Here is a 72,089-nt window from a genome sequence, read left to right on the forward strand (position 1 = left end):
TCTTGCCTATTAGAAATTCAAGAGCTAGTACAATCCCATTCTGTCTCCTTAAGTGTTACGGCTTGAGTTTCCCAAAGGCGGTTTTAACTTTCTTGATTGCCTTCCCTGCTGTACAATCTAACACTGAAGTATGATTGCAACTATCAATTGACCCACTTTTGTGCTCCTAATCTGAAAAATAATCCTAATTTAATTTGTAAAAGAATGTTTGTTCATTTTTTTATTGGCACAGATTTGGACTGAGAATTAGGGTTTTTCTGTTGTTGAAATTCACAATATTTTCCAGTCATGCTTTGAAATACATTTCTTCCTTTTTCCATCACGACTTGGTTACATTTTGCTAATGCTAATTTGCTATTATGGATCTATAGCAAACCGAACAAAGTAAAAAGATATGTTCCCCTTGGCAACATCTGACTGATTCAAGGCCCCAAATAATGTCCAGGTCCAGCTTGAGTTTAAATGGCTTTTCCTTCAACAACCCTCCCACATCTTCACAACACATTGAGAGAAGGAGGAAAGCTAACATTGTTGTAATATCATTTACTCATTTAGAAGCAATGCTTTTAGAGGGAAATAAATATGATATTGTGTACCCACTTGTAACAGCCATGGGTAAAATTATGCTGCATTGGTTATTGTTCTTTACATATATTACCCATTGAAAAGGAAATGAAATTTGAATTAATGGGCCCATTTGTAAAAACATGATTGTTGGTATTAATATGCAGGATAAGTTATTTGGCAAGAGCAGAAATAAATTAGTGGGTGTCTCAAACACAGCATTTCACTGGAGACCAACTGCACAGATGCTGAAAATACAATCCTATAGTTAAACCAGTGTGCTGGGAGACTTTGCTCAGAATTCAGGGGAAATATCGGAGCACAGATTCCCCGCAGTATGCTCTTATTGTCCAAAAGTCTACATGCGCTGCTGGGAGATTATTAGTGCTTACTGAGAAAAAGCACTCTGCAAGGGAAGGAGCTGGTGGAAGTAGCAAGCTCCCCGATTTCCTTCTGCGGCTGCTGGGCTCATGCTGCGACTGCAGAGTATTCTAGATGGATTTCTCCGTTGGAAAAAATAGCCAGGGGGAGTTTGTTTTTGTAGGCTCAGGCAGAACTGTTAAAACCAAGATTCTGAACTCAGCCCTGCCTGTCTCAGTAGTGCTCAGACTATCTTCCACATGCCTCCAGTGTAAAGGCAGGCATCACAAGCAGAAAGACTGCAGATAACTTTTATTGCCCTCAGACATTAAAGCTCACAGGATGACACCCTGTACTTAGTTAAAAGGTAAAGCTTTGGAGAACTCACTGGAAATCCAATTAGTAGATTAGAAGTTTTGCTAGTTGATTATTCATGTTTCCAAACTATTCATCTAAAAATACTCAATTTGATCTTTCAGCAGGATGCTGAAAGCCTTATTTGTGTGCACCAAGTCCAAATTTCTCTTAATTATTACTTATCTCCCAGGAACTGAGCTTTTGGGGAAATGAAAAGCCACCCACCATAACTGTGTGCCCTTGTTTGTAATATTCTTCATTATCTCTGATTCTTAAAAAAAAAAAAAAAAAAAAAAAAAAAGTATTGGAGTTTTGCTTGCCCATTCCAGAGCCAAGTACAAATTACCTTACTGAGAAAAAGCTATCAATCTCTTGCCCTGAAGAAGCTTTGGAGATTAATCAAAAGCTGGGTTTTGTTTTGTTGGGGGGGGGGGGGGGGGGAGGGGGGGAGGGATATTTTGTTTTGTTTTGTTTTGTTTTATAATAGGGAATGACAACTTTTTCTGAAATCAAAGAATCCTCACAGAAATGGGCTTTCTTTGTTTCTGTGAAATACTTCACATTTTCTTTCATTTTATCCATTCATCAAGCTTTTTAAATGTAACAGTAGAATAACAAAGTTAGAAAAAAACAGGACAATCACTAAAATGTTATATTCTGCATCTGAATTAAAACTCAACATTAAAGCATTGTTTGCTGGAAAAAAAAAAAAAAATAGGGCTTTGATAAAGAAAAACAAAAACAACCTTAGCTTTTCCAGCTTTAATCAGGTAATTTGTGCCCTAGTAAGGGCTCTGCACTGCTGAGTTATTTTAGGAGCATTTATCACAGGTGTTTCACATGTGTTCAGCACATCCTGATTCTAATCCTCTTAATACGCTTAACAATAGTAGGGCAGCTTTTGAGAACAGGCAAACTGGCTCTCCCAGTTATTTTGGACCGTGTTCTTACACAAGCACTATCTAATTGGGATTTGAATCTCTGTTCCAGCACTCATTTCATCCAAAAGCCAACTCCATCTGTGCAGGAGGTTCTTCTTATAATGCATCACTGGGCTGAACAATTCCTGCTGTATGGACACAGTGACACGCACATGGAAAAATAAAATCCTTAGGCCAGTTCCTTCCATGTTAATGCAATGTTCAGTGCTCTGGACACCAGCCATTTGAAGGAACTTTCATCTTCTGGGCTGCACACTGTCTGGAGTCTTCTCAACCAGTTAACTGGCACCTGGACTATACTGTGGACTTACATTGTGATGCCATGCAAGCGGTAGCAGAAATAACCCATAGTTTTCTAATTAGCCTCATTAATTCATTACTTGTGAGAGCTCCTAGCTTCACTGATTGTGTGATGGATTACAGCAAGTGCAATGTGTATCCCAAGCCAAAGGTGAGGGCATGTAAGAGAGCAACGTCCATGAGATGATCTTCAGATCCAGCAGGGAATATTTCTGTTTAAGTATTTAACTTTTTTTCTTTTTTTTTTTAAGTACTCCAGGTCATTTTTCTTCAAATGATTATGCTTTTACTGTGTGATAAATAAGATTCTGCCTGAAGATACCAGAGGGCATGTGGCACCAGAATAATATCTCTGCAGCATATCTCTGCAGCATATTTTGAGTGGTGATCACACCATTTCTAGCTCACCATATGGCTTGGTGCAGATGTCCTAGCATTAAAATGACCTTCTTCATTACATAAAGGTCACAGATGCAGAATTCAACATTTTGTAACCCCTGGCACAAGTACAGGCTATACAGGAAGTACACCTGTTGCTTCTGCCATTCAGAATGCCGTCATCCAATATTTTACTAAAATACAGGTATTGATTTCTATCTTACATTGATGTTGGTAACATCAGTTAATAAGCTTTGATGTCATTAAACAGTTCAATTGCTGATATTAAAAAAAAAAATATGTTAAAATGCTAGAATCAATTTCTGCTTAGGTTTTAATTTGGTAGCTACAGTAACAAGAAGCATCACATTCTTCTTTTCTGAATTCTGTCAATGGCTTTTTTTGTCTCTTTAGCAAAATAAAAAATAATAAAAATAAAATAAAATAACAGAAAGTTAAGGCAAGGATCAAGGGTTTCAGTACATAAAAGAGTACATAAAATTCTACTCTGATCAAGAAAGGTGTTTTCTGCATCTCACTCCTGGAGTGGGCAGGGTGACCAGCATTAACCACTCCCCACCTGCTCTGTTCTGCAGAAGCTGCCCTGTTCCAGGAAAGCTGAGCTGGATTTCCCTGCCCTTCTCCCCAGCCTCTGCACCATCCTCTGTTTCTCTGACAGAAAACCTTGAGGTGTCCTCAGAGTATTTTTTTCTGTTGCTTGGTGCTGCCTCAGTCGAGCAGCATGTTGAACAAGACAGAGTATGTGGCCTCTTAATTTAACCAGGGTTGCAAAGGTCAATATATGGCACAAACAGATAACAGAGACACACATCTTTTCTTCCCGGGTTGTTCAGCAGTATTGTCTCTTGCTGGTTATTACTAGAAAGAGTTGCAGTTTACATGCAGCTCTGAAGAATTGCTATATATGGTATTTTAAGCAGCGTACTCAAAAATCGTGCCTGACATTGCTCTTTCCAGCTGACCATCCAAAAGTACTTCTACACAGCCACTCCACCTTCAGTAGCCCTTTTGGAGGGATTTCACCAGCATGATGCTAATAAATTCAGGAAAATTGAATATCACATTCTCTCAGCTAGTCTCAGAGCACTTTGTCAGGCACACTCTTTACCTTCTCTATGCATCTTCCTTAGCAGTGAGCTTTCATGAAAGCCACTGATTTTAGTATCTTTGGGATACAACCAAAACATGTTCCCTGACAACCTGATTGAACTAGGAACACCTGACAAGGGAATATTTCATTAAAAACAGATAACAACCAGTGATCTGGGATGTGGCCTTTTTTACTCAATAGAAAAAAAAAAAAAAATAAAAAACTCTAAGGCACATGAAAAGTTGACCAAAACCAAAACACACACATAAGAAGAAAAACCCAGAACTGCATTTTATTCCCACAGGTAAAGGGACAAAAAGAAGTGAAAAGGCATAGAAGGTAAAGTACATGATGCTCAGTGAGATTGGCACTGCATTATGAAGCATCTAATTTCAGCTGCCAAAGGGGCTCATATTGATTTTTTTTTTTTCATTCTCTGTGTGTGCTTTTATAGAGACTTGAAATAGAGTCTCCATTTTGCTTTTATGAAAACCACGTTTCTTGGAGGGCAATGTAGGAGAGAGAAAAGAATAGCTCTTTTCCCTTGGAAAAATAGCAGCCTACTTAGCACTTACAGGAGGATTATACACCCTAATGTTCTGTTTAGGCACAGTGAGGGGAGCTGGATGCCTTAGGAGTATTTAGGAGAGTGATTTTAAATCCATGCAGGCTGCAGTATGGTTCCCCATTTGTACACCATGGGAGAGATCCAGATTCCAGACATCCCTTTTGGAGCTATAAAATTGTAATTAAGGGCAAGAATGACAGAGCAATTCCAAAATACCTCCATTTGTAGAATCACAACTGAAGTTATTGAAAAGGTTGTTATAAAGTAGATACTCTCCTCAGGACTGCCCCAGCAGATACAGTCAGACTCTCTGACAGACGGGGAATATAGATAAATTCCACTTGTGGTGCAGGTCCAACCGGTTGAAAGATAACTCTTCATACTGTGAATCATTTCTGACAGTTAAGCAAATTCTAAATATTTGTGGGATCAAAGGAAGATTCATTAGCAGCACAAATAACTAAATTACTTCCTTTTTATAGAGATTTTTTTATTAATAAGTAGGAGAATCAAAGGTCCAAGAGATGGTTAACACTTCTTGACAACCTCAGCATTACTGCATGAGGAAGGAAAACAACTCACCTTTCATTTCTTTTTCCCATATGTGCTTGTTGTGGACAGTCTCTCAGCAGTCCCCCTCCAAATTTACATTTCTTCTGTGCCTTTCTAAGCAGCTAGAAAACTCTCCAGCCTTCTGTAGTCACACACTTATTTGCAGTTTTTTTCTGCACTATGGTTTGGAGTTTTAAAATGGCCAGAGGCTGTGGTAGATGTATGGCTTGCAGTGGAGCCCTGCTGCAAGAGAATTGTTTGATTTTTAGGACAACAGTTAAAACAAATAAACAAATTAAAAAAAAAAAAAAAAAGAATTACAGCAAAGGAAACATTAAAATACTGAAAGGAGTTTGCATCTATTGCTACAAATGTGAGCTGCCTCTTTCTGTTTGGCACTGCAGCAGAGCAGAATTTGAACCATCCAAATGACAGTTTTAGAGAAGCGAGGAGGGAGGAGAAAGCAACAAAAAACCTCTCATGACTCAAACATTTTTCTTTTCTCCCCCCACGTTATCTGGAAGAATTAAAAACCCAGCAGGAAATTAAACATATACACCTGACAAAGAACTGCTGAGAAAATGTGATGTGTGATTATAGATGACTCATTCTCATTTGGGCAGACTGGTCTCCTTTAAAGATTCTAGCAAGCTCTGTTCTCTTTATTTATTTATTTTCATGTGTTTTTTTTTTTTCAAAAGGCATTTTGCAACTCAATTTTCTAAATAGGATTTGTAGTTACTGTTTATTGCATACAAACTAGGAAACGTAACAAGCTTCTTTTAATGATGCAGTCTAACTAGTCGAGTTATCATGAATTTATATGCCGAGTTCACAAATAAAGGTATTTTAACATCCTCTTTTCCTAGCCCATGGAAAGGATTCCTTTTTATGTTCCTGTGAGCTGTATTTTTAAGCTGGTGCAGATGTGTAATGAGCACCGAGTACAGGATGGAATCACAGAAGATGATTAAGTCTGGACAACCGCTTCTTAAAGCGGTTATTTAATGGACATTTTAAACAGTAACTTGGTTTCTAACACTGAAACTTTCTGGGGATTTGAGTTTTCAGCATGCTGTTCCTGAGCTGGAATTTGTCCAGGACATCCAGGTTAAGAGGCATACCATGGCTTTCAGAAAAATTGCTATGAGCATTAAATGATCAAAAAGGGGTCACATCCCAGTGGTAGGTCCCATCAAAGGATTAGACCTGTATCATCAGGGTGCTCTTTAATAAACTCTTATTGGCTCAGTAAAGTCTTAAAAGGAAAACTGCAGTGTAGTGAATCACCAGCACTGCTTAGTGCAGACTCAGTGTAATGTCACTTAACTTGAAGAATTTGACATGATGAGAACACAAAGTGGTGAAGTGTACAGCCTACAACAACCAAGGACTTGTGCTTTCAGAAAACACATTTGAAATATTGTACTAAATTTACAAAGTCTGTGTTCAGCTCCCTACTATACCAGGCAATCATTAACAGCGTAAAAAGTGCCTCAAAATGACTAGGATGGCCCTACACTCTGTACTTTGAGATTCTGATATTAATTGCCTATAATATTTTACATCTTAACCTGTTCAGAATAGTATTTTTCCTTCTTCAGTGGATAATTTGTTTGTGAAAGTTTAAGCTATTTCCAGAACTGAGATTACTGATAACAAATGATTTTCCCATGTTAAAACAAAAGGTAAAATTATAACAAGCATTTGACTTCTATCATTCCTAAGCCATGGAGCAAGAAATTGTAACTTCTCAGGCTATTATGTTGTTCGCAAGAATAGGGACTCTTGTTATTTATTTATTTTTTAAAATCATCTACATCTGGCCCAAATGCCACATGTTTATGTTCAGTAGTAACTCCTGACATGGTAGCAAAATTCTCACAAGTTCCTGAACTGTTCCTGCCAATGGCCTCAACTTGACATCCCAGCTCCTTCTCAGGGAACATCTCTCATACACTGTCCCCTGAACGCAATAAAGGTTGATGTCCAAGTGACACCTTTCTGGTTGATTACAGACCATTTCCCTGGATCCCTATAATAGTGCTGGACCCGATACTATTGCAGGATAACTGCAAACCCTTGCATGTACAAGTCAAATCTTACTGAAGTGTGGTCCCTCATTTAATTCTTTGACCAAATAAAAGCCAGAAACTGGTCTGCTTTGCCAAAGCCCTTCTTAATCATGGTGTAGCTCTACTTTAGGCAACTGATAAGATTTACAGATGCATATGAAACAACAATATCTGACAGCAGACTCCTCCTTCTTTTATCATCACCATTGCTGGGACGCCTTTCAGCATCCTGAGGGAGAACATGTCTTTCCAGTCCTTCACTTGCTCAGCTCAGCCTTCTGATGTGATTGGTGATTCGTCTCTTTTTGTTCTTCTTGAAGAGCCTGTCTCTTTGATGACAGACTTTGATGTTCCTGTTTCAGATTCAAAGATACTGCTTTTTTCTACCATAAAAAGGCAGTTTTAAAGCAAACCAGAGGTCAGAGTAATAAATAGAGTTCATAAAATCAAACAAAATTAATTAAGATTACATAGACAGATTCCTCAGTCTCTAGTGCAGTGGAAAATCACAGATAGTTTAGGGATTTTTCTGTGTATGTTTCTGATTCTAGGGTTGAAGGCTTCTTTCTTCTCTTTTTTTTTTTTTTGGCTACTACTGTGTGTTTACACTATTTAGATAAAATTTAAATGATTGCAATTTCTATGAATCATTTCACATGGTATTCACTATTTTATTGCAGTCTTTATGACTATAGTTTAGTCTCTGATTGATGTAACTTACCTTATTGGAAAGCATAATTATTACTTGAGAGTATATGTTTAGAAGGAGGAGAGGTCTCCTAACAGTATCCCCCAACTTTTTTCTCCCAACTCATTCCCTTGTGATGTCTGGAAAATTTACCTAACCTCTTCTGCAGCTGCACAATAATAATGACAAAATGAATGCTGGTCAAAAATAGGTACCCCCAGAACCTGTCATTTCTTCTATTAAGCCGATACTGTCAGCTTTGGACAAGAGAAGGTCTAATAATAATAATAATAATAATAATAATAATAATAATTTCAGCTGTGGCAGCAGTTTAAACCACAGGAATTTACAGTGATCCAGATTGAAACTGGACTCTGTGCAGAAAACTGTCGTGCATTAGCTTGGCTGCTGGGCTTCTTATTCCCCCATTATTTTTAAATGGTGTCATGCATTGCCTCTTTTGAATTTTAAAGCAACGAAAGATGCCAGTAATATAATAGACTTCTTGACTTGCTTGACTTTGAATGATCAGAAAATTCATTACCCAGTAGGGAATTTTACACTATAATGAAGAATTAAAAAAAACTAGCTGAATGTCAAGGAACCTGCCAGACTTTCCTAAGCTCCTTCAGCTATAAGGTAGGAAACAGCAGAGAATTCAGCCATTACAAGAAATAATAGAGGAGAGCTAGAACATTACTTAATGGTTCTGTCTGAGCTTTACACAGGCCAGTGTGCTGTAAACAAGCAAATAAAAAACATGCTTGGAAAAGACAATACATTCATTATGTCACTTCAGATGTTTGCCACTGAGAGCATCAAATTAAGATTTCAACAATTCTGACCAGTATTACCACATTTTAGAAGATGAAAAAGGGGAGAATGCTGGAGTAATTTTCAGAAAAATAGGGCTGTCTAAAGAAAGTTCATGGTTAGGTTCACTCAAAGTAAATTGAGACTAGCAATTTCTATGGCAAAAGAAAACCCAGTTCTTCCAAATAACATCAAAAAGTGGAAATTTTATCCCTGAGGAGTCTGATACAATTGTGTAGGTTGTTGGGAGCATATTAGCTATTAGCCATAGTTCTATTCAGAGTCTTACTCTATAAATAATATTTCAACAGCTTTGTTCAGGAGAAAAAGTGAAGATTCATAATTCCTAACTTAGGGTTCATTGAGAAGAGTGGGACTTAACAATCCAGCCTCAACTTGCCCGTTACTTGGGAAAATGAAGTATCCATTTAAGCAAAATGCTTTTAGGAATGCAAATGCTAAAGTTCATATTAGTTCTTGAACAATGTGGATTGCAATATGTATAAAGGTCTGCGAACAGTAACACTGTGATATTAACCCTCTTGAGACCATTATCCCAGATATGCCTCTTGTTTTTTTTGAGTGCCTTTGAGGATTTGGGTAGGGATTTCTAACCATGGAGGGTACAAGAAAAGTCTTATATCTTTACCCAACTCAAAAAGATTTTAAGGGTGGTCTCAGGCCTGCTGGATCAGCAAGGTAGATTAATAGGACCACAGAGATTCAAGTGAGTGCAGGGAATACCAACTGATGAAACATGAGGAGGGGGAGTCCAAGAAGTGAAAAAGGATTCAGGACAGGAACAACTGAGGTAGAAACCTGATAACATTAATAATTCTTTATGCAAGCTGTTGACGCAATACTACATACTGTCTTCTTGCTTCACTGTCAGCAGTACCTCACAATGCTGGTTACAGCTTTCCCTTAACTTCCTTTGAACTGAGAATCACAGGCACAGGATCACTTCACTTAGAGATGAGTGTCGCAGAAGCACTTTGCATACTGTTCCTCAGGTAATGTGGGGCAGGGGGACATGAGAAATGGGGTTAAATGAGATCTGAGGGAGTGCATGAAGGGCATGTGGTAGAAGAAATGGAAAAAGAGATGGACAAGGGCTTGCTCCTGTGCTTGTGTGTTCTGTGGTGATGAGTGTGGCTACCATCATCCACAGCCATGCACCCATAGCCCACAAGCTAAGCCCCAGCAAGTGGTGCTCAGAAAGTGGCTTTAAATGAGCCATATTCCAAAACTCCCACTTGATAGCAATCAGATACATGTAATGTCTGGAGGTGTCAGCAGGCAGAAAAGCAAAGAAGGTGTTCTTGGGAGGAGAATGGGCGATGGGAGCAGCAGCCTAGAGATGGAATTGGGGGGACAGGGCTGGGAGCCAGTACACTGGTGGGAGAAGAGAGAGGGAAAGAGATAGGCAGATTGTGCTGATGTCTGCCACCTTTCCAACCACTCACCCCTCTCTCTTGTCTTTATCGCGCACACACACAGCATGACAGACTCTCTAGTTAAAATATCAGTGCTACTTTGCTCAAACTTTCTTGTGCTTCACTATGCAACCTTAATGGGCACTTTTACAATGGTCTCTGCAATGCTGAGATAAATTGTATGAGGTAAGTTGTAAAGGCACTAGGTGAAGATCTACAGGCATGTAGGCAGTTAATTTTCTAGTTAGCTCAGGTGCAGGTTTTAGGAGTGAGAATAACAAAGCAGGATGGGCCAGGGCTCACCAAATAAAAGAAAAGCAAGCAAATACATAAGAAGGCTTCCTGGCAGCTCAAAAATACAGTTTTTAAGGTGGTAATTAAAGCATATTTTCTCTTTGACTGTATTTCTGTTACTTTTGTTCCAATTCCTGCAATTTTTCTGGCATTTGCATAACAAGGAAACACCTGTTTCTAATTAAAAAAAAAAAAAAAAAAAAAAAAGTATTATCTTAAAAGTATTGGAACCTGAATTAGGAAAGGACTTTTTAGTAATGTTATGTTTAGGTGTTATGTTGGGTGTTCTAGAATTTTCTTAGGTGTTCTAGTATTTTCTTCCTTTTTCTTGGGTAATCCTTGGGAAATCCTTGGGTAGGGATATATTTTATTGTTTTCCAGAGCAATTATATTGGCTGAGGTGATAATTATTTAAAATAACTAATTGCCTTCAGCAATGTGTGCTAGTTGGGAAGATTCTGCAGTGTGTTAAAATTAGTGATTGTCTAGAAATGTTCTGCAGAGGCTGGCTCACTAGCTTGATCAGTGTCTTTAGCACCAGCTGCATCATCAGTGCCTGGCTTACTTCTTGCAGAAGCAGTTATTGTAGAAGGGATTATGAAGGAAAAAATTCAAATATATATTGTGTCCTACCATCTCTCCAAATCAAAACTGCTATTTCATCTCATCTGGGTCACCCCTTGCCCATTTATAACAACTATTTGTTGGACTTGATTCTTCAGTGTCATCACTTGGAGAAACAGTGATCTCCTTTATCAGCTGCTTATGAGTAAGTATGTTGTGAGCTATCTGTTCTAGAGGTATGTAGTTCAAATATCCCTGTTGTTTAATGTTAGGTTTGTTATATGAAGACACACCATACTTATGCTGAAAGGCCTTCTGCATACTTATGCTGAAAGAACTTCTGAAATCTAGGATGTTCCAGTAATGAGGCTGTCTGTGTAATCTTAATTTGCATACACAAATGCATGGACAGCTACAGTACACACTGCTATCACCACAGGAGCCAGGTCTTGCTAACAAATGCATTCTGCATGCAAAGGAGGCAGAGCTAAAAAATCCTAGACAACCATGGAAAAGGTATTTTCCAAGCTATTAAATTTCAAATCCTTTGGAACAGACAGAATTCATAGTATATATTCAGAAATTTCTAGTCAGAGTGAAATATAATGGATTTCAAACACCGAAGTGTTCATCACAGGTTTTCAAAGAGACCTTTGGAGGCCATTAAGTCTAACTTCTCTCCTAAAAAGTAGGAGAGGACAGTTGCTAACACTCAGGTCAGCTGTAGCTTTGTTTTCTTGCACCTTAAAACCTCCCAAAGATGGAGATTTCAGTTTCCCTACACAGCTTGATGCAGTGCTGAACTGCAAAGTTTTTCCCCTTAGCAAAAGGTTTTTCCTAGTACCCACTCTTAAATTCCCTAATTACAATTTGTGACTACTGACACTAATTTTAATTGCAACAAACAAAGACTTGATTTCATGATCCTTTTTTTTTTTTTTTTTTTTTTTAACTACCATTCAAGTAGCTGTTGCCTGCTATTAGATCAACCTTTAGCCTCTACAGCAGATGAAAGACCTCTCAGCCTTTTGTTGTGGCCCCAGGCCTATGAACACCTTCACAGTTCCCCATGAAAGTCTCTCCAGTAGGTAGTCCCAAATTAGATTTGCTTTGCTACATGTAGCTTCACAAACACTGAGCAGAGTGCGATAACAGCTTCCCCAAATCTTTAGGCCAACTTCTTTTAGCACAGCCTGAGCTGCAGCCTAGTTTATTCACAGTGAGAATGAATATTCAGTATATCGTCCATAATACATCTTATTTTCAGCAGGGCTGCTGCCTATCCTTTGATTAAGTGTGGGTTTACAGTGTCCCAGGTGCAGAAGTTTGTTTGTCTCCTTGTAGAATGTTATAAAGTTTCTGTTGGCCCAATTCTCAAGATTATCAAGGCCCCTGTGGATTCTAGTTCTGTCATTCATTGTGCAAGTCTCCCTTTAGCATAATTCATAAATTTGCAGATGGTAGATCTCGGATTATCAACCAGGTCATTGATTAAGATGTTGAACAATATGAGCAAAAGTTTGGCCCTTCTGGAACCCTACTTGTAGCAAGCAGATGCCGAGCTACTGATTGCCGCTCTTTGAGCCCGGAGATAGAAGCAATTTTCAATCCATCTTATCATTTCTTACAGTCCACACTTCCTCAGATGGTAAAAGAGAATGCTGTGAGAGACAAAGTTAAAAGATTTCCTAAAGCTGAAGTATATCACATCCACAAGTCTCCCCTTGCTCATACACACAGTCATTTTGCTGTAGGATGCAATCAGGTTGGTTGAACATCATTTTCTCCACTAAAATCCACACTGATAAATACTTTAAACATTTTACCCTTCACATATTTAGAAATGTACCCCCAAAAGACAGAGACTGTGATCTTTACAGGCAATGAGGTAAGGCTGTCTGGCCTATAAATCCCCAGATCTCTCCTCTTGACTTCTTAGAGTTGGTACCCAGTACTATTATGCACACCATCCAGGGAAAGCAGATGGGAGCCGCAGGGAAAATTGTGTTTTCTCTGTGAAGGACAAGGTATCCTGGAAATGGTTTTCCTGGCAGAAGGGTCTGAACCTGGGAAAGCATTGTGGTCCTGGAAGCATCCAGTGAGCACTTGCTGGTCCTTGCAAACCTGTAGAAGCTAATGCAAATCTCATGCCCGAATGTGCACAGGTATTTATCCCAACTGATTGTGTCATTTGTGTGCAGTCATATTAGCTTTAGTCCTCTAGCTTAGACATCGGAATTAACAGAACAGGTCACCACAACCATGATAATTCCTCCAGAAGATAATGCAGAACTCACAGTTCAATCAGCATTTTAACTTCATTCTCACTGTTTTGCTGTCTTGAGGGAATAATGGTTATAAAGGAATTTAACTCAGTACCCTGAATTAAGGAATCACTCCTTCAGGCAGTGTGACTTAGTCCTATTGAGTTCAACTGGAAATTTATTTTGTTGCATAAACCAGCAAAATATGATTCATATACTGTGAATGCTCAGCTGAATGTTTGCAATTTGATCTCTTAATGAATTTCAGTTCAACAAATTAATTGCCAGTTTAGCCTGAAAAGGTTTCAGAGGTACTTGGGAATAAGAAACACAATTCAGTTCCATCCTCTCTGTGAAGCAGCACATGACCTCTGCAGCTAAGGCTGTGTTTAGAAAAAAATGTTTTGCCTATTCAGAATGGTCATCATCAAGCCAGCAAAACCATTCCATAGGTGAAGTCACACACCATGGATGTTTTTGTTAACTATTGCTAGGCATTAATTCAAAGATGACAATTCAGATTTCAGCCACAGTAGTCAATGCTCTACTTGAAAACAGTCACAGAGCCATAACATTATGAACCTACAAAAGCCTTTTAAAAGATGTTTTAGGAAAATATTTGAAGATTATTTTGTTAAGAGGTAGTTATATCTGGAAGCACCTCAGCTGCTGGGGTCTGCACTTTTGTAGTTCATACACCGTGAAGAGCTTTTGGCACACCAGAGTCTTCATGTAGTGCAGGCACTGAACTGTTCATCCTTGATCCTTTGGGTTCACTGGTAGTATGGGGGATATCCACACAGAGAACTTACCAAGCAGTAGCATGCTGGGTTGTGAAGACACTACGTTTCAAGCCTGCCCATGTTAACAGCACAACCTTGGGAACCCCTGCAAGATTTGGTTGTTTCTAACCAGCAACCCTAAGAACTTCCTTCTCCCTCTTTGACAATATCCCTACAAAGGATAAAAAATATGAAATAGTAATACATATTTTTGGAGGATGTCACTGAAGGGCCGAATAAAATTTGTGGGGAAATATTGTGTAGTTTTGTGTCCCCTGAGTTTGTGACTCTGGGTCCCATTAAGGGAAATACAGGAATAAATCCTTTCTAGCATGGATGACACTGGAATAGGGTTAATTGAGGGCATGGATCATGAAAAATGTTGCCAGCTCTGTCACTTGCTACAAGCTGTTGATTTATATGGGAAATGAGAACTACGAAGGTGTGTTTATGGATAAGCATACATGTTTCTCTCTCAGTATAAAGGGCTGAGAATAGAGGTGAAAAAGTCAAGGAATGAGAAGAATACAGAAGATACCCACACATCTAGTGATTACTATCTTGTTCAGTGACATGCTAATTTCCTCTTTGAGTATTATATACTGTGCCCCTGCTAAAGTTTATTATCAGGTAAATTAAACTGGAACTTGCAGCCTTTAGTATATCAGTCAGTCCAGGGAATGAATGCATTTCATTATCATTTTTTTGAAAACAGAAAGGAAATCTGATTATTTTTTTTTTTCAAATAAGTAGTAAAGTAGAGAAAAGTGTGCTCTATATGCTGTATTTAAGTGCTTTATCATGCAATTTCACATCTCTGTATGAAATTGCTTAGAAGCTAAAGCAAATTAGCAAAAAGATAATTAAAATATTCCCAATTTCTTAAAAGCTTGTCACTTCCATTGTATATCAACTAGCTCTTTAAATAAAGTGAAGTGAAGGACACAGGAGAAATCATATTAACTTTGCTCTCTTGTCCCTGAGCTACTGTCTGAAGATAAAGTTCTGTTTTTAAAGTACTGATCTCATTTCAAAGGAATACAGCAATGTATCAAAAAGCTATGATCTAATCCTTTAGCTTTCACATGTATTTCATGACTTCAGTAGAAAGCAAAAAAGTACGTTCTTCCCACGTTAAAAGAAAATAGTTTGGTCACTGAGAGTCATAGTCTTTATGCAGAAGAGTTTCATATATATCTTACAGTTAGAAAACCAAAAGACTGAGACAACAGATTTCAAACCCAGCAATTGCACTTCCCTTTTTTGCAGCATGGTTGCAAGTCATGCTGTTGTCTCATTAAGTTTATATATATATATATATATATATATATATATATATATATATAATATATATATATTACTTAGAGTTCCTTCAGTAATTATATTTTTATGAATTTATTTGGACTTCATCCAAGATAATGAGTGCTAGGGAAGGCAGTAAAGTGTTTGGCATAGGGGAGATGACAATTATCTAGCTGTTGTGATACTCAGTCTTCCTTATTAAGTATAACTCTGCTATCAACATGTTATAATGAATTTGGTACCCTAAAATTTGTAAGGACTCAGTAATTCCTCAATATGAAATCTTTTGCAGTCTTTCAGAATATCTCCTAAATGTTCAGTAGGCTATGCAAGAGAAGTTTTCTCCAAAATGAATTTAAATAGTCCTTGAAAACATAATATTGAATAATAAGGCCTGTGTCAGGTATTGGGTTTTTGTTTGATTGTTTGTTTTGTTGCTGTTATTTTTTCCAAAAAAAAAAATGTAAAATTTCATAAGAAATAAATAAATTGTTTGCCAGTGCCATCGCTGAATTCACTGATGGCTCTGTGTGGGTGTTCCTTATTGTGGTTATGCAAAAGAAATCACGAGTCAGAAGAAAGTGCAAGAAGGCAGTTATTGTAGTCACTGTCACCAAACCGTCGAGTGGCAGAGTGCTGAAGGAATGGGGGATAGTTGCAGTTCCCCAACATTTTGGCACCTCATTCTTCCTACAGTCTTCCATCTGACATGCAGTTTGAATCGCAAAAAGAATGGCTGCAAATTAGAAAGAGGAGTTTTGACTGAGCTAGAAGAAAGGGCAAAAATAAGATGTATTAGGTAAAATGAAGAAAGAGAAACTGAGGAGCATGCAGGTAATAAGAGAATTATAGTGATATTTGATTAGGGACTAGATTATAGCCTCCCAAATCTAGTCCATGATGTGCCCACCTGTAGCAGCAGTGATGAAGGATAATGTTTTCCCACTTCCTTTTCATTCAAGTGTGACAAACAGGATCAACAGCAAAGCTGTCTTTAGGAAAAGTTTCTCATTCCAGTAATCCATCAGCGTTATCTCCTGAGCTGCTTCTTCCTCCTGTGAGTCTGCAGCAGATGTAGTTACATTGCAAAAAAGCACAGAAATCACTTTGCAAGTCATCTCTATCAGTAATATCAGCTCACTTAGGAAATGCAACCCTGACCACTTTCACTGAGTCTGAGGCAGACTCTGCCTCTGTCATAATGCACGGTCAGTGAGGTATCAGCAATGACAGGTGTTAACAGAAGACAGACAAAGACTGCCAAAACCCAAGGACAAAATAAAATAAATAAAATAAAATAAAATAAAATAAGAGAGAGAGTAGCCATTGAAATGCTTTCAAAATAAAATGCAATAGAATTAAACAGGAAATGAGGGAACACGAATCTTGCAGTTATAGAGATGAATGGGGAAGAATCAATGGCCAAAGAAGGTAACTTTTACTAACCTTGCTATTGAATAAATATATAAAATGAAAGAGGTTGGGTAGTGCTACAACTCTGATGAGGATTTTAAACAATACAAATATGGCTATTCTAGGAATGCTGAAAATCCAAGCATTATGAAGGAACAGTTCTGGCCTTCAACCTGAAATTACTGCAACATTTCTGATCCTGATATGGAATAAAAAGTAACTACTACCAGGTTACTCAGTCCTGGGTGCTAGGGATCCAGAAATATAGCCGAGCAATTACATTGATTCATTACAGTACCTAAAGAAATCAGTCAGCCTCTGGATTGTGGTTTATAACTCTATTTGTTGTAGGATTCATCAACACTTAGGTTTATCTCTTTGCAAATCATCTGATATCATTGACTGGGAATGGTAATGCTACGTGTTATTATTAGTAATAATGAAGGTGTGATTTATTTATTTATTTATTTTGTCATTGCAAGAAATACAAGTTCTCTTGGATAGAATCATATCTGTTTCTGTTTTCATACTCGTCATGAGCTTTTTGTTTCTTGTAAAAGCTGTATTTGCAGATCTATATAGACAAAATTTAGTTAACAAATAGAGAAAAGCTAGGCCTTTTGGTGCAAAAAATCATTTAACTAAAGAGCTATATCAAATAATCATAAGGCTAAATTTTCCCCTCTGCACTGCTTGTGGCTAGCTTCTGCTCTAGGCAGCAACTAATATCTTGCAGCTTGGCCTTGACTTTCTGGAACAGTGGAGCAGTGCTTAAAGCACATTTGAAGTAGAACGAAGAGGCTTTAAGACACTGACATATACCCCTGAACCTCAGGTAACAAATGCCAGCCTGTGTCTGTGAAACACATTAAAGCAGCTTCAGGGCTGCTGTCACTCACACTTCTGCCTGCTCCATAAGTGCCATTAGGGCTGTGGGGAAGAAGATGAATGGAGTGATTCTTCAACAATTTTTGGTGACTTAGCATTGGCGTGGAGGCATGGCATAGGAGTTACCATGGCTCTTTTATGCCTTGGTGACAACTTGGTTGCTTATTAAGCCTGTAAAAACTGGAAACGGATGCTCATCATCTGGCTGTCAGTGTCTAATACACTCAATGGGTAATTGCAATTTAACAGGAGTAGTGTCCTGATTCTTTCACAATAAGAATAGTCCTGAGGCGCAAAATGCATGATTTTCCCTTTTATTTTGATTAAAAGATAACATAGTTGGAAAATTTGGATGTTTTGTGGTGAAATATGTCACCAATACTCACTCTGTCACTATAGTCTTCAGATTTGCTAATTGCATGCCGACTGGGACCATTAAGTTAGTGGCTGATGGTCAGAGTCTGAGTTCTCTGAAATCTTGGAATCACAGAATGGCTCAGGTTGGAAGGGACCTTAAAGATCATCTAGTTCCAACCCCCCTGCCATAGTCAGGGATATCTTCCACTAGATCAGGTTGCTTCAATTCTTTCCACCCTATTTTGTTCAGAGGGAGTGTCAAGGAGATCAACCTGTGTTGTGTAATATTCTCCAAGAGCAATGTGCAGTTCTAAATATATTGGTCTTGCAGTTCTCTGACAGCACTCTTCTTAATGAAATTTTCCTCTTAATTGCTGCCAAAATCAGAGGTCTGCTATTAGCGGTGTGGTGCAGAACTCACAAGGCAGGATGCTCTGTACACTCAGGGCAGCCTAACTTTCTATTATGCAATGTTTTCTTTAATCCTCCATACCTGTGCAAAGCAAGGTTTTCTCTTTTACTGCAAATGGAATCTATGCATTATTTTGAGATAAATATGTGCTAGAAAAACTGAAGCACTCTAATGCTCATGTCTATCTAGGTTAATTCTCATGGCATGACAATATTTGACAGATAGAAAAGATGTTTCTTAGTTAAGAACTTAAGTAGTGAAAGTATTTAAGCTTGCACCAAAACTTGTCTCTGAAACTGAATGCTGCTTGGGAAACTGACAACAGAGAAAGGTGTTAACTGACTGTAATGCTGTATGCTGAATGACTGTAAATTCTGGGAAAACAGGTATGTAAAATTCAGTAAGGAATAAAGGCAAAACTAATGCAGCATTTCAAAGTAGTTTTACAGTCCATAAATGTTCCCATTTACAATCTCTTTTACATAGGTGGTGATCTATAGTTTTCACAAGTTGGGATAAATAACTACAGTAAATAACAACAGAAACAACAGTCAATAAACATCACAGGGCAAATAATATTTTCTCCATCCTTGCACATACCTGGACACTATGTATATATAAGCAACCTGCTAGCAATGAAAGTCGTGATAAATCACAGCCCTATATGACAATCTGTATAGCTATGTAATTGCTACAAGCAAGTTTCACTACACAGCTTGCACTATGACTTGTTTCTGCATCTCCTTAGGCTGTGTTTCCACCATTCCAAATGTGCAATTGCAGATATAGTCCCAATCTGCCAGTTCTTTTGGTTGTTGTTTTTGTTTTTTTCTCCCTCTCTCTTCTGTGTGAATTAACATTCAAGGCAAGCAGCTTTGTCATAAAAAGAAAAAGGAAGAAAAGGTAATGTGTCTGTAAGGAGGTTCCTTTTTTTTTGTATAAAAAATAATAAAAAAGGTTTTACTTCTCCTTACTATTTCTTAACCAGATTAAAAAAAGCAGAATGATAATCCATCCACGATAGATGGCAATGTGTCTATGTTCCCAGATTTATAAATAGGAATTTATAATGGAAAAGTTGTTGTAAAGTAGTTATCTCAGACACATGGTTCTAATCAACAACGCATTAATTAGCAGTACTGAAAAATGCATCAGAAGAGATATCTTCATTATTTTCCCAAAATTTTGCTCTTGAAGTCCCTGAAATCACTCTACAGGATAAGCAGCAAAGCAGACATTAACCCAAGTTTCATGGATGTGTGATCCATAGTGGGCATTTTTTTCTGAAAAAAATAATGAACTCAACATTGCTTAAGCCATTAAAATTTCAGGGAGGAGGGAAGAAATGGAAAAAGGCTTTAAAATCTCATATTTTCTTCTTAAGGGTGTAATCGTATGATTTGTTGCTAAAAAGACTGAGGCATGCAGGTCTAACTTGCCTTTTGGGCAGCTCTTCATTGACCACATCTGAAGCATCTATCCACTCGGAGGAGATGCTGGGATGCCTGGACTGTACTTTTCTGCTTGAGAGGTTGTTTTTTGACATAATAAATGGGGGTCATTTTTGTAGCCACCATCTTTCAGTCTCCAGAGTTAGCAACAAGTCCTTCCAGGCATATTTGTAGAAAAGCAGGGCATTTAGAGACAGGCTTTGTTCATTTGAAAATGAAATGAATTAGGCAATGTGCTCTCAATGTTTGTCCCAAAGGCTAGTATTATTGCTATTTAACCAATGTCTGTCATTTACTGAAATACCAAACCACATATTTAATTTTAATGTTACTGTCACATCTGAATTGATAAGTTACATATGTAAATTTGATTTCAAACAAGAAATTAAATGGCTAATCAGCTGATCATTACACTCATAGTATGTCATTAGCATTTTAGGTCTTACATTATTATTTATCTTTGACTACTGGGTAGTTTTATTTTCACAGCATGTTATTTAACCAAATTGCTATTTTTCTTGTTATATTTAATTAAAACTTGTGAGAAAATATTTGCAAGGGAAACAAGCAGAATTCTTTTTTTTTTTTTTTTTTTTTTTTTTCTTCAATAGTCTGGTGTATCTCTTAAAGAGGTAGAATGTTAGATAAACATGTCCATGGATGTAAGACTATACATATTGCCATCTATATTGCCATCTGCATGCAGTTTAGTCTATTCAAGTAGAGCATTAGGAGCTGCAGTCATTTTTGTGCTGAATTTACATGAATGGTGTAAAACAAGTCAAGGACAATATTGATTTTATTTTTACTTTTCTAGTGTTTATGTGTTGGATTATTTTTCATTGTTTGAGCATTCATCACACTTCCATATCACAGGCTGGTCCATTTAAAAAAATAAGAGGCTACTCGCACGGGCATTAGGGGAGGTTTCTACTTATATCTAATTCTCTGGTTCTCTGGTTTGGTCATCAAGTTTCAATCTTCAGATGATAGTTCTCTGTGGGAGACATTAACACATACTTTTATGTTTTGTTTGTATTTTTTCCTTTAACTTTTTTTTTCTTTTTTTTTGTGGATGGGTTTAGCAGAATACTGAGAGGAATGTTTAAGATTCTTATAAGCCAATAACCTCTTTTTTTCAAGAGAGAGAAGTACAGATGAAGTTTGAAGTGAATATACATTATCAGAACTGTCTTTTTCTTAGAAACCCCAGCAGTTCCTGGCTTGGAGTTGGATTTGGCATTTAGTGAGGAGTAACTTCTTTCTATATGAAATCCCACACATGCTTCATAAGTCAATGTAGATAATTCACACATGCCTAGAAATTCCAGCATATAATTGCCCTGAAAGTGTCATTTTCTCTGAATTTGGAGCCGAGCAGAATTTATTCCTGCCATTGCAGCTCTGGGCTGCTGTGAATGTGCACGGTCCATACACCCACACTGGAGGATTTGTGTGTTTCTCCAGTTCTCTTCCTGCCACTCTGTCTGGTTGTTTGCAGGACTAAGCTACTCAGCTCAAATGCACAGGGGCCAAGGCAGATCTGGGACAAACACACTGGAAAAATGATTGGCAAACAAAGTGGGAAGCTGGGACTGTAAGTCATAGTGGGAAGCAAAATTGGGAGAGTTTAGCAAGGAGCCCCTGTCAGAGACACTGAAGTGTATTTGAGCAAAACCAGGAACAACAGAGAGCAGTCAGTGTACTTGGTCTGCCAAGGAGCTTGGTGAGTGGTTTATTATCTGGTGAAACTGGGGAGGAAAACAAAAACAAAAACAAAACAAAACAAAAACAAACAAACAAACAAACAATAACAACAAAAACTTCAATGCCAGTAGGAAAGCAATGGCTGCTCAGGGAGCAAGACTAAGGTTGAAGGAGATAACTGGAACAGACACAAAATTCAGAAGACAACTGGAAACCTGGGGTGGAGGAGAATGAAAATGTCACTGAGCCACAGAAAGGTAGATAACAAGATTGGGAGAGGGGGATGTGGTAGAGGGCAGCAGTGCAGAAACAGTAGATGAGGGTTGGCCATGCAAAGAGGTCATTAATGGAATAAGAAGCCTGAGCTCTTCTGGGTCTAGCAAAGAGAGGAGATGTGTCTTAGAAGCAGCCAGTCCCAGGGAAGAGACAGTTTGAGGAGGATGGGCACAGTGAATGAAATTTGGAGTTGGTGGTGACCAAATTGTCAAAGTCTGTTCCCATTAACAATCACTCTTCTATAGAGTCTGGTGCTGGACCAGGGGTCCAGCCTGTCTCAAGATTTTTGTATACATTGATGATTCCCCCTGATCTTTCCCTTCTCCAGTCTAAATAGGCCCAGCTCTCTTAGCCTCACTTCATAAGAGAGGTGCTTGAGTCCCCTCATGATCTTTGTAGCCCTCTGCTGGATGCACTCCAGGAGCTCCATGTCCCTCTTGTACTGGGGAGCACAGAACTGGACACAGAACTCCAGGTGAGGCCTCGCCAGGGCTGAGTGGAGTGGGAGGACTTCACTTCTCTAGCCCTGCTGTCAATGTTCTTCCTATAGCACCCCAGGATATTCTTGGCCTTCTGTACTACTGCTTCCAAAGATGGCTGGGTGTACATCTGTTTCCAGCATATGCTACTTATGCCAGTTTACCCTATTTGGGCTAGGTAATACTAAGGGTATGGCAGCATGGTCTCCTTTAGGTGATTTCACCTTGTCAGAGGCCTAGGAAGGGCCTAGGTCATGCTAAGACCACTGGCACCAAATACACACTAGGATTAAGTTAATGCAGATATCTTACCACTACCATCAACATACATAAACATGTGGTGTTCCACACTGGTACATGGCTGACATACAGTGATTTTGCTGTCTGATATGGATGGTCCCACTTCTCAGGCAAAAATTGTCATGACTACATCAGAAGCCGAAAGTTTGGCTGGATAAGACCTCTCAGCTAAACAGTTGGGACTGTTAGAAAATGTGAATCCAAGAAATTGGGAAGCAACACAAACATACAAAAAAAGAACCTTACTGTTTAAAATAAACTATGAAGTGAGTACAGTGCCATAGGTCTAAAGGCTGTGAGACAGGCTAATGTCAACCCAAATATCATGTTGAACTTAACTCTTTCCCACATTCTTTGGGGGTGATCTCCATGTGAGACCTCACCACCAGTTCCCAGAAATCTACACATGTGCCAGTAATTTTCCTACTGTTGCTAAGTCTCCTAGGTCTTAACAGTGCTGAATAACCACCTACCTACCTTAAAAGTAAGTCTTGTGGAGATTCACAAATTGCCATTCTCTTCCCTGTCTTTTTTGATTAGGTACCTATTTCAAAGCCTACCAACTAGATTAAGTCTTGCACAATGCAAGGTGACACCGCCAAAAACTATGCCACCAGTATTTTTCCATAATTCCAGTGTCTAAAACATGCACTTGTGTGGGGGAAACTTGACTTAAATGATCTAAGCAGTCAATATATTGTAATGACTTTAATGAAGAGCATTCTTTTGCTGAAATAGCTCACTGGTTTCTCCTGAATTTGCTCCATTTTGACTAAAATAGTTAAGCCATTCATCTGAAGTAGGATCAGAAATCAGCTCCCTTGGTTTTGCACCTATTATCCACAAGTGCGTGTCCATGAATGCCCATCTGTTAAGTTGGAAGCTTTTTCTATTCCTCTCATTCAGTGAATACGTATTTATTTCATGCAATGTGAAAAAGGTTCCACTGGTCTGTGAATCAGCAAGTTTGTGAATCTCGCTCTTAGATGTTGTACAGGGAGCTTGAGGCTGTGGAAGCCTGTAAATGGACTGAGGCCAGTCTGTGGAGTCTGGAGTGTTGGTTTATCCGGGTTTAAAACAGACCTTTGTACTTGCTCTCACTGCTTACATCCCTTGGTTTCTGGAGCTCAACCTGGGACATGTGCTTCACTGTAATTGATGCAGTAACAGCTGCACTTTGGGTGGATAAAGTAATGCATAACTCTGAATACATTGAATATTTAGTGCGCTCTCAGACTGAGCACCCAAATGCTGGGAAGGCTCCACGCCTGGACTCTGCAGCTGTCAGATGGAATTAACACCACTCCTGTCAGCTCCCAAGGGTGCCCTGAGCACAGTGCGTGTAAAATAGCCAAATGGTACTGTGAAGAGCACCAGAGAAAAACCTGAAGGAGATTAATCTTGAGTTGTTTTGTTGTGCCTGAGGCTAAACCCTGAAAAATGACGAGAAGGCAAAACAGCCACAGTCAGCTCATTAAGTGGGTACTGCCCAGTCTGAATGAGACAGAGTCAGGTAGGGAAAACCAGTAGTACATAGTTGTTTAACTGGAAAATATACCATCATGTAGATGTACATAAGGTTGAGTACTCTAGTGTTAATTTCCTCATTTCTAAACTTTGGAGTGTTATACTCCATGACCTTTCAATGTAGATTTTTATGTAATCTTTATATATGACTTTTAAAATCTGACAGATGGCAAGCTTTTGCAGTCATTATCCCTTTATTTCCTCGGAATGAGACCTGGTAGATTGCAGAAAAAAATCCTAAAGGAAATGATTTCTTCAGTGGTTGTGTCAGTTAAAACTAGAGTGTACAATGTACTGCAGAGAACAACTCAGCAGTGATAAGTCAGAGGACTGTATGACTTAACAGGGCTTGTTCTTTTTGTGCTTTGTGTGGTTCTGGGAAACAGAGCTAGATTGCCTCTGTATTATGCTACTGCTCTGCCTCAGGGAAAGACTAGGCTTGGGCAGGATAAATTAATTTTCATTTGGACTGTGTCTCCCTCCCTTTCTCCTGGCATCACATTTGAAGTTCCTGTGTTGTGTGATCAAAAAGCATGTGATGCGCAGAATCAGTAAGCTCTGCTACCATCAGCAGGACTGTGTACAACACAGACAGTATTAGGGATTATGGAGATACTATCTAACCAGTAAAGAGAAGAAAAGCATCCAGTCTTTAATAAAAGGGTTGTATCAGTGAGGGTGGAAAAACACTTGATCAGTGTAGACAAGGTAACATTTAGTAAAAACCTTGAGGATTAACTTTTAAACTCTACCTGATGTGGAAAAAGGGAAAATGAAATTGTTTATCTTCTGAAATCAAACACATTATTTTTTCCCAGGGCACTGAACATGACTGTACAGAAAAATCCTCATTTAATTTACATCCACAGCCTTACTCCTGAAATATTTCCTTAAAACGGGTTAGCCAAAAATAATCAGGCTTCCCAAAATTTGTTGCTGCTAATTTACTATTAAGGGAGCAAAACAATGTTATTGAGAGCACCTGATGTAGACTAGATTTCTCCCTTCCCTTCCCTTCCCTTCCCTTCCCTTCCCTTCCCTTCCCTTCCCACACTTATTCTCTTTTTCTCTAACTCTGTCTTTCTCTCTCTTCAGGTAAAGTGCTTCCCATCAACTTCAGCCTCCCTCTAGCATCTTCCTGGACCATTTTTTTCCTCTGTAAACTCAGCCCTTGAACATTCAGGTTTCAGTCCAGCTGGCAGTAATGCTGGTGCATGAACAACTCTCAGTCCTCCTGATGTGCCTGGAGTTGCCTGAAGGAAGAAAGTGTCACTGTCTGAACAGGGTAAGTAAAAAGGGATAATCTTGGCAAATATAATTGCTACTAGCATTGTGAAATTTGACATGATTTCTTCGATTACCTGCTCTAGAAATAATGTATTTTCAAATTGCAGTGATGTGTATAATGCCTACTCCAGTTAAGTCTGCAAAACACTTACCATTCTAATTTTGTTCTCAGGTACTTGTAGCTTTATTGAAGCATTCAAATTTCATTCTTCAACTTTTTCTGGAAGCTGCCCAATGCAATATTTTTTTCCAAAAGTAAAAATGGAACAAAATCAAATTATATAAGTTTTAACAGCATATCATTTCCAACTACTGGATTAGTTTTCATCAACATCTCAGATAAACAGTCTGAATAAGTGATAAAGTCCTCCTATGCCACCAAAAACTATTTGTTTTTCCTTTTTTTGTTATGTCAGGAAAAGATTTATTTTTTGTAATAAAATAGGGATGCACTGAAATGTCAGCCTGAGCAGTACGATTGCTTCAGCCTCTATATAAGTTAATAATAACAGTTTCCCGGAAGGATGCTAACTCCAGAACTGTCTAGAGTGTTACAGCGGGTGAGGAGAGTGAAGGTTCCCAAGGAGAAAGTGAAATTTGATAGCTAATATCTAATTTAATGAGTATATACTGTTTATTCTTGTCCTATTCCCTATTAAAGAAGAAATGTCATAGGCACAGCTAGGACTAGGTCTCTACTAAATAACTAATGACAGATCAGAGCTCTGATTGTCTTTCTAACCACATCTCCACTACTGTGTTCTGCCCACTTATGACAATGTAAAGCTTGTCTCCACAAATATGGTATTAAGATGAAGCTAATGTGCAAGAGTATCTTTTGTTGTTCTAGAACATCTCTACCGTCTTTCACAAAAGCTAATTTGTGGGATTTCACTGTTCTTTTATCCCAAGACACCCTTTACCACCGAACATCTCTCTGCCATGTGCACGAGCATGTACATCTGCTCTGTCTTTTCTTCTTCGGCTTCCAGGAGCTAGAAGGGAGGAGAGGAAACAATTTCCCCCGAATGGACCGTAAGAAAAAGTGTTATAATGGCTGATACTACTCAGTTCTGCAGGCATCAAAAAAACATTTGGTGATGGCTTTGTAAAATTGTGTTTATCAGGTAAATTTGGCCAACAGTCAGCTTTCTCAGAACTTATTTTGGAATTATGTATTGTGTGGCCTTGAGCAGCTCACTTCTTGTTTTTAATCTAGATGACAAATATCTATAAATCTTCCATATATTTAGTCTAGTATTTATGTGAAAAAATAAAGCTAAAATAGGATAAATATTTTTTAATCTCTATTTATTAGTAAAGAAATTTATACAGCGGAGAAACACACCTGCAATTGTTCCATATTTTTTTCTATTTTCCAATCTACAGCAAAGTTCAGACTTTGTATCATGTTGTTTTGGAGGATACCTGTTCTAACAAAACCAGAAACTGTTGCTTGGTTCTTAGATGCTGTTTAGTTGTATAACAAGCACTGCCCTTGGCCAAGGGAAAGAGAAGCTGCTTCTGCACAGCATAACATGAAATGAAGTTGAAAAATGATCTGCCACTTGTGTGAGTGGTACAAATTTATGCAAGCTTTGTCATGGTCAGCAGGGAAGATTAATGGAAGATGGGACTAGAGTCAATCAGTGTTGAAACAAACAGAACCAATTAATTAAATGGAAACACTTAGCAGAGCCTGTATCAATAAATACAGATGAATATTGATGTGGATCTGTAAGATTTGGGGCAGAGGGGGATGAAACAATGTAGAGAATAGAAAACACTTAAAGGGAAAGAGTTTCACAATGTCTCTGCCACTGATCATCCAGAAGGATTAGGTACTGATGGGAAAAATGCTCTAGGGCTTGCACAGAAAAGCTGGGGCCGTATTATTTTTCTGTAATATATTTTATCTCTCTATATATAATATAGAATGGTCATGAATTTATGTTTAATCATACGATTAAGGCAAAATCCATGATCTGAAATTAAAAATGTATAACCCTAAAATGCTGTGGGGTAGAAAATATATATTAAAATCGTGTTTTTCCCAAATCAGTTGTTCACACAGTGACAGTTCATTATAATTGTGTATAAAATGACCACCTCTGTGACTAGGAGAGTTTCTCTAGAGCTTCTCATCTGATGGACTTCTCCAGAGTGTCACTCTATAAACAAACAAGAGGAGGATATTGATGATGCTAGGTGTCTTAGGCAGGAGTATGAGGCAGGGCTTAAGAGATGTTTAGGTTTAACTAGTGGTGTAGCTTTGTGTTTTATGAAGCAGGGGAAATCATGAGCAGTGTTTGATAGGGTTCTGATGGGGGCAGTAAGGATTACAGTAACGCCATATGAATCAAGAGGATTAGTAAGAGATAGAAAAAGATGTTAAAATACTTACATCAAAGGCAGTGGTGCTTAGAAGTAAATTCTACAGTCTAGTGTTGTGTGGGAAAGACGATATCTTATTCAAATTGCAGAGTTTGCAGAACTCAGGGAAAAAAATGCTGATAAAAATCTTTTTTGTTTGTTTGTTCTCTTTCAAAAGACTGAAAAGGGCAATACATTTCCAGATGAAGAAATTGAATCATTTGCTTCTTTCTCCCCTACTTCCTGACTACAGCATTAGTAACTAAGACATATACAATAATAAGACATATACAATAATAATAATAGAAAAAATATGAAGTTGTCTTAATAACTTCATTTCTGCATGGCAACCAGTTATCATTGAGGCAGAGGCTTTTTTCATAAAGGAACACTGCTGGAAGGGCTATATATAAGATTCCTGGTATAGAATCCAAATTGAATTAAAGTGCTCTTCTGAGCTGGGAACTGTCCCTGAAAGATAGAAGAAACAGAACAGAATAACAGCATGCAGCTTAAATTCATCTTGCTGTATCTCAGCTCCAGGAAGTTGGTGGATGGTATGACCTCAGAGAGGTTCATCTGACTGCTGAAGGGAATTGTTCAGCTGAATGAGAGCAGTCAGGGAAAAAAAAAAAAATAGAAAAAAGTTTTAAAATGTTGTTTCTAATTCCAGACTGAATTGGAAAGGATCAAAATTGACTCTCTGGGCCTGATGCAGTTGCTAAGAAAATCATATATTCTCCAACTAACACAATTGGGAACAGGTTCAAATTTCATTTCTCTTTTTTATTTTTAAGAAGACCCCTTTTCTTGCCTACAATTACATGAACATTAAAAATGCTCAATATTTTTAGAAGTTGAGTAGGAAAATAAGCCTGCCTTCCCCACTTTCCCAGAAGGGCAATGGAGCTGCTGCATATAATTAATAACACAATTTTGACCAGCATTGTCTAATTTGAGGAAAACACATCTGCAACTTAACAAAGAAATAAATTAAATCTAGTGAGGTGGCAATAAGAAAATTGACCATAATAAATATATTAGTGCAAACATAGACAAGCTATCTGTCAAATTTTATCCCCTTCTTCATCCTTCGACTTGTTTCAAACCACTGTAGACCAATAAGATCATAAACACAGGAAATTGTAATGTTTTTTAAATTGCCTATAGTTTTGAAATTTGGTAAATTTTATCAAAGTAACCATTTTAGTAAGGTATATATGTGCATAATGCTGCTGGGAAAAGTCAGTGTAGAATTGTGCTTTAGACCATTCTCATTTTGCTCCACAGAGGTGATGTGAAACTATATTGGTATGATCAGTTGTATAGCTGCATCTATGGGACCTCCTGCTAGGAAATGGACTTCTCAGCCACTCCTCAGTCCTGTGCCTTCCCTGCCTGCTTATACTTATTACCATCAGAGAAGAGCCCTTTCTAAACAAAAGACTCAAATAATTACTTGTGATTTTTTCCCATGAATTACATCCATGTGTATCACAGAATCACAGAACTGTAGGGGTTAGAAGGAACCTCAAAAGATCATCGGGTCCAACCCCCCTGCAAAGCAGATTCCTCAGAGCAGGCTGTCCAGGTAGGTGTCCAGATGGGCTTTGAATATCTCCAGAGAAGGAAACTCCACAACCTCTCTAGGTAGCCTGTTCCAGTGCTCCATCACCCTCACCGTGAAGAAGTTCTTTCACATGTTGGTGTGGAACTTCCTGTGTTCTATCTTGGGGCCATTACCCCTTGTCCTATTCCCACAAACCACTGAGAAGAGGTTGGCTACATCCTTCTGTCTCCCACCCCTCAGATATGTATAGACATTGATAAGATCCCCTTTCAATCTTCTTTTCTCCAGGCTGAACAGACCCATGTCTCTCAGCCTTTCTTCATAGGGAAGATGCTCCAGGCCCTGTATCATCTTTGTGGTCCTCCGCTGGACTCTTTCCAGGAGATCCCTGTCGTTTTTGTACCGGGGAGCCCAGAACTGGACACGGTACTCCAGGTGAGGCCTGACCAGGACAGAGTAGAGGGGGAGGATCAACTCCCTTGACCTGCTAGCCACGCTCCTTTTAATGCACGCCAGGATCCCATTAGCCCTCTTGGCCACCAGGGCACACTGCTAGCTCATGTCATCTACCAGGACCCCCAGGTCCTTCTCGGCAGAGCTCCTCTCCAGCAGGTCGTCCCCCAGCCTGTACTGATGCTTCTGGTTGTTCCATGTGTATGTCTAAGAGGATTTTATAATAGTTAACATTTATACATTTACATTTATATAACAGATAAACATAGATGAGTCTCAACTGTTTTACTTTTTTTTTGGGGGGGGGGGAGCGGGAGACAAAACACAACAGTTTTGTAAACTTGTGTTTTGTGTTCCCCTTCCCCCCCCCCCCCCAAAAAAAAAAAAAAAAAAAAAAAAACACCTTTGTCTATTGCCAATAATTCCTCAGAAAGTGAAGGTGAACTAGTGAGAGTAGGATTTGTATAATGCTACATTTTTTCTTTACTAAGTCCCCACTGTAGATTGATGTCAATGCATTAAAAGAGTATCTAGACGGTGAAGGGTGGCTGATGCAGAGTGACACTCTTGTAGGCATTATCAGTTTCTTTGCTTTATTGAATTGTTTGCTTCCAAGAAAGAAGAAGAGAAAATCCCATGTTATTCCCACCCCAAGAGCATAGCACTAGTGAGGATTTTTTTTTTCTGATGCAGACGAAAGAACTTCTGACCTGGGTGCTCGTAGGAGTAATGGACTTTGGGCTGTTCACAATGCTGTGTCTCCATTTGAGATATCTATTATTAGAATTTCTGGTTCCCTATGTCTCAAAAGAAAGTTAAGCTGAGCCAGTGGGAACCTACATAACACAGAGACACATTAACAGTCAAGAATTTATAATTTTAGAACAGTAGCAAGCATGCCACTCCCCACCTGAAACTTATTTTTAACATTTTGTGTTTGCTCACAGGCGACTGGGCTGTCAAAGAGTCAAAGTAAGGTTCTTACTAGTTAAGCTTCATAACAGCTCAAGCAGACAGTTTTATCCGATTACGATGTGAGAGGAGTTCTTTCAAAGAACTTAAATAAATAAATAAAGCCCATATCCTGATCCCCAGTCCTGTGTCCTGCAGAGCAGAAGTACTGCAAGGGCTTGCTACAGCATGTGACAATATATGATGCTTCTGTTGATTACCATAGTAAATGAGACAGTGTTTTTCTCTCTTATTCAGAAACACTTTGCTAAAGCATTCAGAATAATTAGTTAAAAACATACTGCTTTCTCTTTAGGAGAACATAGCTGATTAATCTTCTAGGTTAGAAGACACAGGTGTGTGAGGGTAAGAGCCTTGTTTGTTTGAATAAACAGAAAGTGTCTCATAGCTTTGCAAATTATTTCCTTTAAAGCAATCTAGGTAAATGAAGACAGAAATACCTGTTCAATATTTATTCACTGAAGAACAGAGATGTTTCAGTTATGTTTTGTTTTTGAAACAACGTTAAAAGCTGTTCTAGTGTAATTCTATTGAGCCTAATGATTTGTCACCAGAGATGAATTTGGTCCTGGTATCTCTGTTTTCACCTGCCAAGAAAAAAATGTTTTTCAGCTGACTTTACATATTAATCACTCGCAGGCAGGAGACAAGTCCTGGAACAACTCTCTTGTTTATATGGACTTTCTAATTCAATTTTTCTAATGAGTTGGGAGGGAAGTCAAGATCACAGCATTTTTTGTTATGATTTTGAGTCAGTTTAACAGATTCGATCATGTTTATCCCCAAACTCAAGAATTTATTGATGGATTGATCAAAGGCATAACTTAAAAAGTATATCTGTAGAATGAAAGAAGTAAAAACAGGGCTCCTTTGGAGATTTTATTAACTGACCTGCATGCAAAATATTGCTTCAGATGAAACTGGAGAATATTTCAGATGTCTTAAATATTCTAACTTTCAGAAAGATTGGAAATAGTCTACATTCACGCTCTGCCTGGATGGGTGGGACACCTCTAACAGTGCAGAGTGGTCCCACAGTGTTTGGGCGACGGGCCGAGGAGCACTGAAATGATGGAAAATTAATAAATTGTATTTTGAAAGCAGTTACCTTCCATCTATACTTACCCACTGTCCAAGATTTTCTTGGGAAAATTTATGTGACTAGGGAAGTGATTGAAGAGCAACATAGCTGGTGAAGGGACTGGAAAACAGGACATATGAGGAGCGGCTGGGGGAACTGGGATGGTTTAGTATGGGAAAGAGGAGGCTGAGGGAGACCTCATCACACTCTACAACTGCCTGAAAGGAGGTTGCAGTGAGGAGGGTGTTGGTCTCTCTTCTTAGGTAACAAATGACAGGAAGCAAGGAAATGGTCTCAAGTTACACCAGGAGATGTTTAGATTAGGTATTAGGAAGAATTGCTTCATGGTTAGGGCGGTCAAGCGTTGTAACAGGCTGCCCAGGGAAATTATGGCATCTCTATCCTTAGAGGTGTTTAGGAGACCTGTGGACATGGCACTAAGGATCATGGTTTAGTGGTGGACTTGGTAGGTCAGGTTGATGGTTGTCCTTGATGATTCTGAAGGTCTTTTCCAATTCTATGATTCTGTGATTCAGTCTCATGGCTTCCAAATTCAATGTCAATATCATACAGCTCCTGGAGAGCTTTAGTTTATGGATAATTCTGCCAGGCAGACTATCTGGGAAATTGGGTTAAAGAGAGGTTTCTTAATCAGTAGAACATTCCTCATTAAATAAAACTTGTCTCTATCAGATACATTGACTTGCAGATCAAGTTGAAATTATTTGTTGGGTTTTTATTTTAGCTTGTTCTAAAAACATCACGTTATGTAATGTAGATTTTAAGATATTGTGATTTCAAGTGTGATGTATTTTAGTGACTGAGTTCTCTTTAAATAGAAAGATTGCTTTCTCTTCCCAAGCCACGATGGAATAATTGGTGGGCTAGCATGAATGAGTCGTGAGCTGCATACATCAGGGCCACTTGAGTCAAGTTAAAGTCCTCCAAACCTCAGTTTTTAATTAAAAAAAGAGAGTATGGGCATGGTCCTTAAATCCTGATTAGAAGTCACTTAAAATAATTACAGAAGTAATGAATGCAATTTGAGTTATTCTTTCCACGGTAGGCAGTGGCTAATCCTAGTTGGTGAACAGATATCTGCATAAAATATTCTTGAAAGTGATTATGTAAAATTTCAGGTTATGTTTTTAAAAAAGTCATTACTCGGATACATAAAACTAGTCTAGAGTATACAGAGCAAAATCTCAGCAATATGCTAACAGCCAAACATGTAAATCATTATCTATTATATGCTGATATAGTCAACATAATTGCTAATATTACATTGTATTTAATATTTTATAAATTACTTTGACATATCAGCTATATTTCTGCATAACTGCTCTGACTTCATTATCATGCAGTTCACTTGCAAAACACCCATGTGATTTTATTATGTGAGTTTATTTGGTCCCTCATTTCCTTAGATACTAACCTGCATTTTTCCTCATGTATTAGTTTCCTCCTTTTATTTCTCCTGTTTTGATTTGTGTTTTTGTGACACTCTGACTGAGAATCACAGCTGTTTGGGAATGAGGTTAAAAGCACAAGCTCACTGTGATGTTTTGGTTTTGTTTTTTAAGCCACCTTGTATTCCCCCAAAATCTTCTGAACAGTAATACACACATTATGGAGTATAGTTGTCATCTCAAGGCAGCCTTCCATAAAGTATTGACCATTAGTGCACTATCTGTTCCACCGCATAATTCACATGATTCATCAAGAGCCAGGAAGGAACAGTTTGCTTTTTCTGGCTTGTACACAATCATCCTTAATGTATTTTCTGAGATTCAAATTCAATGCTGAGTATTGCAAGGATTTCAGACAATGCAATGCCATTAAAAGCTTTTGTACTAGAAGTGTCTTCATCAAGAGCTATAGTTTAAGTTATATGTATCTTACAGCTTCCTATTAAGATTTTTTTTGTTGTTTATTCCCTCCCCCTCCTACTTAGAATCCACTTTGCCTTGGGAATAGATTTGCAGCTCTGTCCTGTTCTTGTCATTGTGTAGGTGGTATGGTACTGCAACCATATTTTACTTTCATAGTAAGCCAGTTTTCACTTCTTCTCCAAGTCTGTGAGCTATTCATGATTTAAAAAGAAATATATATATTTAAGTAACTCTTTCTGTCAACAGAAATGAGACTGGCAACTTGTATTTGTGTTCCTAGTTTATTTTTCACTATGTTTAGATAGGACAGGATGAGAGGAGTGCTTCTGGAGAGATCTAGAGTCACATCCATGTGTAGTAGAGGTTCATGGTACTTCTTAGGATATATCCATCCACTGAATTCACGTGCACTTCCATCATCACAGCTGTTGCCTATTGTAGCTTGTGCTAACCCATTTTACTTCGTATTGCAGCAGACTAGGAAGTCGTGGACAGGGTTGTAACGAAGAGGGCCAAAGACAGGGTTGTGTGCATGTGTTTAAAGTTCCCTAAACATATAGAAGGATTTTAAAATACATGGATTTTGCAGACCCAAGAACTAAACTAACCTTGAGAAATCTGCATTTTAAGGATGTCAAAATTGGTCCACTGACAGTGCCTGTGAAAGGCTGTGGCCATGAAGCTGGCAGCATTCATTACAGCAGCATGAAGAGGAAGCTTTCCAGATCAGTTGAATTACCTTTGAAGATCTGTATGTCAGTCCTGCAAAGGAGCACATGAGAGGAAAATGTCATAATACTTCAATTTGGTCTTGTTTAAGGTTAGATTAGCTTATTACCATTTCTATAATGAAATCAATGTGAAAAGAACAGGAAAAAAAAAAAAAAAAAAAGTCCATTTCAACATACATCCCAAAACTTCTAGCCATTAGTATGCTAGTTTGCATTCACATCCCTGACTAATCTCAGAACTGAAAAATGTACCAGATTTCCTCAGCTGAAACAGGTGAGGTCACATTTAGGTGTACTAAGTAGAAATGCATGTGTTTATTGGTAGACAATGCTGGCTTTATATTCATGGATCTTTACAGCACTGAAGTACTTTTCCAGTCCTTGAAAGTATATCTGCTCAAACTTTTTGTAAAACAAACATCCTAAAAGGAGAGGTAAGTAGGTGTTGGAAGTCTTAAAGATTTTTATTTTATCTTTAAAGATTTTATTTTGCAGTTAACCCCAACTTTTTTTTTTTTTTTTTTTTGTAAGCTTTGAAAAAATATAGCAATGTGGGACTAGTATAACCTACTTTAATAAATTTATGGCTTTTTAAACAATAAGCTAGATATTCCTCTAGTATTCTGTGAAAGTGTCAGTATATTTTGACCATTTGTTCTCTTGTTATGTTAGTTTGAAAACCTTGGGATAAAATGTCTATTTTTCATGTAATTTCTGAGGCTGTCTACTTCTAGGAAATCCGTGCTCACGTCCCATAAGGGCTGTTTCGTGACAAACTTCTAATTATTTAGTCAATGAATTTCTGATGCATGATATAATTAAATGTATTTTCATTCTTGATTTGTTACAGAAATGAGCATTGAATGAGTTAGTTGAAGACTGATAATAAACACACAAAAATGTCCTATAGTCAGATTAAATATTGAAATTGAATTGTGAGTTTGAATTTCTTTCCCCTTAACCCAGTGGGTATAGTGAGCACTAAGGGGATCCATCAGAGCACAGCACCTCAATTTAATAGGCATACGGCATAAGACCAGCTTTTGAAAACTGTCATTCTCACATTGCATCCTTGCCAAAAATATTGCTATTGAATTTTAGAAATACTAATTTAGATTTTTAAATAGAGAATGACAGAAATATATCAGAGAACTGTTGGGATTATTGTTGATGATGTTTTTGTATAAGATCTTTTATAGCAGAGAAACATTGCTTACTGCCAGATTCTCAAAGAACACTTTTCTTGCTGAGTCAAGTTCTAAGCTAAAGCCCATGGTGCTGGCCAAGTGACATAACTCCTAATGGAGATATAAGGAGGAACGGGGAAGAAAAATCCCTGCTCCACTCTGTACCCAGCTGCTCCCTCTGAACTATTATATGGCAGGCACCTCACACAGGTTTGCTCCTGGTTGATTCCTCTCTCTAAATTCTCTCTTGAAGACTTTCCATAGATACATGATTTTCTGCAAAAGGCCTCAGTCTTGTTGCTTCCACTATGCTATCCTAACACCAAGTCACACCTTTCCAGCCCCACAAATGGGAGATGACATTTGCTGGGTGACCTGAGTTGTTCCTGCCAGCCAGGAAGCCAATGTCAGAGGTGACTGGGCCATCAGAGCATAGCTGGTACATGCACCCAAAAATTAGCAAAATATCAGTGCATAAACCCTCACTTCCAGTCCAGAAAGACAACCATCACTTGCAATATCCACTGCCATCAGCAAATTAATTATTTCTAGTGGAGGCTGCTGTCACTTACAAGGCATTTCTGGAGCCTTGCCTGGGGGTATGTGAAGGTAGAGCAGTGCTTCAGCTGCTCGGCTGAGTTGCTCAAGCATAACCAGGCACCAGCTGGAGCCACCTCAGCAGCCATGACTGACTGCTTCTGTACATCCTTTTATTTGGATCAGGAGTGGGACCACGCTACCTGAGCCAGGCAAGCAGCAGCACTCATTGCAGTAAGCAAGGAGATCTCCAGCCCAGAGATGTCACTACACTCTGGGCTGTGTGGCCTCAGGTGTAGTGTTATTTGTTGGCTCTCTCTCTGTTCCTCCATTCTTCTTCCACCTTGGTGCCTGCAAAGGACCCCACGCAAATGTTTTGTTTGTTTGTTTGTTTTTCCTTGAGGTCCATGTAAGTACTTTCTAGGAGTCTTTCTCCCTCCATTTTTTTGTCTTGAGACCCTAATCTATGCACTTGTCATTTAATTACTGACCTATTAAAAATATGGTCAGTACTTGTTGACAGAAATATGCATTTTCATACATAGGGTAGGGATAGGGAGAAGCATTTTTTTGTGCTGTGTGCCACCATCAGAGATTACAAGATGTGAACACATGAACCATTATAGATGATTCAGCAGTGCATCTCTCCATGACATTACATGCTCAAACAGAGGAAAGTTACAAATAAACAAAAATTACTGAGGAGTTGAAAATGCTATTCACTATGCACAAAGCCAGCATTTAAAATATGCTCAGCTGTCTACAAAAATTAATGAAATGTTGGTTTGAGAGCTGGAAATGTATTGTTAGATTATATTTTAATTTGGGCAGGTGAAGATGAAGTACATTCCATGTAGTGAAATAAATAGAAAAGTCTGCAGCACTTACTTGCCAAACATACTTGCAAATAATTGCATTTTAGTTGAAAGAGTACAGTATTTAGGCCAATTGAAAATTAATACACTGTTCAGCAGGATGCATGGGAAACTGCATATACCTCTTCACCTGGGAGATGCATTATTATTTCTATATAAGCCAAAATTATGAGGAATTACTGACGGAGATTTCAGCACCTTCTGTTAGGAACAGTCTGATGAAAAAGTGTGCTAATGGAAATCAAACAGTATGTGGAGAGAGTAGCTGTAATCTTCATGCACATTAACCGTCCTAAAATTGGTGGCATTAACTGTAATAAAGGTTTGGCCAGGACAGAGTTTAAGCCTTTGGTGAGTGGCTGTGGGTGAGGAAGAGCTAAATTTTCTTTGGAAATGTGGATGTGATTCTGTGCTTTGTCTTTCCTACTCTCTCACTGAAAAAAAATCTCAACCTTTTTTATTATTATTATTCTTTTGACCAGTTTCAACCACATTTTGCAGAACACTAAAGGTCTCAGGGTTAACTTTGTCAAGACTTATGTAGCCATGGATTCTTTTCCATAGCCCCAGTAAGGAAAAGACTGCTGTTAGTTCAGTAAGCAATGGAGAATTCATTCTGGAATTAGAAATGTCCTCCACATGCTTTGGTATATCTTGTACTTCCTAGCACACCAAAGACAATCAGCCACAAGACACTGACCAGTAGGAAGTCAGATCATTGGTTTCAGTGGTTGCTGAACTATTTCTTTTGTTCACAGGGTAAGTGTTACTCAGAAATCCTGAGCTATCAGCAGAAACAATGTGTTTTCAGTATATCTTGTAAAATGTCTGACTGCTGGTTTTACTTTTATTTTAAAGTAACTTTTTCTTCATAATTTCTCTGCTTGAACAATATGTATGCTCAACAACTTTTTTCTCTCTAATGAAAGAAAGCAAGTTGCTACCTACTTATTCTCTACCTGAAGCTGTAATGGTGGCTATGTGATTAGAATTCTGTTTCAAATATTGATATACAGAGCTAAAATGGTGAAAGGACTAGAGGCCATGACTTGTGAGGAGTAGCTGAGGATACTGAGATTTACTGGTGTTCAAGAAGCATGGATAACACTCTTAGATAAATGGTATAACTCCTGTGTTGCCCTGTGTGCAGCCAGGGGTTGGACTCCATGATCCTCATGAATCCCTTCCAACTCAAGATATTCTGACTCTATATTTCCATGAAATTCAGCAGCAGAAGTGTTAGGAAAAGAAATGAGGAATAATGCAGGATGTTAAGCAAACTTGTTTCTAAGTAGGGTGGCTCTTTAACAGTCTCTGAAAGCTGGTAGATGAACTTTAAAGGTTGTGTACGCTTCAGCAGGCAGAAGCTATGCTTCAGCAAACCTGAGACTAAGTAACGATAATGTTAAATGCATATTGCCCACTTCTGTAAAAAGAGCAGTGGGGAAAAAAAAAAAAATCACGCTTGCCTAAGGATTTAGGAAAAAAGGTGACTTGTGGGTGGATGAGATTTAAGCGTCATATAAATAAGCTATGTGTTCTGAGGGAAGAGAATCTCTTTAGGAAATGGAATTGACACAGAGGAATCAATGGTTATAGCAAAGCTTATAGACACTCTTCTGGAATAAGTAATGAAAAAATACTATTTCCAACTTGGCAATTGAATACCATATGCAGTCTTAAAGACACCAAAGGAACAGCAATGCCATATGTCATTGCTAAGTTACTGTGGCCTTGTGATATGTGTTTATTTTTAGGGAATCCTTGCCTGAATGCTCAGGTATTTTAGTGAAAATTACTTGAGTGTAATTTCCTGTTCTACCTCTCACAGAAATTGCTTCATGATAGTTAAAAATATTTTTTAAAGGTAAAAATGATTTTTTTTAAAGATATACTAAATATTACAGAATTAGATTTTAATAACTGTGCATTTAACCATGTATGAGCTTTATTTGATATAAAGTTTATGAAAATGTTCATTGGTACAGCTTGCAGGATTCTTGAAAATGTCAAGCAATTGTAGATGAAGTTACTTTTCTACTCAACATTTTCAAGAAGCATTTTTCAAGACATGCTGCTTTAATGTTTATTTAAGCAGTTAGAAAATAAAACCTTGGGTGCTGAAAAAATATGCATGTCAGTAGCTTCTGCTTCAAATTGACAACCTGTACATCTTTTCAACAATCCTTAGATGGTTTGTAGTTAGCTGGCCACATTAAAGATTTAAGCTTCTGAGGTTAGTGTTTTCTCTTTTCAAGGGAAGATAGGTTACTATGTCTTGTTCTCTTGCAGACTCTCAGTGCATCTTTTGTCATGACAAATGAAGCTGATGCTGTACTAAGGTTTCAGCTCTGCTGTCCATCATTTTGCTTTCTTGTAAACAGGAGCAATTTACCTGGTGACCAGTGTTCAGCTTTGTCAAAACAAAGATGTGACAGACAAACAAATTTCAGTGTCTGGAGCAGTGAGTGCTATCCTTGGTCTTGCTAAATCATGGACCATTTCCTTGCATGTATATAGTAAGTTCAGTACAATTTAGACCTCCTTGCTTCTGATGTGGAACCACAAGACTACTCCTATAATATTTAGCTGATAGTTAACAGTTTCTGTTGCTAGTTAGCATCTTTCAAGTGTATGCTGATGGAAATACTAAGGCATAGATCTAAGAAAAAAGAGCCACATGAACCTGGTTGAAATCAGGAGAGTGAGCATTTCCCAGGAAAAGATAATTTAATTTCCCTTCCCTTTTACCATTCCTAAATTTTGTTCTGCCATCCAATGTAAATTAAAATAGGTAAACTGAGGCACACAACTATTCAGGAATAAAAAACCTTTTGCACTGTATATTCCACTCTTGGATTGTGCTTCTTTCTTTAAACCTTCATTAAGAGGCTTGCAAAAATCCATTTAGCTTGACTCGATTTGAAATATAAATAGCAAGCAGATCACTGTCCCAAATATCATGTGTGCGACTCTCTTTAGCACTTAAACAGCATCCTGTAAGTGCTTGGCACACACACAGAGAAATGACTCTCTGTAGAATAAGTTGATTTAAACACATGTCATGAGACCTACATGTCAGTAGTGGCCAGTCTACACGCTGCAACTGCTGCCTGACCTAAGAGGTATTAACTGATAATGAAAGAGGAAAATAGAAAAATTAAAAATAAATTGCCAGAGAGTAAGATGTACTGTAGATCATGAGCATTTTTACCATGTTGCAAGTTAACTCCTTAATGCATCCTTCAGTAAAATGTTCACCTGTCTGTATCTGAGTAACAGGATTTCCCTGGAAGGAAAGGATTTTTCTGGAAGGAAAGTACCACTATTAAATTAGGCATGTTATGTACCGGACCTTTTATGCAGAAAAATTTAAGAAGAAGGAAATGAACCAGTTACCTGGGCTTTTAGCATATGCCAACTTTGTTTCTGTGCTACAACATGTCTTAACTTATTAAAAGTACAAAAATACTATCTGGAGTATAACATGTAGCCTCTTATCTCACTGATGCCTTTGCATAGTTCAAGATGAGGTCACCACCTGCCTCGGAGATGTAAATCCTGGCCTGAAAGCATGCATGCTCAGCCTGTTTGTGTTAATATCTTGCTTATCTATGCAGATATATGAAAAGCTTATATTTAATATTAATTTGACTCAAAAGTTATTTTATATCAAAATTTTATTACAAATCACAATTTCCACCAAATATATAGTTTAGCAAGAGATATACATTTACAAAATTTTACAGTTGTGTTTTCCAAAAATGCCTTATATTGCCTTATTGAATGACTTAAATGTAACACATGATCTATACAATAAAATCACATGAAGGAAACGTTTTCAATTGTTTTGCATATTTGAGTAAGATCTTATATTTTACATTATGTTTCTAAGTAAATTTACATACCTTTAATTCTAATTTTTGGACATGTAAAGCCATCACCATTAATACAGCTTTTTTCTTGCCCCTGTCATTAGATGTCAGAATAAAGTAGCAAAATAAATTTGTTGTTGTTGTTGTTGTTTAAAAAAAGAAAGTAGTTATTTGGAAATCTCTTAATGTCTGCTGGAACTTGCATTGCACAACACAGCAGTGTGATGAGCATTGGATTTTCTTTCCCTTCTTATATCTTCAAAGCACATTCAACTACCTGAAATGCTTTTCAAGAATTGAGTTTGGGTTTTGTCCTCATACCTCTGGAACAGAAAAAGTGAACAACTAGCAACGCAGGCAGGGAGAAAAAAAAGTCAGGGAGGAAAATTCAGGCCCTAAATTGAGAAAATGGTAGTTGATTTTTCCAATAACTTAGTCAAGTTAGCTCTTCATTTTTCAGTATAGTAGACACATTTACTCTCAATTTTCTGATGGTCACACTAAAGTACTGCATAAAGATTTATTATGATGGTGAAAAAATGTGACTTTTTTCAAAATAGGTCAAGAATTTTGCAGTGGTGAAACAAATATTTTTTTTCCATTTTCTTTTTTGTGTGTCAAACTTCATCCTCATAATTCTGAAGTTGTTATTTATGTAATGTTTTACATCTCTTGAAAGATGTTACGTTTAAGTGTGCCTTATTCAAGTGACTATATGCTTAGCAAGATGTGTTAAGAAGATATACTGCATCAACACCTTTGAAATTTAGAATTATAGTCTATGCTACAGTTCGTGCGGGAAAATGAAGAAAGCATATTATCTGCTAGAATTTCAATTTCAGTTCCAGAACTTCATTAACAGTGTTCTTTTTTTCTGATCACAATCCACTGAATCATGAAAATAGTTTTTATCAACATTGTTTGTTACAGCAGGTGAAGCAAGAAAATATATAAATAATGGAACATAAAGTAGGACTAAATGCAATCTCTCCTCAAGGATTATCACAGAGTCTTATATCTCACAGAGCCTTATATCATCACATCATGTGGAAATAGCTTCTATTTTATGAGACTTTTTTTAATTCCTAACCTTCCCCCCCCCCCCCATTTCTGCACACATATTTTCTTTGATCTTAGTAGGAATGTTTAAACACTTTGTATTTTGCTTTACCAGGCATTTTAAATTAATACAATTTAAAAAACATTATTTACATTTAAGAACTGCATCATGTTTGTTGTTGTTGTTGTTGTTTTGTTTTATTTTTAGATTTAAGCAATACTTTCCATTTTCTTGCCCATCCATGGAAATTAATAAAGCTCTTTTAACATGACACAGTCATTTTTTGCTAATTGCACTGAAGTCAGTTAGTTCTTTGTATTTATTAAGATATTGCAATGCATCCTGCATGCACAGGATCCAAAATTCAAGAACATACTTAAAAGGTCATCTGAAAGAAGTGAAAGTATCAGATATTCTTTGATGTGCACATCAATTTTGCTGATAGAATTTTTGGCCCAGATGAATGATTTTTCTGTTGTTTCATTAGTCTCTAAATAGAAGAATACCAAACCCATTTATATGTGTGTACTTTTGACATTAAAAAAAGTGTTGCGATTCTTCAGGAAGTGCTGAGACATAGGAGAATCTAAGGGGGTTAAGAAGAGGTTCACAAGGTAAACATTTCCTCAGTGTGGCAGAGAGCTCTAATACTGCACAGACAAGGTAAGTCTTAGTTTATCCAAGACTGATTGTGTCTTAATTCTAGATATAACACAAGTGCTATGTGGCTTAATTCTAAATATAACACAAGGGCTACATGTATTACAAAGTAATGCTTTATCTGTATACTCAATTGCTGATATTTGGAAAATTAATCAAGGCTGCACATCTATAAACCATAACAGTATTCTGAGTTCACAGTGCTCCTGCATAATAGAAGATACATGATCCTTACAGATCCGTCTGTCTGTCCAAAGTTAGGATTAGCCACATACGTAATTACTAAAAAATTCCAATTCTGACAGCTCAATAATCTCCCTAAGCAATCTCTTTCATTGTTTACCCCTTCTTACAATTAGTTTCCACCACCTCCGACCCCAAATATGCAGCCTAAACCCTCACTAGACACTTTTTTCCCTACTACATCTTCTCAAACCAGTGCAAAGGGAAAAGGTATGGGGACTTCCCAGATTAAAGTGTGCAACAAGTCTAATCACAGATATTAGAGCTAGAAAGCCTCCACTCATTCAAGCTCTGCACAGCCAGAATAAACAACGAAGATTACAATGGCAGTGTTTTCAAAACAGGCACTTTTACAGAAAATGACTTTTCTTTTATTTAATAGAAATGCAGTTGAATGTAATTTTGTCCTTTAAGTAAACTATTCCCTACAAATGATACAATTACAAAATTACAACTCGCTCTTTAAAAAGAAAATGTTCAACAGGTTCCAAGAATTAGAGACTAGATTATCTTTAGAGTTCTTCAAAGCATGCTTACAAATGACATTGCTTAATAGCAATTGAGAGTTGCATTCCCTGTACATAAATTTAATCCTTTAAAAGTTGCTTCAGTGCAGCATAAGATAGTCATCTCGGCTTCCTTTGTTGTCAGCAGAAAGAAGCACATGGAGTGACTTGCTTTGTGGCTGTTCCTGTCTATCCACTGCATATAGATAAATCCTAGACAACAATCTCTGACTGGCCAGCACATTTTTTATCTTTTGCTAGAGGAAGTTTTGCAAGATCAATCCTATTTGTAAAGTTACCAGCCTCTGGTGAATCTTAAGAGGATTCCAGCTGTTCCTCCAATCTCTGCAAAACTTCAGAGCCTCTCCAGCTGATTCCTTTCTTCACTCAAAGAGGATCTTTGCCCAGTCTTCCAGTGTTCATACACACTTCTCTCTCCTCATCAATCTCTACTCAGTTCATATGATTCTTTACTAAAGGTCTTACACAACCCAGTGCCAAATTAACGGGAAGTTTCTCTCTGATTTCACTAGGCTCTGAAGAACACCTTCTGCTTGCACTGTGACTCTCCAGGATTTTCCCAGCCTTCACTCTTTTATCGCCAACTCTACCCCTCTAAACTTGATGATCAGCTTCTGGTTCAAACAACTGTCAAACGCCCTGCTGGGCACTAAGTAACTGCTGCTAATTTCAAATTCCATACATAATGAAGCCTGGCGCACATACCCTACAGCACGTGAGATTCAAATTCAGGTTTCTAAAGCATAATAAATGAAGGCAGAAATTCACTGTAAAGTCACAGTTCCTTGTTGTCAACTGCAGAGCAGATAGAGCTATCACAAATCCTTACCATTTATTGTTTTGATGCATGCTTGGTTGCCCCCATATCCCATTAATACTAAAAGCAGTTGAGAATGTTATTGTTGCTCACAAACGCACCCTCTGTGCCAAAATGTATATTATTTTTTTTACCAAAACATTGGAATTTTCATTGATAGGAGTACTTAAGAGAGAGATGGGAAAAGAGCAAATCAAGTCATAGGCTCTGCCTTCACTAGCAAGAGCAGATGAGAGGTCTCCCATGACAAGAGCAGAGCACTGCAACCACTTCTCACCAGCTTTAAATCCACAAGAGCCCCATTCTGCTTTGTGCAATGGCTCTGCCCCTGCTCTCTCAGGAGGCTACAACAGCAAGCTATTGCCTCCCTCATGAAGCTCTCCATTATTCTGCCACACAGCTGCTGCCAATGTTTCCAGAGCAGGCCCAGGCTGCTGTTGCACGGCTCCGCTGTGCCGCCTGCGTGACAGATGGTGCGCAGTGATGCAGCGGCCACAGCTGAGTATACGTGGTGGAGGTGTGATTCCACTGTAGAGATCTTCCAGCGCTGCTGCTCAGGAAAACTCCAGTGAGGGAAAGGAACAGTTTAAAATTCTATTATGTACATAAAAGTGTTTATTCATCCCTCATTGCACACGAGGCTGGAGGATATTGCTGTTCCTGTTAGCAACATTCTGCTTTACCTGAGAATCATGAAGTTCTGCAGCATCAAAACTAGACTCACTGCATCCTGACTTTCTCTATCTGAGAAACAGATATCATTTTTCAATAGCTTTGACCAATTTGGATGTTGGGCCTACTAAACCCTGGGCATTAGAATTGCATGGGCCTGAGAAGCCATGAAGGTCAGAGCATGGTCTAACAATAAGAGCAGTAAATGTTTTTCATCTGGGGCCATTTCACAGTGTCAAACTTTCACACAAGACAACTGTGTGCACGCACGCACACACACACACATACACACACAAACACACACACACACACACACACAAAAAAAAAAAAAAAAAGCTGCTTAGTAGGCTTCAGGAGTACAGCCACAACTTAGAGGTCACTGCCACATCAGCACATTTACCTGCCCTTTGCCCTTTGCAATTCTCACATCTGGCTCACAACTCATCTGACAGGGGATATGTATGAGCATCACATGGAAGGGTCAGTGTGCAGAAAGCTCAGATTTTAGACAGTTTTAAGAAAGGCCAGGATGGTGTCATCCAGAGAGTAAAAATGCTATCACAGTTATTGGGAGACATAAGGGAAATTCAGTAGGGCAGCAACCCAGTAATTCAAGCAGGAGACATTTTGTTTCCAATAGGCTATCTGTTCTCCAAGAAAGTTAAAACTGAAAACACTTTTACTGAGGCCCTCTAAAGGGAAAAGATATTTTTGAATACATGTATTTTCCAAAATGAACACAAAAATAGTATTTCTGTAGAAAAAAATGAATGCGCATCTCACATCTACCTCCTCAGACCATAATAAAGTCACTTTGGATACTGTAAACCATAAGGCTCCTCAGTAACAAGGGCAGTACTGCCAGTTATGTGTATAGATATGCCATGAAAATGTAGGTTAGCAACCTGGCTTTTGCATTAGAGCTTCTTACAATAGGAGGCAGATGTTGAAGTTATGTCTAAAAGGGTTATAAATGGGCTTGGGCTTTCTGTCTTCCCTACCCTGGCTCTTGCTGTCTTCACTTCTCCACCAATTTTCTTCACTTCTGTGATTTCTTAATCTGAGGCAGAATGATTGCTTGTTGTCAATGAATGTTCTGTATAAGGTGTCTGCCTCTAAATTGCTTTCAAGCTGATAACTCTTTCTAATAAGCTGCAAGACAGCGCTCAGCATGTTTAATGTTTCTATTATTTTTCTACAGTATTTAAAACCCTAGCCAATATTTTTTTTTTTTCTTGTATAAATCTTTTTACCCCCAATCATCTGGAAGAGAGAGAGGACTTATGCTACAGGTGCACAATTCTGAGCACAGCTGTCTCTCCTGCCTGTTCATGATGGCTTGTCATAGCAAACAAAACCACTGCCAACCTAGCTACTAACAGGAAAAATATGTATTCAATGATTATTATTTTGTTTATATTTTTTTCCCTCCATAAAACAAAAATATAAGTATAGAGCTCTGTATGCAGTTGATTCTGGTGCCCCTGTGGGCCTTGTCATAGAAAATAATATATATATTTGCTAATTTGTTGCTATAAAATTAAAAAAAAATGCAAGATTTAAAAAAAAAAAAAAAAAAAGGCATCAAAGTGACAGTCTCTTCATAAGTCTGGCAACAACGGGGAAAAACAACTTCACAGCCTGATGTTGCTGCAGTTTGGCAGCCAAATGGGTATGTGCAGGCTGTTGCTGGCAGCAGTTTGCATTAGCTGAGGGTCTCCTTTCTGGAAAGACAGACTTGAGCTGTCAGGCGTGGCCGTCCAGTCTGTGCAAACAGGGCTCACTTGTCCTGCTGAGCTGCATTCCTGCTGGGCCTCTCCCCCCCTCACAGCTTTAGCTGCAATTCTCTTATCGTTATGGCACCCCTTGGAAAACGTTTAAGGATATTACCTAGCAAACACCTTAACTTCAGTCTAATTCTTTTACATTTAATTCCTTATTTCCACATTTTTGGCTTTGCAAGCCTCTGAAGCGAATACTCCCTCTCCTGTAATTTTCCTATATGAGTCAGTAACAATTTTGTATGGAAGTTTTGGATAAAATATCTTACATTTTAGGGTCTTTAATTTTGTCTTTTTTATTTAAAAGGGGATAAAATTATTCTCGTCTTTCTTAAATATTTGTGTTTTAATTTATATGTTTGATCTAAGCCAGGCTTCCTGTTCTGTTATAGCAAGCATAAAAAATGATGGCAGGGCTTTTCAGCAAGGAGAACTGAGTGACATTCCTGTATTATTCAATTAAAAAACAATGCCAGTGCAAAATTTCTGTTTGTATTTGAGCTCTGTATGAATTATTAAATGTAATTATTTTTCACATAGTAAGTTCGATAAATAAAACTCATCTAGGATCACTGTAATGTTCATTGATTATCTTTGGTAGACTTCTCAAAATAAAAAGTACTTGTAGAAAAAGAAATCTGTGCCATTACTGATCAAATTATTATCCTCCCAATGCATTGGTCCCATGACTGCTCCCTGACTGCAAAAGATCAGAAGGAGTTAACTCTCCTTCTTTTAGGTTGCCCAAATAGAAAAAGGAAACTATGAATTCTTCCCAGAGTGATAACATAGAAGGTATTAGTCAGTCCTCATGGTGATGGGATTGTTTTAAAGTAAAGGCAATTACTAATGTGATACGTTATGATATGATATGATATATATATTATATATTTTTCACTGGAGTTAATATTTGAGCTGTAAAACCAGGCTTCTGTATATGAAGGGATAAACTTTTAGAGCTGCAGTGACATTTGCTCTGTACTACTTCTGCATGTCCCAGGCTATTGCCTCTGTAGTCACCTTCTAACATGCATAGAGCACAACCCTCTATATATGAGAATAGGAGGGATCTCCACAAAAGAACAATTTACTTAGTGTTTTCTTACCAGTACCTCATGAGAAAGGAAATTTTCTTCAATCAATTATGGTCAGGAAGAGTTGTTCCAAGGTCAGTGTTCAAGCTTCTCTATCCAGGCAGTCAGAATCACTACTGTATCTTAAACATGCACATAATACAGCTTTGTATTAAGACAAAAATTACAACAAAATCTTAGGTATTAGAAGTTCTTTGTGTGATTGAATTGACAGGTGGTATGGAATTACTGCCCCAATGTCTGGCTCAGTAGCAGCGTTCTGGCAATTATTTTACTGTTTTGTTGTTTGGTTGTGGAGTTTGCTTGTTTGTTTGTTTGTTTTGAGGGACGGAGAGGGTTGGTTGGTTGACACTGTTGTGTTGGTGTTTTTTGCTTATTTGTTTTTTTTTGTTTATCTGTATCTGTGAAATACCCAGGTTACTATAAAATAGTACTTTGAGTGATACGGCTGAGGACTTCTTTCTGGTGTTGTCTAAAATGTTTCCTTTGTTGCTATGAACTCAATGAAATCTCATTATATCAAGGTTAAGACCAGCCAAACAAAAAACACATATATCTGTATCTTTTGCCTGCATTTTTCAAGTAGCTATAGAATTCTGTCTCCATTTAGTTACTCTTTGGCTTAACTGCTATTTAGCCCATATAATATTTCCAAAAAGGCTGTCTTAAAAGAGAATTACCACTTCAGGTTTGCTACCTTGGAATTCTTCCAATCTGTCACTGTCTCACTATAACGAGATGTCCAGAACTGCTGCAGGTGTAGTTGTATTTATCGCTCCATATAGATGAAATACCTACTGTAGACTGAATGCTGTTTAGAAGGCTATGGACTTTGTGCTGCCAAACTGCATTGCAAAAGCATTTCTTGATTGTTTCAACATAACCATTAGGTCTCTCTCTCTCTCTCTCTCTCTGTGTTCAAGGGTGGGATATTAATTTTGATCTTTTTTCTTTTTAATTAATTGAAATGACTGAAGAAACGAATCTTTCCACCTCCATAGAAGTCTGAGGCAGGTAAGCTGATTAGGCACCTGTACTGGGTCTGGCTGGGATGTTAACTTTCCCTGCAGCAGCCCATACAGTGCTGTGCTCTGCACTTGTAGCTAGAACAGCAGTGGTATCACACCGGTGTTGTGTCTGCTGCTGAGAAGTGCTGGCACAGCATCAGGACTTTCTCTAACCCTCCTAGGAGGTAGGCAAAAAAAAAAAAGTGAGAAAGAAACATCACCAAGGCAGCTGACCTAAACCAACCAACCAAAGGGATATTCCATACCATATGGTGTCACACTCAGCAATAAAAGGTGGAAAAAGGAAGAAGAGGGGAGGGGTGGGCTCTCGTTGCGAAAACGTCTGTCCTCCTCCAAAACACCGGCTACGTGCGTTGAGGCCCTGCTTCAAGGACGTGGTCAAGCATCGCTCATTTGTGGGAAGTAGAGAGGAATTTCTTTCCTCTGCACTTCCACATAGCCTTTACTTGTTTTGTTTTGTTATTCCCTTTCCCCCTCCCTCTTCCCCTTTCTCTTTTTTCCCTTTAGTTGAATTGTTTAATTAATAATAATATTTCCTTAATAACATTTTTTCTCTTTAATTAAATTTTCCTTATCTCAACCCGTGAGTTGTTCTTTCCTTTACTTCTTCCCCTCCTCATCTGAGGAGGGGGAGTGGGAGAACGGTTTTGGTGTTCAGCTGCCTAGCACGGTAAAACCACCACAGCACCTACCTTTTACCTGGCTTAGGTTAAGTAAAATGTGTCCTGTGTGAAATAGTTTGTAAAAAGTAATTGTTACAGCCTGAGTGACATGAGTGCAGTGAAGTGAAGGTAAATGTGAATATGTGAAAGGAAGACAGTTCAGTCCATGCTCACAACTTCTGAGACTTACATAAATGATAAATACAACTCTTTCTTGATTGACTTATTATGTAGAATAAGGCTGAACTAATGCATAGCTAATTCATATATTAGACATGCCCTACAAAAGACCAGTATAGGCATTCCTGTGGATGTGCAGACTCAGAGAAGTGAAGGAGTAGCAGTCAAAAATTGCAGTCAGAAATGTTTTTCTCTCAGAGAGTATAGCATCCTTAAAATTCAGCCGTTCCCTTGATGGCTGTCAATGTGTCTGTTTGTTTTGGGGAAGAAAAAGATGAAGTGTTGCTTTTTGGTAAGGTCAAAACCTTTTCTTTTCAAGGTTACCTGGAATGTTTTGATTGTTTCAAGCTTCATATTCTTTCTTTACTATAAATAATAAAAATGTTGGTCTGCATACTCTAAAACACAAAGTATGTTTACATTTATCTCTTACCTTAGGAGACTAATCAAAAGAAAAATATGTAGATTCTTGGTAACTGTATAGTTAAGTTGACACTGCTGTCCCCACAACTAAAACAAAGACATCTGAAACTTTTTATTTGTTTACTATTAAAATATCTTTTTTTATGGAATAGAAATTGCCGTGTTCATTCAGCTGTTGAGCTAGCTTTGAAACACAGAATATAGCATGCAAGGACAACATAGCAAGCGGCTAGGTTTGGCTGCACAAATGCAAGGACACAATCCCACATACCACTATTAGTTTACAGTCTGGGCTTCACTGAAGAGAGAAGCTCTGCCTCTGTTTTTACCCTATGTCAGTACCCTGTACAAGATCAAATGCATCAGCAAAATCCTGCTCCCTATAGGAAGGTTCTAATACAGGATTTTTCAAGAATTTTCTTCTGAGGAAGATCATTTTCTCCTAATGAGGACATGTGGTTTTGGCAGGACCAATCTTTAAGCAGTGCAGTCAGTTGTTTTTTTTTTTTCTTCTTTTTTTTTTTTTCTTTTTCCTCCTTTAAAAAGTATCAGCCTAAGTACTGAGCTCATTTACCAGTAAATCACCAAGTAGAATGAAGTATTCCAAATGTAATCATCACTATCCTCACTTGAAGAAGGCTTGGACTGATGTGAATCATAACTGTGCTTCATAACAAAGACAATATTGTGTAAATGTTCCTATCCAGAAGCAATGAGTCATGCTACAATGACCATCACTTAATCATTCTGATTAAACAGAGGATCAACATTTACAAGTTAGTGTGTTAACTTTTAAAATGTTTTGGAGAGAGAGAAATATGGCAAAGTATAACAACTTATACTAACTTATAAGCTACTACTGTATCTTAATTCATATGACCTAACAGCTACTAGTTTTATTTGGAAAATATAGCATCAGTGAGCTGTGAAAAGTGGTTATGAATTCAACTTGTTTGCAAGAAAGTAAGGTGGGTAGCACTTTTTGCAGTATCAGAAAGAGTATTCTACTTAACCCTTTAATATGCTATCTCCAGACAGCATAGTTCCTTTTACAGTAGATGAATGTAATGATAAATGCCTAGTATAGCTGAGAATGAAACAGCATAAGCTATTACAAATTAGGGATTTTCTCTAACTGTCTTTGCTATAGTTTAACTGTTGATGAAAACCTATGATGGAATGGCAGTGTGCTGTCAAATGGCCCTTTAAAGGACAGGTTTATAATCCCACAGCTAATGACCTTGGATTCCTCTTGGTATGGTACAGATTTAATAGCTTTCCTTTACAAAGTATTTAACAAAATAAGGCTTTTTTAAAAAAATAAATTCAATTTTAAAAGTCAATTTCTTAAATACTATTTTTTTCCTGTACTGCCAAAGATTGTGCTTGAGCCAGCAATGTGTTTGTGTTGTAAAGAAAGCTAATGCTGTCCTAGGCTGCCAGCAGGTCGAGGGAGATGATCCTTCCCTTCAGCATTGGTGAGGAGGTAGCATGCTCATGGAGCACACCTGGAGTGCTGTGTCTAGTTCTGGACTCCCCACTACAAGAGAGGCATGGAGCTCCTGGAGAGAGCGCAGCAAAGGACCACTAAAGATATAAAGGAAGCACTTCTCCTGTCAGGACAAGCTGAGAGAGCTGGGACTGTTCAGCCTGGATAAGAGAAGGCTCAGGGGAGATCTTATCATTGTACATAAATAACTGAAGCGGGGGTGCAAAAAAGGTGGAGCCAGGCTCTTCTCAGTGGTGCTCAGTGCCAGGACAAGACAAACATCAGGAAGCACTTTACCATGCAGGTGATTGAGTACTCGCACGTTGCCCAGAGAAGTTGTCCAGAATGTTGTCCATTCTAATTTGGTATTTGATCTCTACTATGTCTCATAAACTCTAGGGAGTATCTTTGCCCTGACTTAGCTTTGTGCTCTGTTCTTCCAAGTCATGTGGCATAACATCTACACATGCAACACTTATGGCTTTGCCCAGGCTTTACCTTTCCATTTTGAAGATACTCAGCGCAACCATTTCTAATTTACTGTTCTCCTCCAAGTTCTTGCAATGACATGACACGTCTGGTGCTGTTGTGCTGTAACACCATGACTTCTGCTGAACAGTATTTTCTTGTTTCCTTGTAGTACCCAATCTGCATCCATCCTTTGAAACAGGGAACATGGGAACATCTGGGTGTTATCTGGGTGTTTTTTGTTTGTTTGTTGGTTGGTTGGTTGGTTGGTTTTTTGTTGTTGTTTTTTTTTTTTTATGCACTGACTAACCTAGAATGAAGAATCTTGAGCTCTCGTACTGAACACATAGTTAACAGGGGTGGCCATATGATATGAAGTTCCATCTTAGTGTATTGATTTCACATATATATGAACCTCAAATTTTGGAATAAAATCTGATGCCTCCAAGACAGTTTAAAGCTCCTAAGGGTTTCCATGGAACCAGGACTTCTTTTCCTAGCTAATTCAAAAATGAGACCTTCCATAATTTCAGGTTCAGCTTGCACTGTAAGTTATACCCACTGGATCCAATTGAAGAATACTTTCTACACATAAGTGAAGCACAGAAATGCTTTCATAGATTATGAGACGAAACTTCTGTAAACATATAAATGATATACCAGGTGAAGCATGGAAAGCCTGGAGGTATTTTTTTTTTCTTTTCCTGAAGCAGAGGAAAAAAATAAAAAATAAAAAAAAAAATACAAAGATTTGGTTATTTCTTGAAGACACCATTAAAACCATTCTAAGGAATTGAGCATCCTTTTCTTCCTTGAGGAAAAATAAATAAATAAATAAAATGTGACCAGTAAAAGAAACTTAGCTTAAAACTTAAAGAAAGTTTTAAGAACAAAGGGGGATATGAGCTTTTTGAGAAAGAGTTCTGAATGCAAAGGACACAGCATATTCTTAAATGTTTAAGATATTATTTTTCTCACTGATATTGGTAGGCTTTTCCATCCAACAAAATTTAGATCCCCAGTGGAAGTACATGAAAGAACACAAATGTTGCTAAAGATTGATAAAGGTGAACTTGGGGGGGGGGGGGAGGGGGGGGAGGGGAGGAGTCACAGGTGAATAAATATTCTTCTTTAGTGCTAATTCAACCAAACTATTACATTTTAGAAACAGTTTAAGAACAGCATGGCTCATTCTTTTTCTAGCAGCAGGACTAAAACGTTATATGTGTAGTAGGACTGCAATAGGGAGGTTGGATACTCAGTTTCTTAGTTTTGTTCTTCTCAAGACCATATATTCTAACTTTACATGTGTAAATTCACTTGCTATCAGGGAAAAATGAGAAGGGGAGAGTAGAGTGTTCATAAATAATGTTGAAAAATTAGATATTTGGCACCATTGCTGGCTGCTATTCTTGCACTATACAGGGAAAGAGGTACTGTTAATGACCTCTCATAAAATCCCTTCTGCTTGAGGTCACAGGCAGGACCTGCAGCTTGCACATTCTTAAAGCCAGCACAACCACACAAACATTAAACCAGCACATGTGGCTGTGTTACCACCTCCTCCCACCCTTCTCTAGTTCCTATGGGAGCTCAGGATTTTCAGCAGAGTGACATAGACAGGTGGTCTCCCTGGCACACAGAAAAGCCAGAACTCCTTTCTGTAAACACCAGGATGGAGATCAGCCCCTCTCGTGTCTCCACTGAAATACTCTCTCTCACAGCAGAGGGGACCTGAATGTCCCCACTCTTCCTGCCAAATCGAGTCCTATTTGAGAGCATCGAAGCCAACGTCAGCCCAGGAGTAACATGAGAACACCACAAGTAACTGCAGTGTTTTCTTTCATGCACAAGCTCAGTAACAGTAGATTCAAACATCTCTTTAGGAAATAAAAAGTTGAGAATGATAAGTCAGCAAGACAGGAGATCTTTTCTAAAAGTAACATTGCAATCTATGTTATTCACAGCCCGTCATAACAGAAAAAGAACAGCATGCAAATCTTGAAGAGTCAAAGGTGGAAAGGTGTCTGTGGAAAAACATACACAGCAAAAGAAGGGAGCCAACTGGAGACTGTAATTTTGTTGATATTGTTGCTTATTTATCCATAGATATTATAGGTATCTCATTAAGTAATACAAAGAGTGCTTTTGCAGGTCTTTTGTTCTGCAGTTGAGTTGGAAATGGAAAGCCAGCATCTACTTGGTGTAGTTAAGCTGTAGCAAACAAACAAACAAACAAACAAAAAAGCTGCAGAAAAGTCAGTAGGGATCACAAAGTTCAGCATATCATGGCCTAATTTCAAACTATTTTTAAGTGGTTGTAAGTCAGTCTTTATTCTAGAGCTCTGCTAGGCAGAATCTGAGTTGTACAAAATCTAAATTCATAGAGATGGAAAGCCCCCTAATACCAATCAGACTCTTCAATAAATAGGAGTAATAGGAGTTCCATATATATATATATATATATGTTTTAATAAACTAGAATGTCCATAAACAAATCCTGTCCCTCCTTCACCTAGTAACAGAAGCAATGATTCAATTTCATGACATGGAAAATGTCAATATATCAATAAACTATTACTTCTGATTCTTATTTCTTGTTCTTAATCCAATTAGTTTCATTTAACACAAAAGAAAAGTTATACTCCCTATTCATGGTTACCATAGGGAATGAAAGTACACAGTGTAACTTCAGCTCTGACTCTATTAATACAAAACCACCAATTTGGTTATGTCGCAGTTATGGTACCAACAGTAACCATAGCAAATGAAAGAGAAGAGGACCTGTATCATCATTGTCATGTGATCCTTACCACTAAATGATATGGCAGCCATGTGGCTTCTTAATGTTTGATAGAATATTCTGTCATTATCATAAAAAATAATAATCCAAAAATACAGAAAACCTATGTGTATTCAAAATATATTTCATTCTCTGTTTTTTTTTTTTTTTTTTTAATCATATTTGTACCACATCTTTGCTCTGTAAAGAGTTTTCATTACTGCAAAGTCTTCTTCATAGATGAATGGATTCAAAGTTTTCAGCCCTCACAATTCTCAAAAGCTTCTACTAGCTTAAATGAAAGGACCCATCCCACTTGTATTATATCATGGAAATCTGTCAAGTTGTGTCATGTGACTTGACTCTGAATTTTACCTCTCTTGTAAAGACCAAATGGCTGTTGATGGGCACTTGTAATTCTGAGCTATAGCTGCAGGTGAACACTTAACATTTATACTGTAGACAGAATATATGTAGGCAGAAACAATTTTTGGTTTTAGTCTTGAAAAATGTAAATTTATATTATGCCAGGATAATTCGAAATTTGCTGAAGTGACTGTCTTCTGCTTTTGCAAATTCATTTTCAAGAGAATCAGTTTTGAAAGTCTGGAACTACAAGACATTTAAAAAGTAAGGAAAATAAATTTCTGTAAAGAGAAAATGGAAAAGCTTATCAAGTACCTGCCAAATTCTGAACACTAGATTTTTTATGGACAGTCATGAAGAAGTTACATGCAACTAAGAGAGCTAGTGAAAGTTATGTTTACATCTAGAACTATGGGAAGAGTAATAGTACTGAATGTACTCTGAATTGTTCCTTTTCAGTGTAATGCATATTTAAGAGCTTCCCACTCCAAGAGGCAAATTATCCACAGGGAAAAACAGAATATCCTTCCTAATCTAAAGCTGCAGTCATGGTGCATCAGTGGACTCCTCACTTACCCTTTTAGCTAGGAATACTCTTTAGAAGACAGTTAGGTAGGGCTGATGGTGTGATTTCACACAGAAAAATATTTCATTAGAGTGGCAAGAATGAAGGGAGATCAGAGGATTCAGAGGATGTTTTGCAATCTGTTTTGAATATACATCTTTTTACATTTTTTCACTCTTTTTAATTTGTTATTTTGCTATTTTAAAATAAAGGTTTGAGTCAAGTAGTATTTCATTTTATGTTTTCCTTATGAAGAAAAGGATCAGCTACAGTAATATTATTTCTCCATCTCTGACATTATTTTTGAAATCCTATTCTTTTTACATTAATTTGGATACAGACATGTCTTCTGACTTTCACAGTTTTTAGATTATAAAGGCACTTTGAATTTTCTGTCTGTGATACAATTAAGCATCATCCTCCTAACCAGTAGGAATGAAAGTGTTCAAAAAAAAAAAAAAATGTGTATAATACATAGCAAAATTGCACATAATGCATAGCAAAAGTGCACAATCTTCAAAGTCATTGTAGTCCACTTTCACTATATTATGCAGACAGAGCAAAAAGTCAGGTGATGAGCTGAAAATTCAGTATAATATATAATGAAAATTTCTTAGATTTAAATATGTCTGCTCACAAGAAGAGAGGATGTGTCACATCAGACACCTCTTAATTTCTTGATTGAATTTCAAATAATGTCTTCTTTTCTTGAGAAGCACCAAATACACACACACAAAAATTAATGGTTTAGTAGTAATTTTAAACAGAAGTATTCCACACAACTCCACTTGTTTAGAAGGTAAAACAAGACTCAAAAGTTAATTGACACGGATAAGTATAAATAACATTCTTGGCTGGACATTAGTTGAGGTGCAGAAAGTAGACCTTATTCATGAAAAAAAGTATCAGTGGGAAAAGCCCATGTGTTTAGTTAGTTCCCACTAAAGTTCAATTTGAGGGTACTTTAAAACTCTTCCTGAAATTCTCTTTTCCATTCCAGTACTCACATGGTGGTAGAAAGTGTATAGTCTGATTCATTTCTGCCAGGTAAAAAGAAATATCTCCCAGGTAAACAAGAAAAAATCTCCATACTAGTGAAAGTCATGCAGAAAAAAATATATATATTTCTTGCTCCAGATTGACACTGCAGTGCCAGCAGCTTCAACATATTTGTGAGTTAATTTATGCAAGCAACTTTCACATGAAATTAGTAGAAAACATATGCAAACGGTACAGCATAACTGAATTTTTGCTATTGTATATGTTATAAAGTCAAATATACTGAACTTTCTCTCTTCCTAAGGTGAAATAATCATATAAAGCACTAATAGGTTCAGTTCTCCACAAGCCTTTAAAATCCGAAGAAATATTGACACTTACAAACAAAGGCAAGCCATATAGCAATGCATAAATCTACATTGGTATTTCTTGGCTTTTGGATTTTGACTCAGATATTACCAGGGCTTTAGTTGTTGACAATTAGGAATTTTTAAATATAAAATAAAGCCTTTAAATCCATGTCCTACATAGTTTGTCTTAGTTTATAGATTGCTAGTTTCTTCATGGCCTAAATTAGTAAATGTTACCAATCTTCTTGCTGTAGTCCTTGCATGAGTTAAAACTGAAGGCTAGCTAAACACATTGTTTTACACCTCTTTAGTTATATTTTCACATGCTTCATATGCTTCTATACAGCTCCACAGCATTCATCCATTTCCCATCTGCTTATCTGAAAAGCAGTAGGATCAAAAATACCCATAAGTACCAGACATACAAATCATGATTACTGGCTTTGTCTGGCAATCTTAAAAAATGGTAGCATAAGTGTGCATACCGATCATCTACTGCTTACAGAGAAGTAAACTCTTACTAAACAAGATTTTTGAAGCTTTTTTTCAGAATCAAGGCTTCAGGAAGTTTAACTAAATCTTTTAGCATTAGGGTTGGGCCATGTAACGGGTGCTAGCCATTATGAAGTCCTCAATCTGATACAATGCAGAAAATGGCATTCTACATACATGAATTAAAAGAGATATTAAAAACTTCAGTTTTATCAGTTAAAATCAAATAACCTAAATGACTTAAAATGTATTTTTTAAAATACTATGTAATTATGTATTTTATGTAAAAAAAAAAAAAATATTAGTAAGAATTAGAAAAGATAATCCAAATGACAGAGGAATGGTGGGATGAACATATATAGGCTGAATTGCACAATTAGCCTTCTGTGTTGTGATTTTTATTTCATGGGTTCCTCCTAGGAATCAAAAAAAAATGCCAAAGACAAAATAAAAATCATGTTGCTCCAGAGTTAGGGGAAAAACATTGCTGGAAATGCTACTGAAGAATGTCTCACAAGGGTATCTCACAACTTATAGGGTTTTTAGACATCCTGTTTTTTTGAAAATTATCTGATATCTAATGCTAACCCCATCTGATAGTGCTTGGACTTGACAGAAGGGAAAGATATTTTAAAAATCAACACATGTTTAAGTTTGTATAAATTATGTACTGCTTCATCTCCTTTTTTCTCTTGGAGTCAGGAGTAATTCAAAAAAACTGAGTTCAAACAGGGATATTTTTCTGCAAATAAATGACACTGATTTGACATAGAAGGAAAAACAGCAGTCTGAGTCCTTACCTTACAGAGATGCTGACTGTCAGATTCATTCATTCTTCAATCATAGGATTACATGGGAAACTGCTATCTATAAATTGACTAGGTATTTGAAAGCACCTGAATCTTCTAAATCTATCTGGCTTCCTTAGGAGTCTGATAATTTCACCCTTAGGCAAAAAAAAAAAAAAAAAAGTGATTTTTTTTCCCTCTCCCTGAATGTAAATTTACATAAGGCCAAGAACACTTCAAAAATGATGCTTCTGGATTCATCCTTCTCACTGTCCCCTCACCCTGGGCTGAGGCATTCAGACCTGCTGTCTCTAAACTGTAACTGTGTGACATATTGACTGGATTAACAGCTCTGTAAAGATACTAGCAAAAATCATCTGAATTCAGAATGTTTATTGTCAATATTTTTTCAGAATTACAGCATATTCCTACCTGGAAAAAAAAAAAAAAAAAAAAAAAAAAAAAAAAAAAAAAACCTTTTATGAGTGTCTTTAAAGCAAAACAAAACAAACAACAACAACAACAACAAAACCAACAGCATATTGTTTTCTCTCCTCTACTTCCCTCCCCCTTCCCTCCCCCCCTCCCCAAAAAGCCCAAGGAAAGTTTGACAAAGAAGTATCAGCCTAGAGAAAAGAAGGAATTCTTTATATAGGTAGACTGACAGGTCTGTCACTCTATTCCTCCTCTTTGTGTCTTGTTATCAAATCAGTCACTCCTGGAAAGCACTTTAAATTGTCTCTTGATGCTGGAAGTTCAAAATGTTTCAATTTCATGTTTATTTGAGAAGATTGTGTGGGAATCAAGCACAACTTTCTCTCTCTTCTTTGGATAAGCAGAGTCTGCTTTCCCACCTTCAGAAATGAAAAGCTTCAGCTTTGACCCAGAAGGTGCAAGGTTTTAATGTTTTAATTTTACATTACAACAGCTTCCTGTAACACACACACAGTGTTAGGGTACACACCTAAAGTGGTATGCTAGCAGCAGTGTCATTCTTTCAAAATCTTTTTTTTTTTTTTTCAAAAACCACACAAGACAGCTTCAGAAAACAGAACCTCCCTGATTTAAGATACGTGTCTAAGCAGCACATTGGAATTACTTTGTTCAAGTACTTTATGGAGAGCTCTCAGAATGAAAGAAAGACAAAGTCTGAAATTAGCATGGGCATAGTTAGTCCAGCTTTATCTCTAGACTGGCAGCTAGCTGCCTGTCAAAAGGTTTTAAGTAAAGTTCTTGATTGTAGGTCACTTCTCTGTGGATAAATCACAGAAACAGCCACAGATAAGACATATGATTGGCTATTCTCCTGCTGAGGAGAGACTGCATTAAGGCAGACTAATGAATACTGAATCATTTTCTCACCCTCAGGGTGGACGCCCCTGTCAGGGCTGAGTCACTGTGAAAGCAGTATGCTGAAGTGATTTAAAATGCAGCAGCTTTTAGTGCTGGTGACAGATGGATATAACTTGGGCTTTATACATACTCATTTTTAGGCCTTCACAAGCCATGAGTGCAAATATACGAGAAAATGAATGATAAACTGTGATACAAGTCTCCTGTTTATGCACACTTTAGTAAAGAGCAAAGTGGAGACCTTGCCACAGATGTTTAAAATGACCACAGGCGGACTGTCTTCTAGGGTAGTTAAAGATGGATATTTTATTCCCAGGTTTCCTCATTGCTTTTTTTTTTTCTTTTATGCCTTTTTTTTTTTTTTCCATAACACTGAAGAATTTCCTGGAATAAACAGTGTGTTACCTCTGCATAATGAAACTGCATTTTTACATTTTCTGCTGAAAATTTGTTCTGATGTGATCATCAGTTTACCTAGTCAGCTGGAGGTGTAACAGCATCAGAAGTGCAGATATGAAAAGCTTGAGGTACATTTCAATTTCATCAGTTGCATTTTAATTTGAAATATGTGTTCTTGTTCGAGAGAGAAGATAAAAAGGTAACTTTAGAAATATCAAACACCCTGACAGAAAGGATGGATTAAAAAAAATGCTATTACAGCCTGGGTGAGAAATTATGCAATTGTTTCCAACTTGGCTGAAAAATATGCCCTATGTCCTGGAGTTTGCCCTGAATTATGACTTCTGTTTCTATAATTGTGGCTTTTGTCATGAACAGACTAATAAGAAGAGGCTTATGGTGGTGAGCTCTCAGGGGCCTCCCGTGGCTGTCATGACCACCTTGGGGACCAGCCTAGGAGAGGTGTTTGCCATTAACATTGCCGGGGGACTTTCATAAAGGTCCAGCTGCTCAGTGTCAGAAGGTACCTTCCCCTAACCCCTCAGGAGAAGCCGTAAGTTTGCACAACCCTGTGATCTATCTCTCTGTGGTGAACCCTCATTAGCCATGTAGGGCAAATAAGGCTACTTGTGCACAGTGTAGCCACAGAGTGTATCCCGCAAGGATTGCTAGTAATATAAAAAATGGATAATGAAACTTCATGGCGTACATGCATGAATTCTTCTAGCTACTCAGTCAAACCGTAGTCTATGGAAACCTAAATTGGAAAGCTGCTTGGGAAAGGAATCACGTGCAATGGAGGCTATGAATAGTCACTAGCAGAACAGCTTTATGAAAACAATAGCTCTAATGCTTGCATGCTGTTCTATGCCATTTAAAGCATTGCTGTTCATTGTAGAAAATTGGACTTTTAAGCTGACCTTCTGTTTTACCTTTGGGGAAGCTAATGCTTGTATTGCAAGGGGGAAGCTGGTTGGTTGTTTTTAATATGATATGTGCCACAAATGAGAATGTCAGGAAGGTCTGAAATTTCATCTCATCCAAATCTATTAGTGTTAATGTTCTTTTCATTATGATTTCATCAGGATTAATTAACAGAATCTGTGAATAATATGCTGCACATATTTGATATGCAAAACCAAATCAACTGTACAATTTATGTTTCCTTACAGCTGGTGCTTCACATATTGACAGTCAGGAGTATAGACTACATGCATTAGTCTACACCAGCTGTCCATGACTAACAGCTCACCTTCCTGAGCCATGAGGTGCCCTCTATCTCAATAAAGCCTGGTGCTAGTAGCTGACCCTGCTGGAGTCAGGGCTTCTGAAGAGGAAGGGTTCTGACAGCCAGCCCAGAAAGCAACAGAATCATAAGGTTTAACACACATTTAGATTGTGCTGGTGTAAGTGTGTCTTGACCCATTGCATTTGAAAATAGTTCAGGATAAACATATGAAATGTCCAATATTTGTTTTCAATGACTTGTCCAGTGCTTCCTCTGAGAAACCTATAAATTACCTTGCCAACATGATTCACCAGTAAGTAGGCACAGTAAATATGAGTGGGATGCTTATAATTCTCAGAGAAGAGCTCAACATTTATCAGAGAGAAATTTCTGTTGATAGCAATGGTGGTGTCCAATTAACCCCCCTCTCTATAAATATCTAATTTTTAACGGGAGAAGACATTTCTTAAGTGTTGTTGTTTTTTCATTTATTTTGATGGCATATCACAAGATAAAGATTTGAGGTCTTCTGTACATTTTTTAGAACATGATAAACCATCTTTATAGGCACCAAGATGTGGAATATTGATATATTTTGATGCATAGAACCAAAATAGTGCAAATCTGTTTTCTGCTTTCACTGGGCTTGGCACAGGCTCCTGTATATTTACATCTTAATTTCTTCCACTCAGATGTGGTATTTGATGTGGGTGTTTGTGAAAGCTACCAATCTGACAGTCCTGCAGACCAAAGCTTTCCATTTATTCCCCCTTTAAGTAAAAAGTTCAAGTTTCCCTTTCCAATTAAAGTGCCTCTACCTGTGCTGACCAGACCACCTCAAGGGAGGCATCATTTAGATTCCAGCCACACACTTTCCCCTGCCTCACTGTTGCAAATGCCAGAAAGAAGCCGATTTATGCCAGCTGTTGCATATTTTTAATGGGCACACTTGTCTATAGGGAACAAAACTATCAGATAACCACAAGAAGATAACAACTTTAGGTTACTACCAGCGTGGACTGCATTTGAATTAATACTCTGGAAGAAAATTACCCTCTCTCATTAATTGTCCAGATCTATTTTGGAATTTGTGTGGGGCTCTGAGAAATATCTTAACAGAAGATACATTTTCTGTTTCTGATATTTTCAGAATGTTTATCTTCGCAAATAGGTGGATTATCCAAATTTCAGGTTGTATTAACTGTACTCAGCTGTGTTTTATACTTAATAGATAAGGAAGTTAGCTCATATTAGAAATGCAGTACATGTATATTATACCTGCTGCACATTTATCTAAACAGTGTCAGGTTTTGAAACAGCTTACATTAACTCTGCATCTGTGCTGTGAATCCAGAAAGAAGTTGAGGTTTGCTCAGCTAAATCCTTTTTCATGGTGTTGGCAGCTGAGAAGGAGTTTGTCACTGATGTGCTTTTTTTTTTTTTTTTTTTTCCATGTTTCATATTTCTGAAGAGGACATAAATGAGAATAGATAGACTCTGAAGTAACAGAAGGAACGACATAGAGACAATAATGATGAGCATGTTCCAGCTGTATGGATTATGGGAGAAGCTCAAAATCTCCAGGTTCTCATTTTTTAACAAGACAGACAATTCTGACGCTTTGATTCATAAGCATGGACAAGCCAGAGGGGGAGAAAGAGATGTTTCCTTTCTATCTGCTGTTGCAGCTTACTTCCAGAACCATGCTATAGCAGATGAATTGAGAACCTCACTGTTTAGAGGAGAAGGCAGAGAGGGAACTGGTGCATTCCCCAGAAACTGTTGAGCCTCCCATCTGTGCTGTTGACACTGGCTTGGGATGGAAAAGGGTTTGGCTAGGACATCAGCATGTTGTATGTGGCACACTTGGACCTTTGCTGTGTGACCCCTTGCTCTGTTTTGAGGAGACGGATCCTTGCCATTCCTGTTACGGAGGCAAAGGTTTCTGAATTTGAAAATTGTTTTTTCTCTTGTTTTCCACTACTTTGAATGCCACCCCCAAAAAAAAGGAAAAGAAAAAAAAATATAAACTTTTCACCAGTAGAGAAAATATGAATGGAACATGGCACTGCTAGCATGTGCTTCAGAAAAGGGCACAAAAGGCAACTGGGGTAAATACACTCAGGCAGTGGGGACATGTACAATATATAGCTGAAGCCTAGGAAACAACAAACAATTGTGTCACACAGGCAGCTTTTTAACACCAAATGATTTTTGCTTGAAAGCCCAGCCAGATAAGTTGCTCCCACACACAAAGGGAAAGAAGACAAGAAATGAAGAGAACCTGGCTTTGGAGAATTTCTAGTCTGTATCCCACTTTTGCAGAGGTGGCTTGCCAGAGCAATATACAAGATGAAGCCTAGACAATAACTTGATTATATCTTGCATCAGTAACTGCACCTTGTAGTGTTTTTTTGTTGGTGGTGGTGGTTTTTTGTTGTTGTTGTTGTTGTTTTTTGGCACTGTCTTTCCCTTTAGTTTTTATCTTTTAACCTGGAAGATCCCTACAGACCAAGGGAAATGTCATAGGTGGAGACAGAGACCAGTCTGTAGGAAGTAAATCCATAGAAAATAACCCAGAAAATATTATGAGATTCTATTTAGGAGATTTGAATCTAGATTAGATGACATGTTAACAAGCACTAGGAGGATATTGTTTGGGGCAGTAATTTCCAGGCATGCTTAGAAGATTGAGATACTATGGGTGGTCATCCCAAATCACTTTATGGACTATTATACCCCATTGCTCAGCTTAATATTTCTGGCTTCTTTTACAGTGAATATGTCACTTACATCCATTTACTTCTGTCATGACCCTCAAAGCAGGTGGCGACTCACTAAAAAATATATCATGAAGTGTGAGACCCTATTGGTTTATGGTTTATGTATTTCCTGCACAGCTTCTGATTTTGTGAGGAGGGTTTATCATCATGCATCAGTAAGAGATTAATCTTGCATCCCTCTCAAAAATAACTGCATAGTCTTATTTGTCTGCCAGGAACTCTCCTTTAATTCTCAGCAAATTCTCTTCCTGTTGTGTGGATGATGTGCAGATGGTTGTTCTTTCACCTTTATATCCTGTGGTGGATAGCTGGTGTAAGTGGTGTAAGTATGGTCCTTCTCAACCTGCAAAGCACTCTTCCAAAGACATTCATTTCTTGAAATAAATTAATAACAAAGTGGACCTATTTACACAGACTTTTACTTTTACAGTTCCAAGCCATCTCAGGGTTACAACAGAGAAACCTAATGCAGAGTTAAGGTTGCACAGAGTCATTAGAAAAGCCAACTTAAATCTTGATGTCTTCCAGTCATAGGCAGGCCAGGTACTCTAATTTTTAATTTTACAGCCATATGCACCAAGTTTGGAATAAGATAACTCATTTATTTCTTTTTAGTTAAAGCATGGACAAACGTATTCATGACACTAAAGCATTTGCATTATTAAAAAAATTCAGTGAACACAAATCAATTGCTAATCTGAAAAGGCTATAATTATTTTTGCCTAGCCATGAATAAATATCCTTTTTGCAACATTCGTAGGCTTAGGTTGTCTATTTCTCCTTATGTATTTGTAAACTTGCATGCCAGTTGAGTCACTTGGATCAAAGCCACATTTTAATAAGATATAGAAAAAACAAAGTTTATTTGCTGTCAGCCTTCTCTACTGGAACTGCAAAAATAATTGTAATCAATTTTACTTCTTTGAAAAAAAGATGACCCCTCATTTGCTTGGACAAACCAAAGTGGTTTTTAACCATCTTCAGTGACCTTTCTCTTAGCTGACAGTTGGTTTGTGACAGATGAAGGGAGTAATCAGCTGACTCTTGTGAAAACTAAAGCCACATACCTGATGCAGTCTTTTTTGAACTATCATTTGTGGTACATGGAATTTGCTATGAAAGCTTCAGCATTTTGAATATTTTTGTCTTTCTGTCAGGTTAATGAGCAAAAAAAAATGCACAAGCCTGTTTCTTCATAGGAAGGGAGATTTCTGAATTTACAAAGCTGGCTTTAGTGGCATTCCTGTTTTCTGTTTTCCTGGAAACTTTTATTTTCCTTGGTAGCTAGGGGAATTTCACATATGTCCAGTGTTTAATATTTCCCCTATAATGAGTTTTCTAATGTTTGAAGGAACTGTCATGAAACCAGTGTGACTTTCATTTGAAAAGGTGTCTTTGCTGCTGAAACACAAAGAGACAAGAAACTCTAGTTGAAACATGGTTATGATTAGATGCTAGGATTAAAAAAAAAAATAAAAAATAAAAAATCATAGTGAGGGTGATCAAACACTGGAACAGCTTGTCCAGAAATGTTGTGTGATCTCCACCTTTGGAGATATTCAAAATTCAAAGGGCATGGCCCTGACCAAGCTGACCTAAATTGTCCCTGCTCTGGGAGCAGCAATAGAAGTTGAACTCAGTGACCTCTAGAAGTCCCTTCCAACTTGAATTATTCTACATTTCAGAATGTGCCATATGAAAGATGACAGGAAGGTATTGTTTATGATCATTGTCAGTCCTCAGATTTCAGATTCAAGACCTGATTATCTATATTGGTAAATATATTGCATTGAATTCTACAGCAAACTGATTCACTACCTATATGTCACAGACCTACAACCATTTGTTCCTTGGAAAACTGTTCTTTATCTAGTGTATTCCTAAAACTTCAGGAACTATCATGACTCAACTTGTGAGTTTTGTCTTGTTGGAATATTAGGATTATATTGTGCCTGCAAGCAGAAGAGACAAGTGAAATATTCTCCCTTATGTTCCTTCTGAATGCAAAATCAGAAATACATATGCAAGCTGAAATACATTAAAATTCAGTTACTGTTAGTTAAATTTAAATAATTTGAAAACTAGGGGTCTTTGGAAATCAAAGCAATGATAATGGAAGGAGCCTTCATGTTGTCCTGTGACATGCAGTGAAAGAATCAAAAGTGGCGGGGGGGGTTCAGACATCCTTACTGTATTATACAACTGCTGGGTGATGCCTGCTGCAGGCAATAGTGAAAATGTCTCAGCAATTGAAGATACAAACATAGATGAGCATCTCATTTGAAGCATATATGTTCTTTTTATTTTTTTTTTCTTCTCTGCTTAAGTTGTTGAAATTAGTATGTTGGAAATATTCAATTTCTTTTTATCTTCCTTGCATAAGGAAATAAGTAAGAAAGGCATCAGATGGAGTAATCAGCAATATACCCACAAATGTTTAGCTGGTCTCCCAGCTTTACTTGGCTAACAAAGCACCCTTTGGAATGGGCAGAATGAAGAAAAAGCATGAAAGCTGACTGATTACATTTGCAATCAGTTTTTTTTTTCTATATCCTATCTTCCTTTGTCACCACACATTTTATTAAGCAAAATTTACAGATAATACATTAACTGGAGATTTTCTGGCCTACAGTTTAATGGTACGAAAGATAGGGACTCCCCACACTTTTAAAAATAAGATATGGAGTTGCTGGAGATTCTGAGAATATAAGAATTTCAGACTCTAGGCAGTAGTGCCACACATATCATTACTAGTTTAATCAGTTTCAGGGATGCCTAGAGATTAGTACACAAAGTATCCATGTTAACTACTGATTGCTGTCATTCCCTCATGAGAGTCAACACTATCATAGATAAAGCATGAAAACCAGAACTAATGCATGGAAATCATTCACATGAAGAAGATATCCAGCTTGCTGCTAGGGCTACCATAATTCCAACACGCAAAAGTGAGAGCCTGGAAAAGAGTGGACACAGTAGTCCTGTGTAGTGATAGGCTGTAATCCTTGTCTCTCAGTTATGCTTGCTGGGATATTTTCCAATTAGGAATGAGATGCAAGAGCCTGTTTCAGTAAAAGCACTTATTCTGACTTTATCTATGTGGTATATCATGGAAGACAAAGCAGTGTTCAAACAGACAAAATCATCAGAAAAGCATACGTTTCCTGGGGATAAGCAATAATCCACAAGTCATCCCTGCATCCAAATTTGACAGGTAGCAAGAAGGAAATGACATGGCAGAATAATGTTGCTTTGTTTTGTTTTGTTTTGTTTTGTTTTCACTACTAATTACATAAATCATATTCTCTTAATTGTTTACCTAAACCAATGACTAAACAACATTGTCAATCACAACACAGTTCACTGCAGAAGAGTAGGACCAACCATGCTATGCCTCATTGGCTGCAACTTCTTGCTTTCTTCCTTCCTCTTCTAATTCAAAAACACTACTCAGCTCTTTTCCAGGGTGCACACACTGATCAAGATTTGTTTGTTAGCTCAGACTTGTGCCTTTTCTCATGTGCCTTTTCAGAGAGATTGGTCACAGTGGCTGAGAAAATTTCTAGTGTAAGAAAGTAGACTTAAATTATCTTGGTCACAGAATTTATTTAATCTAGGAACAAACTCAAGATATGAGCTAGCAGGCTCCTGCAGGTCCTAGACTAATGGCTCTGGTTCTGCCTGCAGTTATGAAAGCAGGCTGAAATACATGCTACAGTGGATCTGTGAACCTTGTTATTCAAAAGAGAGTATGAGAATATTTTCCTGTCCTGATAACTTTTATTTTTTTAAAACTGTGTGTACATTCATGGTTAAATCCACTTTACACTGGTTATTACCAGCACTAGTTTATGTTGTGTAATTTATTAAAAACACAATTTCTTGTTTGTTTTCTTCTAACTCTTAACTAACTTCTGGCTGAGTTCCTGTTTCTTGCTTTTCATTATATGACTCGGTCTTCCAAAGGCAATTGTTCCACTAGGAAGATAAGGTGAAAAGGCAACAGAAATAACACAATGTGTCATCAAAATAAAATGTGGTACAATTTTAGTTTATTGTTACTGAGGGAATTCCATTTCAGTATCATTCCCTCTGTGCCCAAAAGTAAGATAAAATAGTGAGCTTTTGTACTTCTGGTCAGAAATTTTCAGTTATACAACATACTGTCATATATGTGCTTTATATATATAACAAAAGCAAAATTTACTCCCCTGTAGACCTAACACCATTATCTTTAAGAGTTTCATTATTTCTAGATTCATGATATCATGAAGATAAAAGCTTGTACTTTTTTTCCAGGGGGGGAAAAAAAAAAAAAAAGAAAAAAAAAATCTTTCAGTCTCTACCAGAAAACTTTACAAATTCCTCACAATACTGAAATTTTTAAAATTGTCCTAGTCAGTGGTTTTGGTGCAGCTACATAGTACTCAGTATATTCCTGAAACCTTTGCAACAGTCAGTTTACTTGGTTGATGAACTTAAGAAATACCAGCTTTTTGCAGAAGAGGCACTCAGTAGTAGCTGATACCATTACTACAGATCTATTCTACCTAGCTTTCACAATGACGGTTTGAGAGTTTGATGCTTTTGACTGTAAAGTTATAGCGCAGATTAAGCAGTCTTTCTGACAAGAACTCAATACTTGAGCTGAGATAAACTGAATTAATAAAGAAATAATAGGAAACAGGAGATGAACATGAGGTGAGCTAAGGTGCTTTCTTCTATCAACTCTTCAACAAATTCTCTATTTCCAGAAAATGTCTATGTAGTCAAAAGAAAAAAAAAAAATTAACCAGGCTCAATTCCAGAAAGTATACTATGCTTTCTGCAATGTGTAATATTTTTTCAAGACTAAGTAATGGCTTCTTAGCTTTCTGGAAACAAGCAGCAGCAATTCCTCACCTTTTTTTTTTTTTTTTTTTTTTTTTTTCTGTTTGTTTGTTTGGTTTTGTTTTTAAGGGTTGTTGTTTAATCTGAGAGTTTTGTAGAAACACAAACTGAAGGAAAAAACATGATTTCATGAAACATCACTAACTGGGTGGAGAGCTGTATCTCAAAATACTTAGCAGACATTGCGTTACATGAATGGGGAGCTAAAGAACTCTCATGCAAATAAAATAATCAAAAGGGAAAGTTAAAACTAAGCAGCTATCAAAAAGAAGGAATACCTAATTATTCCTTATTTTCACAGAGTCATTGTAGTCAACTGTCATAAAATATTTTTCAGTATTTAATGATATTTAGGTAGCTTAAAGCACTGAAAACTTTGAATAAACACCTTTGCAGTAGTAACTTTTGTGTTCACTACACACACAGCTGCCATGACAGAGGTAAGAGCCTGGCCAGTTCCCCTGACCATGGGCCCAGTTCTGTTACATTCAGGTCAGCATAATTTTAGAATATAGCTCAGTTGAAGGGAAGTAATTTGTTTCAAATTTATACTAAAGTAATTCAGTGCAAGCATGGACTCAAAATAGGTAGATCAGATAAAGGATACAGACATGTATGCAGGCCTTCACTCACTGATCAGTGAATAAAAACAGCTTTGTAATATATTGATTAAGTGACAATTAATTAATTTGTTTAATGCTCTATCCATTGATAAATTAAATATCATTTTTGTTGACAGAAATTGTACTCCTTTCTGTCTTGCTCTGCACTGCTGTGATCATTATTATTTCAAAGCAAAAGCCAATCCTTTTCTCTCATTTAAGAGATACCATGCACCATATGAATTGTGAATTTTATCTAAAGCACACTGAAGTCCACCGGAAAAACACCTATGGCCTTCAGTAAGCTTTAGATCAGCCTCTGAACAGGTCAGGGTTCTTTTGGAAAATAATATCATGAGACCTTGTAATTATGTTTGAATATATAATGTCTGTACATAGAAGGCATATTTGAAGGAATCACAAACTCTCAGAATGTCTGAGGTCAGAAGAGACCTCTGGAGATCAACTAGTCCAATCACCTTCTCAGAGCAGTGTCAATTAGAGCATGTTTCCCCAGAGCCACGCTAGAACATATCTCTAACTTTATTTCTTTAGTTTTAAATGAGTGATTTTCTCAATTTAATGTTCTCTTACATAAAACTCAGTACTACATTTCACTCTGTAATTATGGGATCATTTGCCAATCTTTTATGCCCTCTTATCAAGAGAGTGGAATCCTGTTGTGCATTTTACATTTAGTATTATAATTTTTTTCACTGAACAGGGCATCAGGATTTGGAGTTTTAATGTAATCTTGGAAATTATAATAATGTGCTAAACTACTTCTGACCTTTTTAAAGTTCTATATTTTGATTGCAAAGCACTCCACTTCTTTAGCATGAGTTAGTGAGACTGCAATCAATGGAGAAAAGAATTAAACAACCAATATAAAATGGATGGTTTAGAACTTAAGAATATCCTTTGGAAAGGTAGGTAGAGAGACCTCCAAAATTTTGTCAAAAGGTGTTCCAGAAATAGAGCACTCTGAGCCACTTTGCTATCAGAAATTGCTGTTGAGCCTTGACCAAAGTTGGACACTAAATGCCCACTGAGGTTTCTGTACAGATAATGCTCACCTCTTGTCTCACTGATTTCATTGAATTTGTTCCCACAAATTGTTATGCTAATGGACATTTACACAACTGCTCCAGTGAATCTTTTCACCATTTCCCTGGTCACTTATTAGCTGGCATCTTGCAACATCCATGTTCTTATGAATCTGGTTACTTTCTAGATTGAGAGCTATATGGAAATTAGCTGACAGTAAGACCAATTGCAAGTGATTGATTGATGTTGCTTATGTATACCTGATACTGATTGTTGATGAGTTACATTTTAATTAAAATTATGGCTTTTCTTACTGTATATTAACATGGCCAGATGAATATAAATTAGAATAGCCTTCATGCTATTACGTCTCCTAGGATATGAGAGAATATTTATATATGAGATATACTTCAATTATGAAACTTAACACAAGGTGTGCAACAGCCAACAAAATAGAAAACTTGAAGGCCAGATCTAATTTTATGTACCTATATAGTACCTTATGTACCTATACAGGGGTTTAGATTCAGTACAAAAATCATTTAATACCACCTACTTCTCAATATTGTCTGCAGGTATTTCATTCATCTTGAAAACATCACCAGTCTCCCACCAAGAAACCAGCCCAGCACAAGAAGCAAATTAGAGGCTGTGCAGTAACTCACTCTGAGCACAGTAATGAGGGTCAGCCATGAATATGGGTAGTAGGTGCCTGGCAGAGGCATACCCAGTCCACTAAGAGCCCTTGCTGTTGGGGCTGGGAAATTGCAAAGCCAGAAATACATGTGGCATGGGAATGGGAACAGCAAATCTCCAGGGATACTGCCTTCTTAACAAGCGTATTTTGCTGTGATCAGGATGTAGGGGGTACTAGTTGAGCCAGGATTTTAAGGTTGCCCTAATCTTGATACCTGTCTCCCATTTCTTTACAAAAAGATAGAATGACATCTGTTCCATGGGTCTATTTCCTTTCTTTGGTTCTTTCATTCTGATGAGATCCCTAACTAAAGTACATCATCAGTTTTTCCAGCCTTTGAAATTACTGTAATGTTTTCTATGATGAAAGTATATTCTTATATGCTCATAGAATTAAAAGTTTAAATTCACTTTTCTTTTTTAGTGTCCAATAAGAATCTTATTGAATGAAAAATTAATGTATGTTTTCAAACAGTAAAATACGATTTATATACTAAAGACCAGAATATATCAGGCTGAACAGTGCAAAGTGGGAAAGTATCTATGTTTTAGAAAGAGAGCTCATGACACTACTTTCTGGTTCGAGGTCATCCGGTCTCCTATATTACTGAAACATTTCTGAATTTATTACATTACTGAAACTTTTGTAATAG

General features: G+C 37.5%; 3 long non-coding RNA genes across 3 annotated transcripts; all 3 read right to left on the minus strand.

Moving 5' to 3' along the window:
* Nucleotides 1–15,805: 15,805 nt before the first annotated feature.
* LOC118171585 lies at nucleotides 15,806–16,399 on the minus strand. The gene is made up of 2 exons (XR_004753265.1): nucleotides 16,260–16,399; nucleotides 15,806–16,085 (listed from the first exon to the last, which is right to left on the minus strand). It is a non-coding gene; the product is annotated as an uncharacterized LOC118171585 (long non-coding RNA).
* Nucleotides 16,400–26,817: 10,418 nt separating this feature from the next.
* Nucleotides 26,818–29,280, minus strand: LOC118171588. The gene is made up of 2 exons (XR_004753266.1): nucleotides 27,851–29,280; nucleotides 26,818–27,617 (listed from the first exon to the last, which is right to left on the minus strand). It is a non-coding gene; the product is annotated as an uncharacterized LOC118171588 (long non-coding RNA).
* Nucleotides 29,281–34,054: 4,774 nt separating this feature from the next.
* Nucleotides 34,055–58,775, minus strand: LOC118171574. The gene is made up of 2 exons (XR_004753260.1): nucleotides 58,451–58,775; nucleotides 34,055–34,549 (listed from the first exon to the last, which is right to left on the minus strand). It is a non-coding gene; the product is annotated as an uncharacterized LOC118171574 (long non-coding RNA).
* Between the last annotated feature and the right edge of the window lie 13,314 nt (nucleotides 58,776–72,089).

Source organism: Oxyura jamaicensis, chromosome 1, assembly GCF_011077185.1.
Source record: "Oxyura jamaicensis isolate SHBP4307 breed ruddy duck chromosome 1, BPBGC_Ojam_1.0, whole genome shotgun sequence".
Lineage (NCBI taxonomy): Eukaryota > Metazoa > Chordata > Aves > Anseriformes > Anatidae > Oxyura > Oxyura jamaicensis.